This window comes from Rutilus rutilus, assembly GCF_951802725.1.
Source record: "Rutilus rutilus genome assembly, chromosome: 16".
Taxonomy (NCBI): domain Eukaryota; kingdom Metazoa; phylum Chordata; class Actinopteri; order Cypriniformes; family Leuciscidae; genus Rutilus; species Rutilus rutilus.
The window spans coordinates 4,982,390-5,043,667 of record NC_140224.1 but is presented as its reverse complement, the minus strand read 5'-3'; the positions used below and the strand labels follow the sequence as shown (position 1 = coordinate 5,043,667).

General features: G+C 38.7%; 4 protein-coding genes across 4 annotated transcripts; 3 read left to right on the top strand and 1 right to left on the bottom strand.

Annotated features, from left to right (window-relative positions):
- Positions 1–623: 623 nt before the first annotated feature.
- Positions 624–10,634, top strand: LOC311306199 (serine protease 33). The gene is made up of 7 exons (XM_084434468.1): positions 624–877; positions 1,005–1,028; positions 1,299–1,384; positions 3,948–4,030; positions 4,381–4,652; positions 9,378–9,538; positions 9,635–10,634. The coding sequence occupies exons 1-7, from the start codon at positions 832–834 to the stop codon at positions 9,890–9,892; spliced, it is 930 nt and encodes a 309-aa protein (XP_084290594.1). The 5' UTR covers positions 624–831; the 3' UTR covers positions 9,893–10,634.
- Positions 10,635–11,479: 845 nt separating this feature from the next.
- On the bottom strand, positions 11,480–20,475 carry mapk7 (mitogen-activated protein kinase 7). Its single transcript, XM_084434454.1, has 7 exons — positions 20,369–20,475; positions 19,466–19,779; positions 17,813–17,978; positions 16,306–17,732; positions 14,320–15,416; positions 12,499–12,632; positions 11,480–12,291 (listed from the first exon to the last, which is right to left on the bottom strand). Exons 2-7 carry the CDS (start codon positions 19,776–19,778, stop codon positions 12,138–12,140), a joined length of 3,291 nt encoding a protein of 1,096 aa, XP_084290580.1. The 5' UTR covers position 19,779; positions 20,369–20,475; the 3' UTR covers positions 11,480–12,137.
- A 1,166-nt stretch (positions 20,476–21,641) lies between these two features.
- Positions 21,642–23,694, top strand: vkorc1 (vitamin K epoxide reductase complex, subunit 1). Its single transcript, XM_084434474.1, has 3 exons — positions 21,642–22,030; positions 22,765–22,874; positions 23,081–23,694. Exons 1-3 carry the CDS (start codon positions 21,834–21,836, stop codon positions 23,296–23,298), a joined length of 525 nt encoding a protein of 174 aa, XP_084290600.1. The 5' UTR covers positions 21,642–21,833; the 3' UTR covers positions 23,299–23,694.
- A 7,239-nt stretch (positions 23,695–30,933) lies between these two features.
- Positions 30,934–55,745, top strand: LOC311305684 (uncharacterized protein; the record flags this gene model as incomplete). Its single annotated transcript, XM_084433497.1, has 26 exons — positions 30,934–31,190; positions 32,031–32,186; positions 32,318–32,757; positions 35,641–35,830; positions 35,943–36,217; positions 37,348–37,499; positions 37,765–37,999; positions 38,458–38,528; positions 39,685–39,924; positions 40,630–40,725; positions 40,830–40,962; positions 41,201–41,322; positions 41,469–41,747; positions 41,864–41,959; positions 44,664–44,810; positions 45,372–45,504; positions 45,643–45,767; positions 45,859–46,005; positions 46,255–46,347; positions 46,444–46,537; positions 46,731–46,757; positions 47,648–47,846; positions 50,392–50,648; positions 50,760–50,905; positions 54,401–54,670; positions 55,719–55,745. 26 exons carry the CDS (start codon positions 30,934–30,936, stop codon positions 55,743–55,745), a joined length of 4,407 nt encoding a protein of 1,468 aa, XP_084289623.1.
- Between the last annotated feature and the right edge of the window lie 5,533 nt (positions 55,746–61,278).

The window sequence follows — 61,278 nt, the reverse complement described above, 5'->3', positions numbered from 1 at the left end:
TTGTTTAGAATTTATAATAATAATTTATAATTGCATTTTTAGCTGTGAACTCCTAATTCATTTTAAAACTTTAACATGTGCACACCACAGAATTACAAAGTCATGATCACCAAATAAACTAAATGTAATGATTCTTAGTTGTTGATAACTTCATTGGCATTACGTGTGGAGGCCAATGTTTAAACCTGTTATACCTGTTCCTCAGTCATGTGCATAGAAGAAGGGACTGACTGCTAAAACTTGTTTACATGTCCCTTCTTCAAACCCACACAGCAGTATTAGATGACATATATGCCATAGACAAAGATAAAGTCTATAGCTTTTATGGGAAACAGTTAAATCAACAAAGCCACCACAAAGCAGAACCGTTGCCCTTGAAGCTTTAGGCTACTATGTTGTTAAGATTACACACATTATGTTTACTGAGAGCCTACATTTTAAAACTTGTAATCTAGTCCACTACCAAACTTGCCCTTCCACATTCTCGGAGAAATTCCCGAAACAAACCATGAGAAACCAAAACTGCTAAAGGTGAACAAGTGGGCGGGGCCAATACTCACTCTGTGTGGAACGAACGCTCCTGATTGGTCATTGTAGGACAGGTAGGAAGACCACTTTTGAAGAACAAATCACATGCAGTTAATGTTTTTTTTTCATGAGCGAAACTCCCGACGTCTTCGAATCCTCTCTTCGCCTTACTTCGTCGACCAAGACAGTGAGGAGGTTATTTCTAGAAACATCAGCGTTTTAAAGAGTTGCGTCGTCGATCTCCGCTGAATTATCAACAAAGTTGGACTTTTGTGAAGACGCGAATACAGGTGTTTTGATAAGATGCGGTGCGCCGAATGTTGTTGGACTGTCTTCGTCATATTGATTGGTAGGTGCACAACGTTCCTTCTAATAAGAATATATATATATATATATATATAAAATTTTGCTAATGGATTGATAATAAATGTTGGATTGTAACTTCATTGTTTTGCTTTATGTCGGGCGCCATTCAGGTTTATGGACGGGCGAGGCTCAAGGTAGGAAATTGATCTAATTTTGTACTAACGTTGTGTATGAGAAAACATACTGGCTAAAATCTATACTTAAAATATTATTATATTGTTTTATACACTTAAGTATATAGTTAAAATACGTATAAAAGTGTGTACAAAATTGTATGTTTGTAAAACAGGCCTATATTTTGTGTGATAGGCTACATTTATAATATTTTTAAGATCCCTGTTGTGTGTGAATTGTTTTGTGAGAGGAAAGCAAACAAGTCAACAGAATCAACGTTTTTTTCTCAGAATGTGGTCGGCCACCAATGATCAACAGGATCGTTGGAGGTTCTTCTGCGTCAGAAGGTGCTTGGCCTTGGCAGGTGGATATTCAGGTAAGAATGGCAGGCATTTTGAAAGTAAAAGGTTTGAAAAGCTGAGAGAGCTCATTTACATACAGATTACATTCCTGTAGCTCAGTCAGTCAGAAACAGCAAGATCATGAATGCATGAACTGATCAGAACAGTATTAATTTAAAGCAAAATCATCATCATTTTGTTTTTTTGTTTTGGTCGTCGTACACAGTTCTATACATAATTTGACAAAGTCAAATGTAATGCGACCTCGGGTAAAAGACGTCTTCCTTGAGGGGTTCTGCAAGGGGCTAGTCTTTCTTCCACACCTTTTTCTTGTAAATTTGCTCCCTTTGGGTTGGATTTTTATAAAGTATGGAGTGTCATTTCAGTGTTACGCCGACAGCATTCACACGTGTCTGCCACTCAGGCACTCTGCCAATTAATTTGAGTCACTTTTAGTGTTTTAAGAACATACAAAATTGGAGTAAGTGAAAAACAGGATAAAACTGAGGTTTTTGGCCACCCAAATAGCTTCACTAAAGCTCTATTAGATTCGAGTCCCCTGGCATCATGTTCGAAAATGTCAGTAAGAGATTTAGGTTTTTTAATTGATGATAACCTAGAAATGGAATAGCAAATTAACTCAGTGGTCCGGGCTTGTTTTTATAATTTTCGTTTTGTTAGTTAAAACTGAACCATTTTTATTATATGCAGATTTTGAAAGAGTAATTCATACATGTATTCTATCGCTGCTAAGTTTCTGTAACTCTCTGTATTCTGGCATCACCTCCGCACTTTTGTCTCGATTACAGTAAGTGCAAAATACTGTGGCGGGGCTCTTAAGGAGGCTAAAGAAACACGAATCAATTACACCTGTATTAGCTTCTCTAAAATGGCTCCCTGTCCATCTTAGAATTAGGTACAACGTTGTATTGTTTTTGTCTTTAAATAACCAGGCCCTACCGCATCTGGCAAACCTTTTAATCCTGTATAATCCCTCCAGAACATTACTCTTAGAGAATCAAAAACTCCTTGTAGTGCCTACAACCAATCGCCTACATAAAGGTGATCGAGCCTTTGACGTTACGTAATAGTGCAGAGACTGTGGAAAGAGCTGCCGTTACATATCAGGTCTGCCAAATCGTTGTCGATGTTTAAGAATGTGCTGAAAGATGTTGGTAGCGTATAATGGTTAATGTTGTGTTTTATATGTTGTCATTTTATTGGTCAATGTGTGTCCTTATTTTTAGGGATGCACCTTATCGGTATCGGCTGATCATTTTTAATGTTATCGGGCCACTAAGAAAATTTGCCCGATATATTAAAGCCGATAAATGGATTATTTCCTTCAGTTGAAACACTTCAGATGCGCACTGTTCAGCATGATGGTTTTGAATTGCTTGAAATATGATTGAAATCACTTCAAAAAAGGAAAATACTGTTAAGTGCACCGTGCAGCTCAAGTCCGTCATATAGGCTACAAAAAATTGTGTGGATTAAACATGTCTTTAATGGTAAGACTTTTGTTTTTGTAACTAGGCTCTCAAAAATGATATATTTAGATGCATTGGCTAATTTATCGGTTATTGGCTTTCAATTATAAAGAGTCATTGGTATTGGCCAAAATATTTGTATCGGTGCATCCCAACTTATTTTAGAATTTTTATCTAAAGCACTTTGGTTAAACCTTGGATGTTTTAACAGTGCTATGTATATAGACAAGATATTTAAAGGGATAGCTACCCAAAACTGAAAATTCTGTAATTTACTCATCATCATTTGCTGAACACAAAAGAAGATATTTTGAAGAATGTCGGTAATCAAACAGTTGATGGGCCTCGACTTCCATAGTATTTTTCCACGTGTATTATGGCAAAAGGGTAGATAAAACAAGGCTTCAGTTTTACAGCTAAATTTAAACTGTACAAAAGATACAAAAACAAAACAGTTACTTAAGACCTTTATACATAACTAAAATGAAACTTTTCATAAATGTATACAAATTTGCAAAGTGAACTACACATTTTAAATTCCCAGTCATAGTCATTCCACATTTTAACCCTTTGGCGAATATAAATAAATATATTTGTCCTTGCCCTATTTTCTTTAAACATACACTGTTTTATACAGGACTTGTTAACAGATCCACAAACAGCCTCTGGATCTTGACTGAATCCAAATTTCAGTCAAACCAATGTTCTTATTATTTTAAGGGAAAGGTTTAGGATACATTTTGACTTGACCTTAGTCAGGTTAGGCGGCGTATCGAATTGAACGCTGAAGAAAACGCAGCTGTGAAGGATAGACTTTCACTCTTTACAATGGCAAGCACTGTATAAAAGTCCTAGATCACATGATTTCAAAACTCACACCTTTCAAAACTCTTATGGAGTTTTTCTTTGGAAAGACGTTTCGTCAGCTGGACAGTACGTTGTTAAATAACAGTAGAATCCATTGAACGCACAGTACTTCTATCCCTCACAGCCTTGTTTTCATTCCTGTCAAAAATTAAACGGGGCTTTACCTTGAATAAGGTCTATTGTCTGTCGAATCTGTTTTTTATTGATATTCCCCTGATTGCTGGCTGATGTGTACATACAGTCTAATACTCAAGGAGGACATGTGTGTGGAGGAAGTATCATCTCGGACAGCTGGGTCTTGTCTGCTGCACATTGCTTTCCCAAGTAAGTTTCGATGCACCTTTTTAAACATCCATAGTCCTTGTTTGTTTATTTTTTGGCTATATATATATATATATAATAATAATAATAATAATAATAATAAAATATATATATATATATATATATATATATATATATATATATATATATATATATAGTAGTCAACATCTGAAGTGGATCAAAACCTTTCATCAAAGTTATACATGAATTTTGAACAATACCTGGTCTTGTCTTTGAACTTTTTTGACCCACTTCAAATGTTGACTACTGTGTGTGTGTGTGTGTGTGTGTGTGTGTGTATATATCTAATGAAACAGTTATGTCCAAATAAACAATTTCTCCTCTCTGTCCAGCCCTAATGACATCTCCTCCTACACGATTTACGTGGGCCGATTGCAGCTGAACGGTTGGAACCCGGACGAGTCGAGCCATGGTGTCCGTCGTGTGGTGGTTCCGCTTGGTTACACGGACCCTGAGCTTGGTCAGGATATTGCTCTAGTAGAGCTAGACTCACCTGTTGTGTGGTCTGACCGCGTTCAGCCTGTGTGCTTGCCATATGCTAATGTGGAGTTCAGCAGCGACATGAAGTGCATGATCACCGGATGGGGTGACATCAGAGAGGGAGGTGAGTGAGTACAGTTATTTAAGCGTGCTTTCAGTTCAGTTTATTTATAAAGCACTATTAAAACAACAGAGCGTTGACCAGAGTGCTGTACAATAATAATTTTTTTCCGAATAAAATAAAACAACAACATCAAAACACCTAAAAACAGTACAAACCAAACCAATGCCTCAACACACTGCAGTCTCGAAAGCTAGACAAAGAAGATGTGCCTTCAGATGTCTTTTAAAAATGTTGGAGCGAGTCTAATGTGAGATGGTTGGCTATTCCGTCTCTTCGGTGCTGCCACTGCAAAGGCCCGATCACTCCTTCACTTATACCTAGTCCAATGAACAATTAAAACAGACTGGTCAGAAGACCTTACTGTCCTAAGGGGCTTGTACACCTGCAAGAGCTCTGACAGGTAGGAGGATGCTAACCCATTCAAGGAGCTTAAAATCAACCCTGTACAGGGGTCCGTTCTTTGTACCTCGCTTAATACATCTGAGATGATTTGACAGATGCCAGCTCTTCTAATCGTGATAACTGATCTCTGGCTAATTTGGTTCTTCAAACAAATTTGCGGATGTGATTAGAATATCTGGATTACTGCGCATTCTTGTGTTCATTGGAAAGGGCAGATATATCAATACTCGAAACCATGACCAGCAATGCAGCGATTGACGGGCGGCAAGACAGCAACGTAATGACATCATATTAAAAAAGAACATCACACACCTGACGAAAACCATGAATTTCTGGACCTTTATAAGGAAGCAACCAAGCGACCAAAACGACATAAAAGTTATAATAGATAAATGAAAGGTACTATTTGCTACATGATTCCCAATTATTTCCATTATTTCACGATTTTTAGTATTTGTACAGGCTTTATATTTTTACTTCAATGTTGTAAATAGCAATTCATTTAATTTTACCTGTGAAGCAGATTTGTTACGCGACAGCATTAATTAGTTTCTTAAAGGAGAACTCTGGTCAATTTTAACATTGAGCTAATTTTTTGGTACATTTGGAGTGCTGTCAGTACAGAGAACAACGACAAAAATCGGTGTTGCCTACACCGTGTTATCCTCTTTTTAAAATTTGGACCCTGTTGACTTCAATGGGGCAAGTTTTAAACCTGCTTTTAGCCTCTTAACATCCTTGATGTGTCATTACAAGTGCACAGGTCATGTGAGTGATTCCTTCGGAGTGAACGTGGGTTAGTTCCTATGATCACGCGCGTGAACTCGACAATCGACTACTGTGGACTTCGACCGAAAACAGGATGTAAATACAGGTATGTGCGCTGGCTGAATAAACATCATTTTTATTCATATCTTTCACATCTACTGCAGTCAGATTCACCCGCGTTCACTCCGAAGGAATCACTCACATGACCTGTGCACTTGTAATGACACATCAAGGATGTTAAGAGGCTAAAAGCAGGTTTAAAACTTGCCCCATTGAAGTCAACAGGGTGCAAATTTTAAAAAGAGGATAACACGGTGTAGGCAACACCGATTTTTTTGTCGTTGTTCTCTGTACTGACAGCACTCCAAATGTACAAAAAAATGAGCTCAATGTTAAAATTGACCGGAGTTCTCCTTTAAGGGTCAAGAACATTTTTCTAATGGCACAGCAGACAGCATTTTTGACTGGGTTATCTGCATCTCCTGCGCTGCATCAAGCCCACACGCATTATAGCTGCAAATTAATGCACGGCATAGATTAACTGTACATCATGTGTGTATGTATGACTTCAAGAAAATATTCCCTCATGAATAAATCTCTGTGTCTAGTGAATTCAGGCATCAAAACATTAACCCTCATCCTTCCCTCGCGTTTTGTAACACATCTTTCCCTTGCGGGTCAAAATGACCCGAAGCCCTAAAATATTACTTTTTTTTTTTTCCCCAGAAAGCTTATTTTATTTAATTTTGATAATATTTTTTAATGCAATTCTTTTTGGATATTTTTTTGTTATTGGTTATTTTATTTACCTTTTAAATTACTGGATTTGATCAATAAATAATAAATGCATCGTTAGTTATTTAAAGGTCCCATTCCATGGATTATTTTTATTATTTTATAATGTTTCCAGGGGTGCCCTTATAATGTTAGTATGTTTTTTAGATAAAAAATTGTTATAATTTAGAAATAAAAGGCATATTTCCTAGCCTGATTTCATTCCCTGGTTTGAACACTCTGTTTGAAGGGGCGTGTCTGCTGTGAGACTTCAGTGTAAACGCCCTCTGCTGTGATTGGCTGACATGCTTGCATATGAAATATCTGGTGAGCACTGAGCAGATGACAGTCTGTTGATCGCGTGAAAGATCTTATCATTGCAACGCAGTTTCTGCACTATCACTAATGATTTCACCAATGCAAACATGAGGCATATAAATACAGTAAGAGCTTCGTTGTGCAGTGTAACAGCGTCATTGATTTCATAACGAGTTTTGGCAAGTGTCCAGATAAACTCGCGCTGTGTGATTGATAGCTTGGGCGATTGGAAAGGGATTGTTCTTTGATCGCTTTCTGTATATTAATCACAGTTTAAGTCAGATTATTTTCATCCTACTAAGAGAAACGAACGATGTGAAGAGTGATCGCTACTTCCATATTAAATCACTACTTACCGCTTGCTGGAATATAGTTGAAATAGTCCCCTTCGTCAGTATGAAACGCTGAGAGAAGCCTGCTTGATATTATTCCAAATAAAATCAGTCCGTGGTGAAATGGACAGAGCAAACTAACAACTTCGAATTAAACTTTTGCGGTATCCGATTATAGATAAACATCAACCACGTCTGTTGACATTTCGCCATCAATACGCCTGTGTTCCTGTGGGCGGAGGTTACGGTTCTAGTGACATCATTAAAGCAGGATGTAGAGGGGTGTAGTCCAATCCAGCCGTTTTTTGTAGTCAACTTCTGTTAAATAAAATATCTCGCTTGGCATTGAACTTTGAGCTTTATAATTTTACAGATATTATTTATACTCTAACAACAACATTACACACTAACTAAAGTTTGAAACATGGGATCACATAGAACGGGACCTTTAAGCACATTCCTCACATTCTTTCAACTTAAATTCAAAATAACTCACAATTTCATGCGTAACCCTTTTAATTCAGCTCAAAATAACTTCCATGATTGGGTGTCTTTGCCTGGCCTGGTTCTACCAGACTCTCGTACATTTCATTTGTACAGAGAGTCTGGCCTCTCTCCATTGACAAGCATTAACTTCCTTGTAGGCGGGTATTCTGTTGAAGTTTAAAACTATTGGATCTGCCCAGAGTCACTCTGGATCTGCCATAACCAATCGCTAACTTTTGGTTGTGACGTAACCCTACAACTCAAACCTCAACGTCATCGTTCTCAGCCACTCCCTCTGTTCGCTGATTGGACAGCCAAAAAAATGTTCGGAGAAAACCAAAGAACACACCACAATGCCAGACGTAGTACTGAAGGGAAATAAAATTGAGCGGAAGTACGCAGGAGGGAGGAGCCAGGCTGGTCTTTGCCGACCTCTTGTGAAAAATAAAATAATATAACATGATATTTCATGACTCTTGCCACTAGATGGCCTTATAGCACTATTTGCAGGGGGGCAGGGTTTCATATTATTTTGAAGTTTCCCCGGGCGCCGCCATTGGCTAGCTAGCGGACCCCCACCTGCTGTTAGCATTCCATTGACTCCCATTCATTTTGGCGTCACTTTGACAGCGAATAACTTTACATCTGAGGTGTTTAATGGACTCCATTTGTCCATTATTTATTTCTAAAGAAACACGAAAATGGATAAAAGGCTCCATTACCTTGTATCTTACGTTATGGCCCCGTAGAAGCAATTTTTGTAAAAATAGGCTAACGATTGTGTCATAACCACGCGACTCTCTGTCGCACAGTAGAGAAATTACCGAATGGACAGGAGGAGAAGCTCGCGGGCAATCGGGGGGACGTGGAGGCAAAGTGACAAAATAATTAATCAGAATACATAGCAAAAGTTGCTCCTGCTCCTAGCTCATGAACACCTCCTACTCACACTCTCCGTCTCTGCAAGTTTCGGAAGGGAATGATTCAGATTTCTCTTGGCACAGCTACTAGAAGACAGACGGGTTGCTCACGTCACATCTACGTCGTCAAGCTCAGTTTGAGTCTGCGCAGTACGCTCAGCCATCAGGAAGTAAGAGCTTCTAATTGACTTCACTTGTCTCCGTTGAATTCAATGGGGTCGCTGTGTCCAGTTTATATACTGTCTATGACTATTTGGAGTGAATGATCTGTGTCCGCTGGGTCCTAAAGTCAGTTAAATTCAAGATCCATTCAGATACATATGTAGACATTATAAAATCATTTTTTGGTAAAGTTTTAGCATTTTCAGTTTGAATTTTGTTCATTTTTAAGCGTTCCATTCATTCCTATGGGGGTCAATTTGACTTGCGAGGGAAGGAGTTATTACTTTTTTTAAATTTCAACGACAAAAGTCCTCGAATTCATTCAAAAGTCCTAGGGTCTTGGACCCCTCTAATGAACACTCAATTTTTTTTCTTTTTTTAAAATGATTTTAGGGTCAAAATGACCCAAGGGAAGGATGAGGGTTGAAATTAATAAGAAAAATAGTTATTCATCATGATATTTGCTGAAGTTTATATTTATTAGTGTTATTTAGTTATTAGTCTTTAAAAGGTATAAAAGGAGACACACAAGCAATTTCAAATGATTTTCTCATCTCTTTTAGTGGCTCTACAAGGGGTCGGCCCATTGCAGGAAGTCCAAGTGCCAATCATTGACCCGAAGACTTGTCAGGATATGTATCTGACAAACCCCTTAAATAAGTATGACATCCGCGCTGACATGATATGTGCTGGCTTCCCAGAAGGGGGCAAAGACTCCTGCCAGGTGAGGAGCATCGAGTGCTGGTGTGTGAAATGCAACTGCACCTTATTTGTGCATTGCTCATGTTCGTAATATCTTTCTGTTCTCGTGCTTTTTCAGGGTGACTCCGGTGGCCCTCTGGTGTGTGAGATCAGTGATGGTAGTTGGGTGCAAGCTGGAATCGTGAGCTTCGGTCTCAGCTGTGCTAAAGCAAACCAACCCGGAATCTATGCTAAAGTGTCCAGCTTTACTAACTTCATCCAAGGCCACGTTGGAGGAGTCCAGCTCAAGAGCGCATCGACTCACAACTGGGCCGACCGGGTCATGGTGCTCATCAGGACTCTAACTCTGCTGGTATTGGTACAGATTCTGAGATAGATGCACATTTATCCTTGCAGAAGCGGAAAGCCCACCCCAACATACCGTCCTACATGAAGAGAGATTTTAATGCCATAAGTGGCTTTTTTAATCTTTTTTTTTTAAACAACTATATTATGTAGTTTCCTATTTTGTTTATACCAAAGTTACACAAACAGACATACTGAATGATATGAAATAAGAATTTTTTTTACCCACTCACTTGATTGTTATAATCTTGTAACTATCTGAAATTTGTGCAAGTGTACTGATTAACACAGATGATTATACTGCGTAATTTAACTTAAAACAGATGAACAGATCTGTGAGATTTGACAATCATGATGCAAACTAAAATCTAAATGGCCACTTAACAATTGAGCCAAACTTGTTTCTCTTGAAATGTTGTAAATAAAACTTTGTAATAAAGTGATTTTTGTTTTTGATATTTTGTATGCTTATTTATGGTAAGAGGTAAACGTTACTGACCAATCCTATCATAGCAACTGTTGCCGTCTGGAATTTTCTCAGACAAGCTTCTGTGTCGTTTTAATGCAAGTCTATGGAAGATGTGTGTTTTAACCTTCTGGTGCTGCTGTTCTTTTTTTTTTGTTGCTTTTTTTACTTCATCTGAATGCTACGAAACTTGGTAAAGGTTTTGGCACTTGGTGTATGAAGTCTATGAACCCCAAAAAAACAAAACATGAAAAGGTAAGATGGTCCTGAAAAAAGCCACTTGTATTGTTTGCAATCAAAAATGGCCACATTGAAAAAAAAAAAATCTGCCTGCCTCTATGGGAATTTAACATAGGGGTGTCCAAACTTATGCACCCTGTATTTTAAGGAAGAACATTTATTTATTTACAATACATTATTCATTCACAAAGAAAATTGGTGTCCTTAAAGGTTGGATTTTTCCTAATGTTTTTAATTAAGGAATTAAGTTCAATTTCCAAAAGATGATTTTTTATTCCTCTTTTTAGTCAACTTTAGCATGGGTGTCTAAACTTATGCATAGCACTGTATACTTGTAAAATTATAAAATCTTTTCATAACAAATATAAAATTCTATACCTTTTCAAGTTCACTTTTTAAAACTTTTTTTCACTTAAGCAATAATCTGCCAAATGTCTTCTTTAAAAAGACCAAACTGAAGTCTGTGCTCCAAAGCATTCAAGATTTATGACAGTTTGAGTTGGAAATTTAATTTTCAGATCTATGCTCAAAAAGTGAATAAATGGATTATAACTACTGTACAAATATAATTTAGTACCATAAAATCCCCTAAAAATACAGATATTAAATAAAAAAAAAAGCATTATCAAACTAAAATATAATACAATCATTTCATTGAAAAAAAAAGAAAAAGAAATCAGTCATTTTTGACTGACATGCGAATAGTATCAGAGGATTAAACAAAAAAAAAAGATCAAAATTATAATAGTGTTATGATGAGGTACCCAGAGATGATACAAGCAGTAATTGTTTTCTTTGGAAATCCTACAATAACAACAAAGTGCTTAGTCAAGGTGAATTTGCATATTGCTGCTAAGTGCCTTCTACAGTATGTAAACGAACAACGAAACATTACAAAATAACACAACAATATCCCTTTGACAGCTTTATTCAAGACAATACTTTTTTCGTTGCTGGTGTAAAACTGAGCAAATCTGCATGTTGGTGCAGCAAGTGTCACTATTTTCTACAAGACATTCATGCAACATCAAATGAAATGTTTTTCTACTCTGCACTACTTTCTACAGTCTGCAGTAATAATGCCAACGTGATCTGCTTCCTTTACTGTGTTTCATCATCATAATACTGCTGCCCTGGTGGCGACTCCTACTGTAGTGTACTAGAAAATAGCTTTAAACTCTGGTCTTCTAAACAGCTGCTATTTCATTGCTATTGGCTTGAATATTCTATAAAACCAGCTGGTGAATCAATGGCACTAGCACAGCTGAAGTGAACTCTTCTTCCCTTGATCTGAATTGCTTTGTGATGGCACTGAAATTCCGAGAACGGAAACCCCCTTAAGAACCGAACAGCATCATACTTTAATGTTGGCACAAATAAATAATGCATGTGAACCCATTAAAGATAAAGGCACTTTTCTGGGTAAGACCTTAATAATTTGGAGCCTCAAAGATATTCCCTCTACTGACTCTAGGTCTAGTACACTGGTAAACAATACAGCTATCAAGTTCCTCTGCGTACGGTCCTCAACCGGTTCTACAAGGGGATGGAGAAGGAATGCAGGTACTGATCAGGTATCAGGAAGCGTTGAGTTGTCGGAGAGGATCATGGGAGATCCGAGCTGGAGCTCCTGCTGAAGCGACTCCATGTCAGCAGGGGTCATGCGGTGCACCTCGAGCCAATCAGAGAGCAGGGATGCAGACAGGGGGGCCAAGTCATTGTGACTAATGAAAACGAGAAACGAGACCATTGAAATGTACATTTATTTACTTTAATGCATTTAGCAAACACTTTTATCCTAAGTGACCTACAATAGATAAGCAATTCATCACAGAGCCACTATGTACATAAGAGTCAAGCATTGTAATTTGCAGTGACGTAGAGTTCACAAATAGAGTGTGCGCTCTGCAGTCAGTGAGATTTGAACTGACCTTTCCCTGAGGTCAGAGTGCTGGAGTTCGGTAAGAGACTGAGCGAGGAGGTCATCGAGGTCAAAGCCTACACCGTATCCAGCTCCACTGCCTTTAGGGGTCACCGAGAAAACCGGCGGCAAAATGTCTTCAACCTGGCAGGGAAAAGGACAAAGTTGAGATTAAAGAGAAGAATGAAACAACGTTCAAAATCAAATATAAATTTATAAGAAATATAATGTAGTGTGTAAAGCAGTGATTATGTTTTCCAAACATATTGAAGATCACATAAATATGGAAGCCAATTTTAATCACAAAGTAAAAATAAAAGGTAACTAACTTACTCCCAATTGTGACTTTATATATCACAATGTGACTTATTTTTTTTGCTTTATCTCAAAATAAAATTTTTCTTCATTACCCTAAAGTAGAAACAGGCCTCCATGCATGATTATTATTATTGTGTCTTATTTGCTCTCACAAATGTATGACATGACGACCTCTGGGGCTACAGGTTTAAAAAATAAAGTAAAATAATAATAGTAATAATAATAATAATAATAATTATATATATATATATATATATATATATATATATATATATATATATATATATATTATTTTTTAATTAATTAAACTGTAATTTATTAATGAATTATTATTATAAAATAATTAATTAATTAATTAAATTAATAAATATTTTTTATTAATATCCATAACCTTACTTAGTTCGTGTTTACTGGATAAAGGTTTTTTAGATTAAGATTAAAGGTTGTTGGTCTAGATTACACTTTTTTTGTCTTATAATGGCCTTTCGAATTAATAGTGATAAATTATTATATTTATTTGTGTACAATAAGACCCTCAATTATGGCTTGCGATCACTAGCGGTTAAAGGGATACTCTACTTTTTTTGGAAATAGGCTCATTTTACAACTCCCCCAGAGTTAAACAGTTGAGTGTTATCGTTTTCGAATCCATTCAGCCGATCTCCGGGTCTGGTGGTACCACTTTTAGCATAGCTTAGCATAGATCATTGAATCGGACAAGACCATTAGCATCTCTCTCAAAAAAATGACCAAAGAGTTTCGATATTTTTCCTATTTAAAACTTGACTCTTCTGTAGTTACATCGTGTACTAAGACCGACGGAAAATGAAAAGTTGCGATTTTCTAGGCTGATATGGCTAGGAACTATACTCTCATTCCTGCGTAATAATCAAGAAACTTTGCTGCCGTACCATGGGTACAGCAGGCGTAATGATATGACGCAGCGCCTGAAAATAGTCCCCAGCTTCCAACGTGACTGGGACTAAGTTTGTCTAACCTATTAGACCTATCTTTGGTCATTTTTTTGAGAGAGATACTAATGGTCCTGTCCGATTCAATGATCTATGCTAAGCTATGCTAAAAGTGGTACCGCCAGACCCGGCGATCGGCTGAATGGATTCGAAAACGGTAAAACTCAACAGTTTAACTCTGGGGGAGTTGTAAAATGAGCCTATTTCCAAAAAAAGTGAAGTATCCCTTTAACTTTATATCTTGCTCATGTAATATTTTGGAGCAGAGAACGACTAAAAAAAACGTAGAAACTATAGAAATTTCCATGACATTTTAAGATTTGACTTTTGACTTTTTTTTTTTAGGCCTAGAAATATCCATTTTAAATTTCCCTAATGATTCCAGGTTATCCACGACCGTGATAAATCAATAACTCAAATGAAGTGTCCTTTTGAGAACAGGTGTCACTTTTCTAAGCGATCAGACTTTCATGAAACTAATCCAAGAATTAATCTCATATTTAAAGGCGGCCCACAGTCCAACATTATGGCTAAAACTTCACCTGTGACTTTGAGAGCTGCTGTGTGACTGTGTGGATATCAGGGATGCTGTTTGTCGACTGTCCCGTGTCAGTGAGACTAAGGCAGGGTTGAGCTGCGGCTCCTGGAGGCTGTTTTGAAGGGCCCAGTGAATGAGAGCCGTTCTGTCTGTCCCCCAGAACGCAAAGTTTGTCCAGGGCCCGAGGCCCATCGGCGGTCTCTGGATTCGTGCTGGTGTCCGAAACGCCAATGCCGGGGTTCAAGGCTGGTGGTTTAGTCATGAAGGGTTCCAGCGGCAGCAGCTGGATGTGAGCGTTGGACTGTGGGACGGGCTTCAGCTGGGTTTGCAAGTGCGCAAAGCCCGTGTGAGGGGGATTGTTCAGTTCTAGTGGAGGTTGCTGGGTTTTGTGTGGAGATGTTCCTGTCCAGTTCTCAAGACCGGTGAACATTGTTCCAACGCTCAGAAACTGAGATTTTAATATGTTGTTTTTGGCAAAGGCACACGGGCCCGTTACCACACCTAAACCTCCAACACTTCCGCCTCCTCCTACTGCAACTAAACCGACGTCCCCATTCTGAGGCGGACCTAAAGAGACGGGTGCTGCATTACGGGTCGGAGTTGGATGGAATATTCCAGCTGTGACACACTGTCCCATTTGAGGCAGCATTTGTGGCACTTCGTTGGGTTGTTTTGGCGGCACTGACTCTCCCCCAACTGAGTTTGTTTTTACGAGGTTGCTTCCTGTTGCTGGCTGGATTTGGACTGTCTTGCTCTCATTGGTTTGGGCACCGTTGGTTTCTGCCATCTGCGATTTGTCCCCTCGGGTGTCCATCATTCGACCCCAGCGCTCCAACAGCTTCTTGTCGTTGTCGCTGAGCAAAACGCCGCCTAAAGATTCTCCTCGTTTCCCCTCCTTTTTCTCCTTCTCTTTCAGCTTCCTCTTTCGCTCCATAGCACGCTCCTGCCTCTTCTTCCGCTTCTCTTCCCTCTCTCGTTGTCTCTCCTGGGCCGTGACTGGCCTCTTATGCTCTGGACCAGAGTTAGAGGAGGAGAGCGACGAGGATAAACCTCCAGAAGCTCCTCTGAGTAAATCTAGACCAAGAGCTGCAGAGCCTCCATCTGAGGAAGAAAGAATCAGTGAATGTTATCATGACCAGACCTGACATTTTCATGGATAAGAGAAAAATAAAATAATATCATAAGACAAGACAAGGTTAAGTTTACAGAATTTTCTCTCCAGGTTGACAACAGTCCTCTAATGGTGGGTAGGAAAAAGATGAAGTGTCAATTTAATAGAAACTAAATATTTATTACCAGATCAAATAGTACTCAAATTGTAAATATAAAATAAACTATCGTTGCAATTGTTGAGGTCCGTAAGATTTTTAATTGTTTTTGAAAGAAGTTTCTCATGGTAGCATTTATTGGATCAAAAGTACAGTAAAAACAGTAACATTGTAAAATAATATTAGAATTTAATATAGCTATTTTCTATTTTTCAACATCATTACTTGATTTGCTGCTCAAGAAACATTTCTTTTTATTATTATTTTTGAGTCTTTGATAAATATAAATTTCAAGCACATATATCTATATATATTTAAAACCTTACAGACCTCAAACTTTTGAACTGTAGTATAAATACAAAAAATATACAGATTTTTTTCATACACGAATGAGTTAGATTTTATATTTTAGGAAGAGGCTTCCTCACATGATCATCATATCTTGGGGTCTGTGGCGTCAAAGTTTGATAAACACTAAAGCCTGGTTTCACAGACAGGGTTTAGATTAAGCCAGGATTAGGCCTTAGTTCAATTAGGACATCTAACACATTACTAGTGTGCATCTTTAGACATATTTTAAGATCTGCCAGTGCAAGTTGCTTTCAGTTAAAACAGCTCAAACACGCATTTTAGTCTGGGACTAGACTTAAGCCTTGTCTGTGAAACCGGGCATAAATGTTAAGTAGTCTATGGCCACATACACACACTGCACACTCTCTCACCTCGAGCCTTCTGCCTCAGCGCTGATTTGAGCAAGGCAGCTTTGAGAGCTGCTTTTGTGTCTTCTGAAATTGCTCCCTCTTTTTTCGTGCCTTCCCCGGTTGTCGCTTTCCCTCCTTTTCCAAGGGAACGAGTGAGGCTTTGAGAGAGCGACTGGGCTTGGGACTGTGTGAGAGAGAGTGAATGGATCGACTGCGGAACACTTGAAGTGGGCGGAGTCTGAGAGATGGGATGGGGCGGAACCATTTGTTTGGGAAGAGAGTGATTGGACGAGACAAGCTCGTCCTTTGTGCAGTCCGTGACTGGTTCAGTAAAAGTGTCCTTGTCTGTGGGAGTGGTCAGATCGATGGTTTCAGGCTGGCCGTCGGAGTTGGCGCTGAGCATGTCCACATCCTGGCAGCTTACCGACTGAGCCAAATGTGGGAAAATCTGAGCGAGATGATGTCGGGCTTGAAACGAGTTCGCGTTCGCTTGAGTTTGTGTACCGTCTGTCGGTTTGAAGTTGAGATTGTGCTGTTGGCATGTTTGTGCTGCATCAGTCAGGTTTTGAGACTGTGGAGTCGTGCAAAGCGTGTTACCCGAGACGCCGACCACCGCCGAACCTGAAGAATGGAGCGGTTTAAACTGGATCTTCTTTCTGACACCCTGCTTCTTCTTATGGAAGTCCCCGATTTCTGTTAGTATAGCTTCTTTGATTTGTTCTTTGCCCATGGGCTGCCGGTCGAACTCAAAATCGAAGGCGGGAACGCACACCGGCTCGTCGTCCGAGTCGTGGTACTTATTGAGGTAGGGGTGTTCTAGTGCCTGACACGCACTGATCCGTTCACGAGGGTCAAAGCGGAGCATCGCGGCCAACAAGTCCAGCGCATTGGGCTCAGCCTGTGGATACAGTGCTGCGAGCGGTTCTGGCGCTTTTAAAGGGAGGCTCCTCACATAACAGCGCACCCGGTCCGACCCTATCGAGCTGATGATGCTCTCGGGCGGCGTGCCCAAAACCGAAAGAATCAGCTGCAGCTGATGCACATAGTTTTTCCCCGGAAACATCTGCCTCCTGCCGAGCATCTCGCCGAAGATGCAGCCCACAGACCAGAGGTCGATGGCCAAGCTGTAGTGGTAAAGAGACAGCATGAGCTCAGGAGCGCGGTACCAGCGGGTGGCCACGTACTCGGTCATGAAGGAACGCGACTCTTCCGAGTGGGACGCGCTCAATCCACGTGCCATGCCAAAGTCCCCGATCTTCAGCTCGCAGTTTTCATTGACCAGCAGGTTGGACGGCTTGAGATCGCGGTGAATGACGTTGGCCGAATGAATGTATTTCAGGCCTCTTAACAGCTGATACAGGAAGTAGCGTGTGTGTTCTGGAGTCAGAGGTTGCCGGGAGTGGATAATCTGATGCAGGTCGCTCTCCATGAGGTCAAGAACCACGTACCTAAAAAACAAGAGACACTTTTAGCATGTCACATATGAAGAGAGAATATGCATCGCATGCTACCTCGCACTCAAGCTTACACTGATTTGAAAGCCGAGTGAGGGACCACAGGCTGGAGAATATCTTTAATGGCGATGATGTTGTCGTGTTTGAAGTGTTTCAGAATCTTCAGCTCTCTCAACGTGCGTTTGGCATTCGTCACAACCTCAAAGGCGTTAGGGATCTTCTTTATTGCCACCTGCTGGCCTGAATGCATAAATAACATTAGAATTAAAGGGGTCATGAATTGAACCTTGAACAAACATTTCCTTGATATTGTCATAAGAGGTGTGCTATTTCTGAGTGTGTGTTTTTAAAAGTACACCAAATTATTTTCTGTGTACTTATTGCATAGCAAAAATATGAAGGTGGAGCTTGAATTTCTGGTAAGTAAATCCCATATTACGAATTTACATACAGGTCAGAGGACATTGTGTTTATTATTTTCTAAATCTTTTTTTTTTTTTATCCCACTAATTTAACATGTTAAATTCACAGCCCTAAATATAATACATTATCTTAAAAATATACTACTTGCATAAATAAGTATACACAATTTACTTACTGTTATTATTAATATTATTATTACAGCATTATTACAACATTGTTAATATATTATTACTATTACAACAACAACAACAGCATTAATATATAATAATAATTAGGTGTGGGAATCTTTTGGTACCTCATGATTCGATTCAAATTTCGATTCGATATCATAGATTTGATTCTAGTCTACTGTTTTGTGTTACCTTTCCTATTTGACTGCGGTAGACAGTTTAAAAGGTCTTGAAGAAAAAAAAAAATCCCACTCAATTAAATATAAACCTTCTCATTTTAGTCAACCCCATTTTATAAAACAACTGCAGTCATTACACACAAGTTATTTCATTTTTTTCTATTTAAAGGAACAAAGATGCAAATTACAAACAATAGGAGAAAAACAATAGAAAAAATATACACATTTAAGTTTTTCAGGTACAGTAGCCACGGTTTATTTAATATGTAGTAAGAAATACTTCATAAATTGAATAATCAAATGTAAAAATAAAACTGTATAGTCTTCACTGTATGAATTAAATATACACTGATATATATCAAAGATTCAAAAGTGATTCAGTCAAAAGCAGTGAGTGATTTCTGTGATTAAATTAACAATACAGAGAGCAAAGGTTTATTAGGCTGCTGTCCCTTTAAGAATGAACGCACAGATCAAATATACTGTTAGACATCTGATTTTCTCCTAACTGTTTATGTTTGCGGAGGACATAACAGGCTGTGTTTACGTGAATACTCCTCATGATGTGCATTTTGACATAATTGTGTGTGTATTTGATCATTCAAGCGCCATTTGAGAGGCGGATTCTATGTGCGTGCTTTGGCTGCGTGTTCATCAGCGTGAGCAGTCCTTTTTCACGGCTTATTGTGATTAATAACACTCTAATGTGTCAATAACTTTAAGTAGGAAAGAGAAGTTTAAGAAATGTAACACTTTAGAAGATCAATTTTTTTAATTTGTGAATCGATGCAAATCGGCAGAAGATAGAATCGTGATTTATATGTGAATTGATTTTTTCCCCCACCCCAATAATAATATAGCAATAATGCTGTAATAATAATAATAATAATAAATTCTAACATCAGAGATTTAGTCTAATTACTTTAAATGAAACACATGCATCTTGGCACCTCACCATTGTCTCTTCTTCGGGCTGATGAGACCACACCATAAGCACCTGTGCCAATGGTCTCAATAACGTCATATTCTTCGCCAACTTCAAACTTCACATCTAAGGAGTGGGCTTTGAGCAGAGCCAAGTTCTTATCTGCAACAGTACTTGTATCTGTTACAATGGATGTGTCATCGCTAGGTTGAGGCGGTCCTTCTGTAACGCCTGTGTGATGGTTGTTGTCAGTGTCGCCCTCTCTCCTGATGTTGCCCCCTGATGCTTTACAGGCCGGTCCCGCTTGAGAGTCATTTGTCTCATCCCTCTCATTGGTTGACATTCTGAAACCAAACATTCAGAGAAAAGTTCTAAAGTCAAGACTGTAAATTGTACTTTCTGTTCACCTTATTTGAATGGACTTCTCTTGGACAATATCAAAGTGCCAGACAGTTAATGCACAATCTAACTAAACGTTCCTTTTAATCAGTAACAAAACAGACAATCATTTACAGAATTTTAAAAAACAGCACCATTTTCATGTAACACGTTCTTTTGACTATTTGTTTTAAATAATAATAAATAATGCAAATATAAAACATATATAAGAATATAAGAACAGAACACAATAATGCATGGTGCACACAGAGGTGTGAGCACGTTATACGTGAAACCATAAACTAACAGCAGACTGTAAAAGCAGACACTACTGACCACTTATCTGTAATTGCTCTTAACGGATTAACATACTACAGGTCCAGCAGGGCGTCGCGGGCGTTTGTGTGTAATTAATCCTGCTCATCTGCCGCAGGGGCGTGAGAGACTGCTGGCCCCAAACAGCTTAATATATATATATGTACCCTTTCTTTCTTTTCATGTTGGAACAAAGACAAATAAAAGCAAACGTTGGGTTATGAAAACGGTAACAATTACCTGGTAATATATGGAAGCAGTGGAATTTCGGAGCGGTCCTTTCAAAGCATGTCTATTCTTCGCTTTCACGAACTACCGTTTTACTTCCTTGTATTCTTCCGTATTGTGTTTGAAAGGCAGCAAAACTACCAATCGACTGTATGCTTGTAAGTGCATTGACCAATGGGATTCGAGAACATGCTCGAGGGGCGGGCTCTTTTGTAGTGTAGAATAGGGTCATTCTTTGGGCGTGACGGATTAGAAAGACGCGCACTTGCTTTACGTTGAACTACTATTTAATCATATGTAAACACAAAAAATGGAGACCCAAACCTGCAGAAATTAAACACAAACTTGATAAAACAAAGATAATTATGTTTTAAATAAAAAAATTTTATTACTTGATCCCTTTATTTATCGATACATGTGGAAACGCAGATATATGAAGAACAAATATATAAAATATTTTTAAGTTAACAAGGATAAAAATAAATACATAACAAATAAAGTAAAACGCCATACAAAAACAAATTCAGAAATAATCTTTTTGTTAAAAATGAATGGCCTTTTTTATCAAGTAATATATTCCCATTTTCCTAGTTTTGCATTTATTAGCCTACTTGTTTATTTGTCATTTCTGCAGATTTAGGCCACCATAACACAGCAAAAAATAAATTTGTTCACAATATTCGAACACAACCAATCCGTCAATACCAGTTAATAATCCAAACCGTCATACAGTGTGTTTTAAAAATACATTTGTGAATGCAATTGATCTATTAGGCCAGTGTTTACATTGCCAAACATATTTATCTAACTGGACACTGACCCGTCCGCTCCGGACCATCTGCACCATCCGTCCAATCAGCGCTCGCGTCAGTCCATACACAGAAAAAGGAAGCAGAATAGTACAAATTGGAATGTATAAGTATTTAAATATCTACTGTGTATTTCCAATTTGCTCTTACAGCTTCTTTACTCAATGCACATTATCGCCCATCAGTCGAACTTATACTTTTCTCAGTGCTACGGACCAATCAGTGATTAGGCATGTATTAGAGTGCTGTGGTAGATTTACATTCAAATGTCAGGTACCAATACTTGTACGTAACAGATCTGTACGAAAAACGATTACACTTTTTATCGTATGAATGCTAGTGGATGTATTGAGATATGAATGCGGCGCAATGGGGCTTTAGACATTCTGAGCCGCCAAGCGCCCCCTGGAGGACAAAACGCACCCTCCCATTAGAGCCCGTTATAAAATCTGTCTTGTCACGAGTTTCAGTTCTTTGGACCAATCACAGCTCCTGCCTCACGATTTTCCACGTTGCAATATATTTTTGGAAAGGTGGGAGCCGAACTTACATATTTTACTATTAGAAATTGCTCTTAAGAGTAGCAACTTTTAGTCTACAAGTCTACAAAACAGGCTTTTTAGTAAATTAGGTAATTTGTTATAAAACCTCTTAACACTGTCACTGCAATGTCCTCGAGCCATTCAGTTAACGTTACTGGAATTCCTAAATGGGAACATCGCGTTCGCTTCATCCTCTGTGTTCTGGGTTTAGTTCTGTCGGTTTACGCGCTACACGTCGAACTTTCCCGGGAGAATGATCCCGAATATCGTGCGATGTGCGACCTGGGTCATTCCGTGAGCTGCTCGAAGGTCTTCACCTCCAGGTAACGTAAATGCGTTCACTTCAGTCGTGGCAATTTTCACGCACTGATCTCACCTAGACTTTAATCTAAAAAAAAATAACAACTTATAGATGCACCATATTTCCCCAGTTGATTGATAACATTAAGAATCGCAAACATTTTTTGTACACGTTTTCTAAAAATATGATGTTTAAATATGCAAATGAGGCAATATCGAATTAAAATGTTCACTAATTTGAATGCAATTCTACAACAGAGTCATTGGGTAAAGCCAGGTTCAAAATTCTTGTTTCATTTTGTTGATAAGTTTTTTTTTTACAAAAGGTCATTTGGATTTCTCTTTTTATCACTCCATAAATCAGAAAAAAAGTTTTTAAGGAATAAAATGTTGCATAAAATCAGTCAAAGAGGATATATGATCAAATCCCTGTGTAAAAACCTTCAGAATAAATACATATGGGTATAAAAATGAAGAGTTTAGTGTTGCAGCTGCTGAAGTAGAGATCTCTGACTCTAAAAAAAAAACTAATTTGGGGGGGGGATCAACATTTGAAGATATGTATTGTAAAAGTACAATAAATCAAACACTTGCTGTATTTTGTATGTTTTCTTTCCACTAGTAAAAAAAAATAATAAATAAATATGTAAAGCCTAAATTTACCAGTGCATGATTTTTATTTAATGCAACCCGCAAATAGTGAATATTTACAGGCAACTGATGTTATCAACTGCTGAAACTCCTCTTCTCCTCTCAGATGGGGACGTGGATTTGGGCTCGTCCAGATCTTCACTTCCAAAGACAGCGTGTTGAATCAGCCGAACAGTGTGTTGGGAATCGTTTTCTATACGCTGCAGCTGGGTTTGGGTAAGTGCTGTTAGGACACCCCACAAACTATTTCAATTTAAAAACAAACCAAGGGTCATCTGCAAATAAATAGTGCTAGACTTTCTAATTTTGCTATTTTTGCAATGACCAGCTGGTTTCATAGTGAATCATCTTATTATATATATATATCTGAGTTATTGTCTGAAGGTGACGTCCAAATGTAATTCTGGTCTTTTTGGTCACAGGTCAGCTAGTGTCCGGCCGATCGGCGTTCTTCCTCGTCATGTTCTCTTGGGTGTCAGTGGCCGGATCACTGTATCTGGCCGCTATTCTTGCCTTCGTCTTGGGGGATTTCTGTGTGGTGTGTGTCTCCACCTACATCATAAACTTTGCACTTCTCTACACAAACCTAAAGAGAAGGACAGGACTGGAGGGACACCTGAAGAGAGGGAAGAGTGAATAAAATCAGTGCTTGTTTTTGAGTTTGAGAGATGTTAAGGATTAAGCTGCCTCTAACATCTGCAGGGGGGACAGAGAGGAGCATGCATCAAATAAAACATTTGACAGATTATTGGAAATCCTGGGAATTTGCAAGCTGGTTGTAGTAAGAAGAAAAAAAGTGTATATTAACAATAATCTGGACTTCACATGTTCATGAACACAAATAGAAGAGGAAACTTCAATTTTATTGTTTATCATCGCACCTTCATGGAGGGGATGATACAGTTCCCAGACAGTGTGTTGTGTGATGATGGCGATCATGTGATTTATATCCAGGTCAGACTGTTACGTGTACAAGTTGCCTAATGTGAAACTGAGTTCTGATCAACATTTGATTAAAGATAGATTTTCCATCAAATGTTTAGTGTATAAATTATTATTATTATTATTATTATTATTATTATTATTTGCCCTTAATGCTGCTGCCTTCAGGTTTTTAAAGAGATGCAGATCATGCAACCCCCCCCCCCCCCCCCCCTTATGTATTGCACTATATAATTTGAGATATAGTCAGATGTGAAAATAGTGCTGATTTCTGATAATAGATCAAAGATAATGTACCAGTCATGCAAGAAATAGAACTAAATTATTGTATGATCATCCTAAATATTATATAATTATAATGTATATACAGTACAGGCCAAAAGTTTGGAAACATTACTATTTTTAATGTTTTTGAAAGAAGTTTCTTCTGCTCATCAAGCCTGCATTTATTTGACCAAAAACACTGAAAATTTTATTAATATTGTGATATATTATTACAGTTTAAAATAATTGGTTCTTTTTAACCAATATATTAGGCCGCAGAACAATATATTCAAATATATTAGGCAGCAGAACTGTTTCCAACACTCATAATAAATCAGAATATTATAATGATTTCTAAAGGATCATGTGATACACTGGATGTCACATGTGACACTGAAGACTGAAGACTGGATCCTGAAAATTCAGCTTTGCATCACATATATAAATGATAATTTAAAGTATAATAAATTGAAAACCAATTATTTCAAATTGTAATAATATATCACAATATTACATTTTTTTTCTGTATTTTTGAACAAATACATGCAGGCTTGATGAGCAGAAGAAACTTATTTCAAAAACATTATATTGTAATTTATAAGTATTTGACCTGATACCTGGCATTCGAATGGCGCCATCTTGTGGTCAGAATGTGTCATTCGCTTACAGCATGATTTTTTTTCAAGTCAAATATCACATGGATATTACAGCAAATATGGCCGTTGTAAGATGCATAAAGAAGAGTCTTATATATATATATATATATATATATATATATATATGTGTGTGTGTGTGTGTGTGTGTGTGTGTGTGTGTGTGTGTGTGTGTGTGTGTGTGTGTGTGTGTATACATGTTTGGCTATATGCAAAGCATGCTGGAAACTAAAAATCTCCTGCCCAGTATTATGCAAAAAAACAAAACAAAACATTAATGTAATCCCAATTCAAATGGATTAATTTGACATCACTTTTAAATATTTAAACACTATGAAATTAGGCTAAATTAGGACGAAATGAATAGAAATTGTGTTGCTTTAGCTCTTTTTAAGTAATAAGTAATGTTTCAGTGTACTTGTGCCTCACTTAGTAAAATATTATTAAATATTATGACAACAGCTAGTGGATACATTTTATGGCCTCACTACTTATTAAGGATATAAATTGGCCAAAACAGGTTTTTATTTGAATCTAGTGATTTGCATGTTTCTGTGAGGGTCAGAGCCAATGGGTTAGGAGTAGGCCATAGAAAATAATTATTATCTAGAGGTTAGAGCCTATGGGTTAGGAGTAGGCCATAGAAAATAATTGTTACACATCGACAACCAATTTTTCTGTACACAACACAACACACACGCGATGTGATAACGATAAAAAAAAATATAAAAAAACCCACAGCCAATCAGAACAGCGTGTGGGCGGGCTCTCGCAGGGCACCAGAGATTACATTTGACGGCACTGGAAGGATAGATAAGTACAAAATCAAATTCACAAATTTTACACCATTTAAACATTATTAAAAATGCACACTGAGTTACTAAAACAGTCTTTGTCATAGATTACACTTGTTTGTTCACAGTTTGAACGTTCTTGTTTCCATTTGTTACATTTTAAGATCTGAGGTAAATTAGGCCATCCATTGTTGCTTTCAGTACGGCTACAAAGTTGGGAATTCAAAGTCACATTTTAACATTAAATAAAGCACATAAACATTATCTGAGTTGTTGTTCCATCAAAAAATATCACGTTTTGTTACTGTCCCAATTTACCTCAACAAAATGGGACAGTAGCATTCAGCTAAAGTGTGATGTCCTATTAAATAAAAGATAGGCTAATACATTGCTTTTAATGTGAGAAATTGTTTTGTGTACAGAAAATGTCGCAAAGCTCCAGGCAGAAATTGAAAAAAATAGGAAAACATGTCAGCCAAACAAAATAGAGAGGTATAGCCTAATCAATGGAGTGAAGAAAGAATGAAAGGGTCATCAATGCCTATAAGGTAAGAGTGGAGGCAGGCCAGGAACTGAGACTTCGTTTTCTGGCCAGAGATGTTGTGTTCCAAAATCCAGCCTTGAAAAAAAGAGTGGAAGGTGTTGAGCGGATGTAGTCATGTCTCTGGCAGAAAACCATGAATTTGTTATCTGAGAAGGAACTGGCAAAAATGTTTGCAAAAAAATGGCTTTTAAATATGCTATTAAAGCTAATGGAATTACCTGAAACCAAAAACAAAGCAGGCTATTCTAAAACTTTTAAAAAAGGAACCCAGAACTGAGTATTAAACATCATAATCATCACCATTAACACAATCTGCTAGTTTGTCTGTTTAATTAATTTTGAAAAATGTCTATTGAAATACTTTGTACAATGAATATCCTGTTGTGGGTCCCACTTTACTAAAAATGGCTGTAGAATAAAAATCTTATCATTTTGGAATATCTGTAAAAAAAATGTAACACTCATATTCCTTCATAAACCATAGTTGGAGATACAAGAGATCTTGAGCATTTGTTTAAAAAAAATGAATAGTGTAGGTAGAATAGATTTATTTGTATTAAATACACGGTGTACTAAAAAGAGTCCCAGTTTTGCTGCCTTCACTCCAATCGTTGTTAACTCATGCTAGCTCAGGTCCATTAAATAATATTAACACAGACAATTTTTTATTTGAATAATGTAGCCTATTAATTTGAATAATGTAGCCTAGTAAATGTTGCAATTAACATTAAGAACTAGGATTAATAAATGCTTTTTAGAAGTATTGTTCGTTTTTAGTTCATGTTGCCTAATGTATTTAGCTAATGTTAACATATAACTTATTGTAAAGTGTATTCATAGCGCTTAGTAGATTGTTTCAAAGCAAGTCAATTTCAGATGTAAAGCAGCTCTATAAAAAATATAATGTCATTATTAAGCTCAATTCAGTTCAATAACTGCCAATGTTGTAAAGTTCATGTTTTTAAAGCAAATCTTATCAATAGTGAAAGCAAGCTAAACATGGCTATGATAAAGATAATATCTGAAAAGAGCATAGCACAACCAATATTTGAATGGAGTTCTCTCACAATTTGAGTCATGAAAAGGATAGTCATAACAGTCTGTGGTCCGGTCACGTGTCACAGAAGCTAAACTGTGCAGTCGGTGACCTTACAAAACAAAACGGTGCACATGCCAATTCGTTCATATTACAGCCTCCATTAAAGGTTGTACAGACGACCCTGAAGAAACAAGAGGAAATCTGATTTAGTGGAAGTTTTTATGGATATAAAGGATAATTAAGTGAAATATACATTTGTGAGAATAGCACTGATTCCACGAACCTTGCAAACTTTTTCTGCAAATCAAGCATCTACCACATAAAATGTCTGAATGGAATAAATGGAAGTGCATCTATACCTTGTACTTCTACAAATGATAATCTGAAAGAATTGTTTTGTAAGGTCACCAGGCCTAATGCTGACTGCACCGTTCAGCTTCTGTGACACGTGACCGGACCACAGACTGTTATGACTGTACTTTTCATGACTTGCACCTTTTTTGCCTTTCAAATTGTGGTTGTGCTGTGCACAATGCTAAAGTTGTGGGGGTTTTTTTCATCATATTTAGAAACTATGCTTCTCATGAAATCTTCTTTTCAGAGAAATGGAATGTTTATATCTTTATCATAGCCCTGTTTAGCTTGCTTTTGAGATGAGAAAAAGCACACCTAGTCATGATTCATTGGGATGTATTTAATACTACAGGTATCTATCATATCCAGTGGTGTTCTCTTATAGTTTATTTCAAACCCAGGAGAAGAAAATTATACAAAACATCCCTATTTGAAGCACTATGCAGACTATTTATTAATATTTTCATCATTTAAATGTATTAATTTTGCAAATGATTTTGTCCAAAGTGACTTAAACGATCTCCTTTTAAAGCTTAAAGGGTCTTTGTGTCATTGTAGCATTCTATACAATTCTATAACAAATACAACTTTTGATTTTAATAATGTATTAGTAAACATTGAAATTAACATCAACTAAGATTAATAAATGCTGTAGAAGTATTGTTCATTCTTAGTTCATGTTATCTAAAGTAGTTAACTAATGTAAACCAACTAAACCTTGTAAAATGTTGAAGACACAGTTGCAAATATATGTAAATTAAATACAAATACACATTGCAGAAACAGCTGGGGGACAGAGGAAATGTTAATTATCCTATATAGTTCCTGGAAGGAAAACAGGGGAGATGAGAAGGAACAGGTGCTGCTTTTTCCACGGATGAAAATAATCTCCTCGCTGACTCGTTCGTTAACTGAAACTAAGTAAAACTAAAACCATAAAAAGCATGTTTTTTGTTGCTTGAACTGAAATAAAATAAAATAAAAACTTCCAACTTATTTTATTTCAGCTAGCCAAGGCAGCATTTCTTATTTTTATTTAGTTTAACTTTATTATTGGTATTAAATGTTGAAATTAACATTGACTAACATTGAAGTGTGCTTTATTGATGGTTTGTTGATGTGATTAATGTTAAGAAATGAAAACCTTACCGTAGAGTGTTACTAAAGTTTTAACTTAATTCAAATTTTTTGTCTAATCATGTGTTACGTCATTCAAGACCACATACATTATTTTAGCATGTCACTACGGCTACATTTGTTCTGTGTAAACTCTTTTTTAATTCAATTGAATATTTCTCCCCCAAGTAATTTCCATCCTGTGCTGTGGACAGGTAGACCTTTTGCATAGCAACATTTTTGCATGCTAATGCATCTTCCTGTAATACCATGGAAACATTTGGAGTGTATATTCAAATTCTCATATCAGTGATGTACATTATGTAATTCTGCATTGTAGATATGCTTAGATGTTATTAGTGGATAGAGGACAGAACATGTTTGTACACAAAAACAGCTGTGAACATTCTGCAAGGTAAGGGTTTTTCAGAAATCATTTTACATCGTTTGGTACAAATGAAATATCAGGTTTCTTAACATCTTCAAAGATGTATTGCTATGTATTCTATATAATGATTCATGATTGTATATTTCTATATTTATTTATTTATAGAGTCGACTGAATCTGCTTTCATTACAATGGAGTATCTGAAGTATCTAATGCTGACATTTCTCATCAGTAAGTGTTTTTTGGTTTTGTCAATATTTTTAAAACAAGTCTATTTTAGATCAGTTTGTCAATTTCATGGCATTTTTTGAGTAGAAATTAGCGCAAAGAGTTTAGTATTGCCTATAATAGCAATACAACAACTGGTTAGGTGGCAAAAATGTGTTAATTCAGGGAGTTCAAAGGGCAACTAAGCACAAAGAAAATATCAATTTTAGGTATTATTAAAAAAATTCAATTATCTCAGATGATTTGTTCTAACACATGACATTGACAGCCTAAAGTGTCTAAACATGTAGAAATGCGTTTCGTAAATAAACACTGATTATTGCAGTATGTTTTACAAGAACATACTTTAAACTTTCTCATTTAACTCAGTGTGTTACTTGTCTTACTTTGTAATTGTTTGTGGAAAAAAAAGAGAAAAGTGCTTCTAATTTTTTTTCCAGTAGCCTTCATCTGATTGTACAGTTCATCGGTTGTCTTCAAAGCATTATTGGTGTTGAAGCTGATTATATATATATATATATATAATATATATAGGTTTTTTTTTTCTTTTCTTTTTTTTCTAGTTGTTTTACGGATGACTAGCCATTAGAAAAATGTATTTATCAAAAATGGCAGGTTATGGCAGCACTATTACCAGTGATGAAGGCCATCAAATAATTAGAAATAGTGCACAGCATTGAAGTGTTTTGCATAGGTATGGTGAGCATACTCTAGACAATGATAGACATCTCTCTATTATTCTCAACTAGGTGGAAAACATGTGAACTCTAAAAAGTAATTAAAACACTTTTAAAAACACACAACACAGCATCTCAAATGTTGGTTTGGTCGTTATGAAATACCTGAGCCAAAGTCTGTTAACAAAAAATGCTTTTGTAACAACCTCCCAGAACTGTCTCAAACGACTGCGTTCCCAAACACCCGCATCCGAACACAAGATAACATGACTGCGGTTGTTATTGCGTTTCATCTGCGATGACTCTGCAAGTCATTTACGAAAAAAGAGCCACAGTGTCCAATTGCAGCAACTTGCCTTTTTATTACAGATATTTTGTGCCAATTTCCCAAGAAGTAACAAGCTTGTTCTCTTGAACACAAGGGATGGAAACAGCGCTTTACTAGCAAATGTTTTGTCATATTCCAAGTTAAATTTGCAACTTACTATATGTAAAAAAAAAAAAAAAGTGTGCAACGTTTTTGTTGAAGAGGATCTTTTGATCTGAAAGTTTTTGTGTGGTACTATATAATCAATCGGAAGCAAACATCAGGTTATTCCAGTAAATATCCGACTGGATGGGAAAATAATTTGTGCCCCAGAGAGCCCCATACGCTTTTAAAGCAGCACGAAGCTGCAAATAGAATAGGAATGAAGACACTGGAAGATTAAATGTTATTTTCAAAACCTTTAGTGAGTATATTTCTCCATCTTTTGATATACCAGAAATAGTATGGATGCCTTGTTTCCATAGTCCATCACCTATAATTATTTTTGCGTTATGGAATAATCTGAGCTCAGAATGAAATCTAGATGGAACATTTGTTGTCCTCCTGCAAGGAGTATGCTCTGTTCTGTTCTATTTTGGTTTCGTTTTTTCCTATGTTTGCTTTTTCTTGTGTTCTCTAGTTAGTTCTGTTGTTTGTTTATTAGTACCCACTCCTGTTCTGTTTTATCTTTGATTCGTGCATGTTATTTAAGCCCTTCGTTTCCTGTGGTTCTTTGTCCGGTATTATGTTAATGTGTTGTTGGGATTCTGATACTCCTGTGTGTTCTCCTTTCTTATTAAAAACTCTTTATGTATCTTTGATTCATGCGTGTTCATCTACACGTGACAGAAAATCGGACCAAAACAGAAGGATTTTTTGCGGCGTTCCCAATTAACCATCTGCCCCACGGAGGACACCAGCTTCACTCCATACCCAGAGTCGAGCCAGCCATTACCCTGCTACACGGACATGACGCCAGAGCCCACCACAGACGGAGAGCTCAAGTCTGCCGCGATGCATGAGCCAGCACCAGAGAGAAGGACTGAGCCAACCATTACCCCAGAACCCGAGCCACACTGTGAGTCTGACCAGATGCGTGAGCCGGAAATACTGTGTGAGTCCGTGGGAATACTTGTAGAATTCGAGGGAATGGATGTAGACCCCGTCCACACTTCCAGTGCTGAGGATGAGCTGCTGTTAAACTCTAGTGGTTATTTTGAAGTTTTGTAAGAGGATATTTCCCAATGTCACCTGTCACCGCTGGTCCCGTCCAGCACAAAGTCTCCTGTGCCCCAGCTGGTCTCCAAATCCGATTATTTGTGTATCGATTGGAATCTGATCTAAAATTATTAATGTCCAAACTGTGTATTGGAACTGTTTGGATCCAATTTGTGTGTCCATGCATCTCTTTAGTTTTCCGGAATATCTGCATTGGTTTCCATGGGAATGATGTTGCGTTGGTAGGAATACGCCAAATACAACAACAACTGCAACATGGAGGGGTTTGCAATAGAGATGTTGTCTTATTTAAATTTTACAACATGGAATATGTATGTGTATGTGAATGTGTTGCCATGTAGTCCATAGCTGGACTCTGCGTCTTCTGAGGCAGCGGCAGAACCGGTAGCTGGTATGCACAGCTTTTTTCCACGCTATTCATAACATGTCTCCGTTATATTGTCATTTTCTGCTCGTCAGACACTTTGCAACAACACATCATTGTTTCGGCAGCAACTTTCAGCATGTTTCCAATAACAACTTCTGACGTTTACATATTTGGTGTGATAAAGTCACATAAACCACGCAAAATCCGATTAGAGCCAGTCTGAAATTGGATTTCCAGAAATGCGATTTGAATAGGATTTCAAACCACATAAGGATGTAGCTTTAGACGGATTTGTAAAAATCGCATTTCATGTGATTTTTTGCTGTTCACATTAGCTCATTCTGATCGGATTTCAATCAGATGTGCACAAAAATCGGATTTGGACTGACAGTCTGAAAGTAGCCAAAGTCTCCTGTGCCCCAACTGGTTCTGCCCAGCACAAAATCACCTGTGTCTCCAGAATTCCCATCCAGCCTCCTTCTCCTGCCTCCTCTTCCAAAATCATTCAGTTCCTTAGCCCCACCTTCACTGGTTCCCTTCAGCCCCACGGCTCTTCCCCTGACACCTCTCCACTGTGTGGATTTACTGAGGTTCTTCCAGTCTCCAGCTCTGCCCGGTAAAGAGGATCCCCTGGCTCCGCCTCCAGTCACTGATCCCCCTTGGCTCCTCCCTCCCTCTGCTCCACCAGATACTATCGTCCTTATGGCTCCACAAGGCTCCCTCATCCCTCCGGCTCCATTTGATCAGATGTCGCTCTGAATGCGCCACGGACTTCCAAACAATCCTCTGGTCTCTGTCTCTCCATCCCTTTGCCTCCGTCTGGCTCCGCCTTCCCTCTGGCTCCACCTCGGTCCTCAGTCCCACCGGCTCCACTCTTACCTTTGGCACCCTGGCTTCACCTTGGAAGCTCGTCACTGCGGCTCAGTCTAGGCCTCCAGGGCCATCTGTGTCGCTCGGTCCCATCACTCTCCGTCTGTGCCCAAGGCTCCACTTCCATCACTCCATCTCAGTCCATTGCCCCCCTGGTGTCGACAGCCAAGGCTCCACCATGGCTCCTTCCTCCTTCGACTCCGCTGTGGGCCATCGTCCTGGCTGCGCTCTGTGTCCCCACCAGGCTACTCCTGTTCCTGGCTCCTCCCTGTCTCTTCTCACCATTATCGCCACCCTGGTTTCTCCCACTGTCACCTGTGCTTGTCTCCTGCCATTCACCTGTTCCGCCTCCTCCTCCAGAGCCCCCTCTCTCCCTCCCTCCTCAGTTGAAGTATGCTCAGTTATGTTCTATTTTGTTTTTGTTTTACCACATTTTTAAAACATTCATTTCAATTAATGCAACCCTCTCCTGAAAATAATTAGAAAAAGCAGTCCAACGCTCTAAATCAGCTGTAACCTTATTAAAAGTACAATTTAATAATTCTCTATTATTAATTTTACTGAAGGAAATATGTATGTAAATAAATACTGAGATTTTTGGGGTATTGTAAGACAGTACTGTTTAAGCTGCTGGTAAAAGGCATGATTTGTTCCAATTTAATTTGTAACCACTAACCAGAGATCTCACCAAAACTGTAAAAAAAAATTGGTAAATGCACTGCCAAACCAACAGCAACATTACCCAAATACAACAGCACATAATCAGCAATTCAGCATAAAGAGATATACAATGATCAGATTTAAAAATTGTAACTGGACTATAATTAGGAGCCTCACAGCTTGACAAAATGGCTCCAAAGATATTTTCAATCTTTTAGATGCCACGAACCTCCAACTTTGATCATCCTGGTGCGAGGGCCCCCATTCTAAAATTTTAAATGCAGCTAAATATTTTCATGTAAAAAAAAAAAAAAAATTACACAGAGAAAATTAATATTATAAAATATGCATAAAAAATATATGGAAAATATTCTTATGTTGCAGTACATTCAATTTATTCTACTATTTATTCTAAGTTTTTAGTTAGATAATAATAATAATAAATTTGTTACATTTATATAGTACTCAATGTAGATGTATAATTTTATTTTATTTAATCAATGTTTAATTTATATCATTCAGTTAATTAATTAATTTGGTTTAATCCCAATTTTTATTAACATTTTATTTTAAAACCCCTGTCTTCACCAGGCGTGAGTGGCACAACGCAACAAAAGCAAATAGAACCCATTATAATAATAAGTGATGCTGTCTTGGATGTAGTCAAATTCCTGACAGTAAACTGAACTTAATTGAACTAAACTACACTAAACTATATACCCCGTTCTGTTTCTGATGTACTTCAAGCAATCGCTTTACTTCTGACACAAAGAACAAATGGATTTGCAATGGTCGCTTTGTCGCATCTAGTGTAGACAGCCTCGAGCTGTTGCAGTCTGGCGTGACACGATGCATCAACTGTCGCTTTCAGTGTAAACGCGTGATACATAACATTTTCCAACACACTTTGTGACTTAGTCTAGAAACCCAGAAAAATATTTTTTTTGCTGAACACATCCACGAGTTAACTATTTATTTTCAACTCTTTCCCCTTCATTGATGGAATTTTCCGGATATCCATGTTTTCACTGTGAAATGGTAAAAACAGTGTTTTCTCAGCTTTTTGTTCAAAATGTTGCTTTTTTTATGAATCAAACCCACATTTAAATATGCAGTCCGTAGTTTTTCCTCTTTGTCGCCATCTCTGTTCGAAATCTGCAATTGCAGTTATTCGCGGAATTATCAACTTTGTGACTCGGCACGGCACAACGCGGATGAATCCAATGTTTTGAGGAGAATGTGCAGCTGTCAGTCATCGCCGCCGGTGTGGATACTGGCATTCGCAATCACAGATTCTACTCTTTGAAAGCATGACCAACATAAGAATTGTCACCAGAAAATGTAATCTGAACAAGTAAGAAACATCCACTTTTGTTCTGACCAACTAGAGGAAAAAAAGCATTGCAGTAAATCATGCTGATTAAATCTAATGATCACTTATGTCTTACCTGTCCAGCAGAATCTGCGTCCGTTTTGAACCCCTTCAAAACACAGAGCTCACGCCACCTTTCAAAAGCCCTCCGGATATTTATCCTTGTTTTCGCATGGACCCGGTTGCAGTCTCTTTTTTTCTGTAGCCACTCCGATGTCTGAAGTCTTTTGCATTTTACAACGGGTGAATCTCCAGTTGTCACTGGTGATTGTCGTTTGAACCTTTCTGGATCCGCCATCAAATTGATAAGTTTAATTATATCAAGTGCTGTGAGAAAAGGCTATAAATCTCCACCTCCAGCATCCTCACACTCATTGTCTACTAGCCGAGACACCTTCTTTATGTGTACAGATGTGATGTAATGACGCAAAGACATGCTCGAATTTCCAGCAGAAATCCACCAGTACCACTGGAATTAAAAACATTATTACAAGCTTACCGTTTTGAATTGAGCTAAGGCAAGCCGATAGTTTTGAACACTGGCTGGTTACTTGCTCAATTTATTTTGGATAATTTTTAACCCAAAAAAGTTACGGGCTGCAGCTTTAAGTTTTGAAAAAAAAATAAAAAAATACATGAAGTTAGAATGAAACGCCTTTTTTTAAAGCAGAGGCTCTGTTCTTTCTTTTGATGTACATGTTTAGATATTCATAAACAAACTATTATTGGGGCCCATGAAAGTTTTGATGTGATGATAAAATGATATTGCTAAAATGATTAAATAAAATGCTGTCAACTTAAACGCTGTAGAGAAAACTTAAATCAGAGGTCTATGTTTTCAAGTGGATGAATATTTTGGTGGAGCAAACACAAGCTACAGCTGGATTCATAGGAAGTGATTTTCGGCTTATTCATGCCGAACCAAAAGGAGTATCCTTACAAAATGCTTGGATTTATACACTAATGTTTAAAAATATTGAAATGTGCACAAATTCTGCAACAACTAGATTGTGAACCACACAGTCATGTGATTCATCTTGAACATACAGTGTTTTACAGACTGTTTTATCTAACTACCTCTCCTTTTACTCTTTATAGGTGACACAAGAAAAGCTATAAAAGTAATGGGTTTAAACTGTAAATCTCAAATTTGGTGAATTATTTACAGTCTTACTATTCCCTTCAGAACAGGGTTGTGGGTTTTCCTCACTGAACACTAGTATTGTGGCAGGTGAAGATGCACCTGTGGGGAACTGGTCTTGGCAGGTCCATCTACACATTTTTGACTATTACATCTGTGAAGGGTCCCTCATCAGCCACGAATGGGTGCTCACTGCGGCTCACTGCGTTTACTTCTTGTAAGAACACAAAATAGATGTACATAAATTAAATAATTAATAAGATTTAATGTGAATTTGCAGTTGTTATTCTCAGAGCTAACACACTGAGAGTCTTTTCTTCCACATTCAGACCCTCATACAGTTACTGGACTGTTTATCTGGGCAGACAAAGCCAAAACACTTCAGTCTCTAACCCAAACGAGGTGAGGCGAGGAGTCCAATCCATCATTACACATCCAGACTATGTCCCTTCACAGTTGACCAATGACATCGCCTTGCTGAGATTGAGTGAGCCAGTGAACTTTACCAGCTACATCAGCCCAATCTGCCTGGCTGCTAATGACAGTGTCTTTCACACTGGCACCACCTGCCGGTCCACTGGATGGAGACAAGCCAGCTTGAAAGGTAACAATCATCAGTTTGCGCTCATTGAACAACATGTAGTCTGGTCTGGATTATGTAACCAGATGAAAAAATAAAGTACTTGTCATTGTACCACATTACATTGTCCACCTTACTAGTAGTTGTACTGATAAATTGGGACACTTTGTTTTCCTTATACTTTTAATTAGGACCCAAATACAGTAACCTGACATTACACCGTAATGGAAAGCTTAGGATGTCTCTTACATAGTCAAAAGGTGAAGATAAAAGTACTGTACTAAAACCAAAGTCCAGATTTACTTCAGGCAATACGGGCAAAATAGGATACATAATGACAGCATCAACTTGAAATCAATTATATCTAATTAAAATATCCATTAAATTTAATCATTTTTCTTTACTACTGTATGTTATTGCTCCCTTCGTCCTCTTCTCACTCCATTGATTTAAAAATGTCTTGCCCTTACCTTAATCATCTTAATGATTCTAAAAACAATATTGTAAATGATCTAGAATTAATTTCTATATTTTCTGATACAATTCATATCATTACAAAAATTGTATGTAACATTTATGAATACTTTGTTACATTTTTATTACCTTAATCTTAAGATTTATCTCAGATTTCTTCATCACTTTCCCTACCATTGCTTTTTCCACGAGGCCATGTTCCTCGATGTGACCTCATCAGCTTAGGAACATAAAAACTCTGAATTTTCAGTCATATTCAAACTCGGCACATGAATATGGCTAATTTCATAGACTGAACGAATTACAATTATCAAAATGCAGTTACACATTTCATGCATTTCATACGCAAAAGACAAAAGTCGCATTTCGTTAACAGAAATGTAAAGACTGCACTTAATTTAATGCACAAAACTGACTTCAGGAAATAAATTCAGTTAATTCCATTTCATGCATATGAAAAACACCTTTCGTTCATGGACTGCATGTCCATCAAAAGTTAAAAAAAAAATTAGAGCATTTATGACATTTTTCATAAAAAGCCTTTATCTTTTAATGGTAAGAGAATAAATGTAACATGTATTTTATAATTATTGTTTAATCTGTACTGTGAGTGAATCATAAAGTGGTCCATATTTTCATCAGAATGTCTTAAAAGCCTGTTTTCTTGATATGACAATTAGAGCCCAGTTCTGGAACTCTGCAGGAAGTGAAGATGAAAGTGGTGGGGAATAAGGAGTGTGACTGCAGGTTTCAAGAAATTCCATTTTGGGACATAACAATCATTCCGACAATGATCTGTGCTGGAGGAGAGACGGGCAAAGGAACATGTTATGTAAGTTACAACAGTTCCTACAAAATTGCTGAATTCTTTATTGTGACACTTTCCAAGGGGTTTTCATTAACATGCACGGCTATGAAGCAGTTCCAGCATGACCATATTGTACCTTAATATCACTTTATTGTAATTTAATATATTAAATAACACATGTACATGTATTATCTTCATTTAATTTAAGCTTTCTTCAGACAACATCGGTTCCATATTAAAATGAACATTTTAATAGTATGAATTCAATTTTCTCTCTTTCATTTTTTAGGGAGATTATGGTGGTCCATTACAGTGTAAGCAGGATTCTGGATGGATCTTAGCTGGTGTCACTAATTGGGGGATTTCTTGCTTCACTGGATTTGGTCCTGACAGTTATGCTAGAGTATCCGAATTCCATTACTGGATCTTGGAAAATGTTAATGGATCAGACGTTGAATTTGTGACTTTTAAATCTGATGGTGAAGATAAGGACAGCAGCTTCCTGTGCTATGGAGAAGATACAGGTAGAGTATAAACATGGTTCTGTAAATGTAATTGCAAGTAAGAAATAGAACAATACTTTTACTGCATTTATTAAACTTGGGTAGGGTTTATTTCTACACACACACACACACGCACACACACACACACATATATATATATATATACATATATATATTTGATACATTATATTTAGGAGCAGGTAAACTTAAAAAATCGGACATCATAAATGGGCGCACTTAAAAATATCTAATTTTTGTATCTAATTTTATCAGTCAAGTATTTTTTTTTGCAAGCATATTGTTTCCTGGCAGACTGAATAGACCTGTGCACCCCAACCTCTGAAAAATGTGTAGTAGCCAGTAAACATACCGAAAGTGCCAGTTCCAGCCAGTTCTTGCCATGTAACAAAATGTGACATTACATTCCCTACATCATAATCATGGAATTCTGTATCTGTTTTTTCCTCAATATTTTATAGTTTTAGGCCTTTTCTACCCATTTGGAAATCAAGACATAGAGAATCCCTCTGAAGATGATGGAAGCTCTCCAGTAGTATTTTTAGAAAAACGCTTTGTATATTTGGGACGTGTTTATCAACAGACTAATGTAAGAATATCGTCTTCATAAATTCTGTGTATGTATGAGTGTACGTACAGTGCAATTATAAAGTAGTCAGTCTTCAATCCATACCCCATAATGACAAAAGATTTGTGATAATTCATTACATTTATTAAAATTAACTAAATGAAATATCACACTGACATAAGTATTAAGACACAGTACTTCTTTGAAGCACCTCTGACAGCAGTTACAGCCTCAAGTCTTTTTTTGTTAATGATGCAACAAAATTTGCACACCTTAATTTGGGGGTTTTCTGCTATTCTTTTCTGAAGTTCGATGTTGGAAAAAAATAATTTAAAACAGTTAAGATATGTAATCAACATGTGATTTGTGTAAAATATATTATTAGATATATATTATTATTGATATTGATATTATGAAATCTAAACATCAGTTCAACAGATTATTTCAAAATTATGATTTGTGATTTTTTGATATAGTTAAAATTGTCAAGACCTTTTGAGAAATCATTTGAAGAGTTCTGTCAGTAATTACTCACCCTCATGTCGTTCCAACCCCGTAAGACTTTGGTTCATCTTCGGAACACAAATTAAGATATTTTTTATGAAATCTGAGAGCTTTCTGTCCCTCCATTGACAGCTACACAACTGACACTGACGCTTCAAAAAGTTCATAAAGAGATCGCAAAACTAATCCATATAAATTGAGCGGTTTTCCGAAGAGACACGACAGCTTTATATGATGAACAGATTGAATTTATTCTTTAAATGATCTTCATTTGCGTTCGAAGATGATCGAAAGTCTTACGGGTTTGAAATGACATGAGAGTGAGTAATTAATGACAGAATTTACATTTTTGGGTAAACTATCACTTTAAGCTCAATCGCTCAATCCTTCCCAGTCTTACATGGCCTTTGTTTTTTTATGTTATATTATTTGTAATCATTTTAATTATTGTACTTTTTAAAAACTTGTATTGTAAAATTGCAAACCTCATATAATGAAATGAATATTAAAAAAACAGAGCATGCACTGTACATTTGTTGAAAGAAAACATAAGAGTTTCAGTCCCTGTTTTATACTGCCAAATCTCTTTTATAATATTATTTTATCTCTGCTTCAGGTTAATAACAACGGGCATTTGACATTCGATGGGCCTCTTCGAGATTATTCACCTTCGCAAGTCAACAGAGACATCATTGCTCCACTGTGGACAGACATGGACAACTCTGTCAATGGAAGCATCTCCTATCGTCAGGTCACCAGAGGCGGACTCTTACTTGCAGCCTCAAACAGCATAAACCAGTATTTTCCCAGTCTGACCTTCACTGCCTCATGGCTGTTCATTGCTACTTGGGATAAAGTACCATACTATAACAACGCACAATCTGTAAGCCAGCCTATTTGTTAATGGAATTTTTGTGTTCTAAGCATTTAAGCACGTTGATGGGATATATTGACATGTTTAATTCCAATATCTTTTGGTGTCTATAAACACAAACAGATGACATGTCTTTTTAAAGTTGATTGATTTGAAAGATAAAGTTTAATTTTCTTTCTTTTTATTTCTCTAAGAATGCAGGTAAACCCATTACCTGTTAAGTAAAGCCAACATATCTCCAAATTGTTCAAAAATCAAATAACCTTTAACTATAGCTGTAAAACTGACAGAGTAAAGATGTGGTCACATTTACCATTGCTCTGTGAAATTTCACTGGCAAATTCTAGTCAATCCAACAGGAATCCCCGCGATTTAGAGTGATTTCACTCAATTTCAAGTTGGTCACGCAAATTCGATGTGATATTGGTTTGAAAGTCACCTCTGTGTGAACAGTGCTTTATACATTTGCTATGCTACTGACAATATGAACCTTTTTTTACCTTTCATTTCGCTGAAATGACGCTACCCATAATTTGGGTGAAAGAAAGAGGAAAACTGATGATTATTAAAGCACATAAATGGGAGGATATATGCTTTTATTTAAGTTACTGCAGAATTAATCAAGTATAAAGATGGAATTTCTCTTTGTCAATGAGCTATTAGGATAATTTTCTATTTCTGTTACAGAGTTCATCTTTTCAAGTTGTTTTGGTCTCTAGTGGCTCTCTGTCTTTTGTCATGATGAACTACGGAAATATCTCCTCTACGGATCAAAGGTTTCAGGTTAGAAAGAATTAGAACCGTATCTCTGAACTCTGGCACTAAGATAATTTTAGAAAACTTTGTGCCGCAAAGCTTTTTTGATGATGATATATTTTTCTACTCAGGCTGGCTATGGCACAATAGACTCAACAAACTATTCCTCAATCCCTGTGTCTGATGTAAATAAGCTGTCCGACTCCAGCAATGTCAATGTCCCGGGACGCTGGGTATTTCGTGTTGATGGTGGACCGGAAGAGGGTAATCCTTTGACTTTTTTGATCAGACCAATTACAACTTAAAAAAAAGAAGTGGAAAATGTTTGTGACCAGTGTAATAAGTATACATTTAAAGCTGCTGTAAGCTGTTGGAAAACCATGCATAAAATATCCCTGATACATTTTGTACAATTTTAATTTAGGGATTTTTGCATCTGGACTTTGTTAAAACACTAAATAATTTACAATTTAATATTAAGATGTTCCTTTTTCAATTGCAGGGATTTTTTACCCGTATGGAGATGAGGATACAAAGAACCCTGCGGAGGATTTTGGAAGTTCTCCACTGATCACTCTGGAGCAGCCATTTGTCTACTTTGGGCTTGTTTATAATCAACTATACGTAAGCAGCATTGTCACATTTATGACATTTTAAATTTTACACATTACACTTTTATTGAAACAACACAAGTAGCTTTATATTCCACATTGAGAATGTTACTTGAAAGTCCAGATGACTGAGCTTTCACTGTTTTGGTCTCATAACAGGTGAATAACAAGGGGTACTTGACTTTTGAAGAACCGTTTTACCAGTGGTATCCCTACAATTTTCCAGCATACTCGACTAGAGACATCATCGCTCCGCTGTGGACAGACATTGACATTACAGATAAAGGAACCATCTCTTACCGACAAGTAACAGATGGTCATCTCTTGAATCGGGCCTCTAGAGACATAAACCAATATTACCCCAACTTGAACTTCTCTGCCTCATGGGTTTTCATTGCAACTTGGGATAAAGTACCGTACTATGGATACAGGCGGACAGTAAGTCTCTTTTTGGTTAGATTGAAATAGCAGCAGTTTCTTGCACATAAATGTGTGATACAGAAACAGAATCCCATGTTCTCTGTATTTATGTAGTAATTCTCTTCATTTTCCAGGAGTCGACCTTTCAAGTGGTTTTGGTGTCTGGCAAAAACATGTCATTCACACTCATGCATTATGGTCCTATTGCCCCAGCCATAGATCGTGCTATGGTAAAGTAATTTGAAAAAGACACTGAAATCAAAATAAATTATTTTTATTACTATGATAAATGTAACTGAACTTTTTGTCCTGTTATTTGATTGACAGTCTGGATATGACACAAGTGATTCAACTGATTTCTTTTCAATTCCTGTTTATGACACCACAAACCTGTCATACACAAGCAATGTTAACGTCATGGGTCGATGGATTTTTCGAACTGACACTGCATCAGAACACAATGGTACAGTAATTTGATAGTAAAAAATGCATGGCATGTATTGCATGTCATGTTTAATTTTCATTAACATTTATGCATTTAGCAGATGCTTTTATCCAAAGCGATTTACAAAAGGGGAACATAGAATTTATCAAAGAGCCAGCTAGAGAAGAGAAGAAATGCAGAGAAGATTTTTATGTACTGCAATCCTTGCATTGCCGAGACCACTAAAGGAAAAGCATGTAGGGGAGGGAGAGCAGAGGTTACGATGAAAGGAAACCAGAGGATAGTTGTTTATTGTGTTGTTTATATGTGTTCAAAACATGTAGAACAATTTATTGAGCAGCTAAATGTTGTGAACTGCTGGGAGTTGCAAATAAAATAAAATGCTGAAAAATAAATGTGTATGCTTTCAGGACTGTTCTATCCGTTCAGAAATAGGAACAAACTTCCACAGAATGGATTTTATGGATTTCCTGTCCGTCTCTATTTGCAGACACCATTTTCTTACCTCGGGTTTACATACAGCTATATATATGTGAGGACACTCATTTTGCATTTTGACTTTTTTTTAAAGTAATTTATCACTAGCCATTAAAAGTATTTGTCTGTTACTTCAAACCCATTTAGGTTTACAAAAATGGATTTCTTACTTTCAAAGGGCGATTGTTTTCATCAAGTCCCCGAACTCTTCCAGCTTACACAAATGTAGACTTTGTTGCTCCACTATGGACAGATATTGACAACAGTGACTGTTACTCCCAAGAATTCAGCGGTGTCCGAGTACTACAGCGAGCCACAAATGATATACGTCAATATTTTCCTCAAAACAATTTCACTGCAGACTCAGTTTTTGTTTTTACTTGGGATAATGTGAGATATTATAATACTTCAGCACAGGTAAGATTTGTTTAAATATTTGTTTTCATTTGTCTTGTGACTGTGATAATTTGATGTTGTGTTTTTTTTTTTTTTTCAGAATTCCTCTTTTCAAGTACTGCTGATCTCAGGTTCTGGTTTGTCATTTATTGTATTTAATTATGGCAATATTCCTCAAACTAAGCAAATTGCAGTGGTGAGAACGCTTTTCAAAGTCCTGTATTTTTTTATTTTAAAATGTAATAGCTTTTGCAATATACTGGACAGTTCAAATGTATTTGTAGAGACAGTTTTACAGTAATGTGACATTTTTTTCTTGGTAGAATTAGCTATACAGCTCCTCTTATCCACAGATCTGTAACAAACATATTTTTAATCATTATTTAGGCTGGATATGACACGATTGATTCAACCAGTTATTATACAATTCCTGCGTCTAACATCGCAAACCTGACCCACTCCACAAATGTCAATGTTATGGGCCGTTGGGCTTTTCGTGTCGACACTTTGGCAGCAAAACTTGGTAATACATTTTTTCTTGGTAACACTTTAGAATACTGTTCCTTCATTAATGAATAACTACACAGGAACAAATGAGTAATGCACTATTAACATTGTAGTAACTACTATTAACTAACAAGAAACTCTGATTAACAAATTAGTAAGTCATAGCGTTCAGTCGAATGTGGTAGTTCATTATTAGCTAATCAGTAACTACTATTTTTCATACCTCACTGAAGACTACTAAGAACTACTATATACAGGTTCATAATTAATATTAATAATGCATAATATATAATAAGGTAATGGTAACTCATTAGTAATGACTCAAGTGTTACTACATCTTTCTAAAGGAACTATTAATTATTTGGATCAGTATTCTAAAGTGAAGATCACGGGAACACACTAGTAATGACTAAAGTGATACCAAATCCATTGGAAGGAATTACTATTCAAAATCTTACAAAAATCTCAAAAGCTTACAATGACTTCAGTCAATATTAGGTAGTTATCATGTTAGAATGATGTAGTAGTACTTGAGTCATTACTAGTGGGTTACCATTACCTTTTATTATAAATTATGCATTATTCATGTTAATTATGAACCTGTAGATAGTAGTTCTCTGGGAGGCATGAAAAAAATAGTAGTTATTGATTAGCTAATAATGAACTACTACATTCATCTGAGCGCTATTACTTACTAATTTGTTAATCAGAGTTTCTTGTTAGTTAATAGTAGTTACTAGAACGTTAATAATGCGTTACTCGTTTGTTCCTGTGTAATTATTCATTAATGAAGGAACGGTATTATAAAGTGTTACCTTTTTCTTTCTTCTTCTGAACTTAATTAAATTTTCATGTTTGTACCAAGGCCATAACATGCAATTGTATTCTTTTTCCAGGTTTGTTTTATCCAACTGGCTCTCCAGTCTCTCAGAATCCCTGTCAAAGTTCTGCAACCTCACCAGCTGTGCGCTTGCAGTATCCTTTCTTCTACTTTGGGCGCAGATACCACAACATATATGTGAGATGTTATGTTAAACACATTACATTTGAAGTACACTGATGTATTACAAGTCATGTTGCTTCAGTTCATCTTCATATCTTTACTATAGGTCAACAGTAATGGACATTTGACATTTGATGAACCATCTTATGAAAGACTCCCCAAGGCTTTCCCTGCCAACTCTACTAGAGACATTATAGCTCCATTCTGGGCAAAGTTTGACTGTAGTGTCAATGGAAACATCTCCTACCGCTTGGTAACTCAAGGCCGTAGTCTGAACCGGGCGAGAAATGATGTCAAACAGTATTTCCCTCTGTTTGGGTTCTCAGTAAATGCAGTCCTCATTGCTACTTGGGAGAGAGTGCCCTACTTGAACAGCTCCTTGACGGTGTGTAGATTGAATGGTTACACTAACCTTTAACCTAAGTTTAGTATAAATGTAGTCAGAGATTTAAATTGTTTTAAAAGGATTGCATATATTTAGCATAATTTTGTTAAATGAGTTTTGTTTATAGACAATTTATAACTGTGTTTTCTAATTGAAACCCAATGTTTTTTGTTTTTTTTGTTTTACTTTTCCTAGGAATCCTCCTTCCAAGTAATTCTAATTATTTGCAGGACTCTTTCCTTTGTCATAATGAACTATGGAAATATTTCCTCATCTAACCAAAATGTTCAGGTTGGACAGAATAAGAATCTTTTACAAATCTTTAAGAATAAGATAATAATATTAATGGCCAGTGGGACCTTAAATAAATGTCTTGGTCAATAATTATCCTTATTATTATTATTTTGTTTTGTTTTGTTGTTTACTCAGGCTGGCTATGACACAATAAACTCAACAAATTATTTTTCAATCCCTGTGCCTGATGAAAATAAACTCTCTAACTCCAGCAATGTCGATGTGCCGGGACGCTGGGTATTTCGTGTTGATGGAGGGCCTGAGGAGGGTAACGTCTCTGTTTAATATAAAGAATATCACATTGTTTGATAAATAGCCATAAAATATAACATGGAAAAAATGTAGGCATTATAAAAATGTCCTCCTTCAAAACTTTAATCACTCATAATAATAATATTGGGAATAGGAATATTCTACCCATATGGAGATGTAGAGGATGAGAAAAACCCACAGTCGGATGATGGAAGTTCTCCACCGATCCCCTTGCTGCAGCCATTTGTGTACTTTGGCCATGTATATGACAAGATATTTGTAAGAAGCATTCATTAATGACATTCATTAATCTAAATACCACATAGAGGATGTTAATTGAAAATCCAGTTAACATATTTTGATCCTACAGGTGAATAATAATGGAGACCTCACCTTTGATGAGTCATTTTACCAGTGGTATCCAGATCATTTTCCTGCATGCTCGACTAGAGACATCATCGCTCCACTGTGGACAGACATTGATAATAGTGAGAAAGGAAACATCTCTTACCGACAAGTAACAGATGGTCATCTTTTGAATCGGGCTTCAAGAGACATAAACCAATATTACCCCAACTTGAACTTCTCTGCCTCATGGGTTTTTATTGCTACATGGGATAAAGTACCGTACTATGGAAACAGAGAGACAGTACGTTTTTTACTTAATTAGAATATGCTTTTATTGCATAGTATTTTCATTGAACTGGAATTTATGGAATATCCAGAATGATGCTTGTATTAATGAGGATTTCCCGGTCTCTTCCAGGAGTCGACCTTCCAAGTGGTTTTGGTGTCTGGCAAAAACCTGTCGTTTACACTCATGCATTATGATTATATCACCTCCCCCTATGCTGCAGAGGTAAAGTGTGGAAAATGTGTCAATACTGATATTCAGCAGTGTGAATTTTTTTTGGATTTAATGGAGGTTTTTTCTTTGTGTTTTCTTCATTAACAGTCCGGCTATGACACAATTTGCTCTGCTAATTTCTTTTTAATGACTGATTCTAACATTGCAAACCTGCCATACACAAGCAATGTCAACGTCACGGGTAGATGGGTATTTCGTGTCGACAATTCATCAGAAAGAAATGGTATATATGTGTATTAATGAAATGTGCCATTCGCTGTAGCTTAATTCATTTTATAATTGATGTCTCAAAACATGCATTTGCTTGTTTCTTTAAATAGTGTGTGTAACAGAGTATAGGTATATGTAACATCCGCCTCTGTTTTGTTTTGCAGGATCTTGTGACGAAACAGACACTCAAGGTACATCATTTTACATTGACAGTTTGGTTTCTAGTTAAATATAGTAAAATAATTGATACCTCTGTTTTTCCTGAAATCACTATGCAGATAACATATCTATAACACAATGTATATTCAATCTGGATCGGCACGTTTCCCCTCAGATTTCTGAGGTATCTGAATTTTTAATGCAACTTCCAAAACTAAAACAAACATTTTTTTTTTCCTTTAAGCATTTAAAAGATTATTGTCTGTGAAATATCAGGGTGCTGAAAACTCGCTGTTTTTAATCTTTAGTATTTACATAGACTACAAGTAGAAGTCTTGTTGGTGGGGTTTTCCATCCAGAATTTCAAAAGATTGACTTAAATCACTTAATATACTTATCAATAACTTAAGTTTTATCATTTAATTGAGACATTTATTATATATGTAACTCCTCCACCTGGGTCTTACTCGCCCCCCTCTGTGCGGGCCTCGAACCCGGGTCTCTTTGGCTAAAGACTGCAGCCTCTAGGGTCTGTCGCTAGAGTGCCTATTGAGATCAGAGGAGTGAGGTTTATTTGCACAGCGACTACTAGCTGACCTCCATTACATATATACATTTAAAGTCAAACTTGTGTGAAAGGACCTTTTGCTTGGCCGCTTTAATTCAGCAGCACGATCTCAGGAATTAATAATATTTATCTTTTAAATAATATTTATATTTTAAATGAGGTTGGGAAGGATCATTTTTTCCATCATACTTTTTTTGAGAATTTTACTTGAGTAATCACATTAAATGTACACATTGAATCAGGATTTAAAATGGGTCCCCTTCAAATATCAAATGAGGTGAATGACGCCGTCTACTGCAGTGTTGCTTGAGAAGTTCTTGGGTAAAACAACATGGTGTTTTTTTGTGTTTGCAGCCTCAGATGATCCTCCCAGTGCTCAGGTGTGTGGGAGAACCACATTTAGCAACAGCAGCAGTCGGACAGATGGAGGTCAGAACGCTTCAGATGGACGCTGGCCGTGGCAGGCTAGCCTTCTTCTGGACGGCAGATACTTCTGTGGAGGTTCTCTCATTAACAAACAGTGGGTGCTGACCGCTGCCCACTGTGTTGATAGGTAAACTCATTCAACTAAATACTTCATATATGCTTTAGTAGTTTGTCTTTGAATTGAGGAATTTATTTAACCCTATATACCAGGGCTATTCAATTAGCTTCATTCGAGGGCTGTATTATTAAATCAAAGTTGAGGTGGGCCGGTTGGGGGATTTAGCTTATTTATTGAAACATTATTTATTATTTATTGAAAAATAACAGTTTCAATAAATAAGCTAAAAAAGGTGTTGTATTTACTTGGAAATGTGGTACCCAACAGTATATATATGACCATAATAAATAAAAACTTATTTACGGCTGTGTACAACTATTTTCCTTGGAACAAATATATGAATTATAAAAGCTCATAGCTATTGGTAAGAATTATTGTATTTATAATTATTATAGGCTTAAATGAAAATATTCTGACAGTGAGACTTGGTAACCACAGTTAAAACCATGCATGGCTACTCACTCATTACCACTGTATAAAAAATGCCTAAACACAGGTAAAAACTCTAAACACACCTTAACAAAGACACTGTCATAATTTCATAACAAAAATGTATTATATATTCCTCTACCCACCTAATAAATCTAATGCAATATAAATGACTATAACATAGTATTCAATATAAATATTCAACATTGCTGCCCAAACCATGGTAAATTACTACAGTACATTCATGGTAAATGTTTTTAAGGGTGGTGATTTGGGGATTTTAAAGTCTAACTTTTGATGAACATCTGTTTTCCTCAGTCTTGTGGGGAATTTAAAACTAGTTAAATCATCAAGTGATTTGTGGTTTGTCAAACTGTCAAATTGAAACGCTTCCCACTGGATGCCGCAACGCTGTTTAGTAATGGTGTCCATGACCGGGAGTAAACGCTTGCTATCTGTTATCCACTGGGCTGTGCTGCGCAGTTCAAACTAGTGAAACAACTGAAAATAGCGTTATTTGTTCTCTGTTTGTTGTAAGTGACCGATGAACTGCTTCAGATGATTCAGTGACAGAGCGGTCCGAACAAACCAAATCGTTTCAGACCATTATGCAAGTGTGTTGAAAAGAAAGAATCAAACCAAAAGAATGATACATTTACGAATGATTGGTATCGCTGGTTCAGTCGACAGAAATACGGGACACATATAATAACAGCTGGAATACTCGAACGGAAAACGTTTCACAGGTCGTATAGTTATAACAGTGCGTATAGCTGTTCAGCTGCAGGTGCCACTGCGGCCACGTATCTAACCAAATTAGCCGCACCACCAGGAAAAAAGGAGGAGGGAGGTTGGGGTGCCCTCCGGACGATGGCGATGATTGAATCCGGCCCGCCAATTGAATAGCCCTGATAGTCTACTTAATCATATTTGATATACAAATTTCTAAGGCTTCTAGTCTCTGACGGATAGATCCGTGTAGATCCGCTCTGACTGAGGAGACACTAGAAAGGGGCATGTCTAGTGTAAAATTGCGAACCTGACTCTCCATTTCTTCCACTTCAGATAGGGGTTAAATACAATTGTTATTTTTTATTTCTATTTTTATTTCTTATGCATATGCTGTGATTATTTTAGAATTATTTTAATTCATTTTCTGTTTAAAGCGCTTTGAATTACCATTGTGTATGAAATGTGCTATATAAGTAAAGTTGCCTTGCCTTGCCTAAATATCAACATGATCAAAAACTTTGGTAAAAATCTGTTGCACACAATCTACTACATGCCTTCTGCAATCTGGCGTTTTTAGCAAGTAAACACCATTTAATATAATTGTAAAAATGTCCATTTTCAGGTCGGAGTCTTTTTGCTGCGAAACTTTTACTGATATTTGTAAAGTAAGAATAACTTTTGTATTCTGAGTAATTTAAATGGAAAGTTTAAATGGACTGAAGCAATTTAAGTCCTTCCTTGCTTCAGTCCTTCACTGGACTGAAGCAACTTAGGTTTACTTGGTTTTACTTGATTAATTTTTATAATAAAGGCTTTTGAGGAGTGTTAATTTGTTCATCTTTGTCAAATAAATAATCATTCAATCATCATTGTTCTGCTTTGCATTTTATGATTTGCCATCACAATAAAAACTACAGAGCTTTGATAATAAATCTAAGCATTTAAATGTCATCTTAAGACATATAACTGGGAGATATAGAGTGACAACTGATATGTAAGTGCATTTTTAATTAGTCTGCATATGTTAGTAGTCTGTAATACTGTAATAAAGTTCTCATTGATTTAAATGATTAGCTATCAGAATTTAATCCTACTATCAGCAACTGCTCCGAATTGCATATTTTTACTCATTTTGAGCCTATGAGCTCCATGTTCTCACTATATCATATGAGCCATAAAGGCCTGATGTATAAAATATGATGCTGAACAAAAAATGCACATGTACATTATTTTCTTTAGATTTATAAAAAAAATAAAAAAAAATCTTGTCTAAAGGGTCAATAAATCGTTCCATTTCACAAAAAAAAATAAAAATTATCTGACTTTTATTTCATATGTCAGGCTTTACAGGGTTAAAACTCTTATTGACCACTTTCTCTGTGTATTTCTTTAGCTATGTCGGTTATGGCATGCCAAGTGTGGTGTTGGGGCGACAGACCCAGGATGAAGTGTTCAGAGATGTGATGGCAGTCATCAAACATCGTAGTTACAACAATGTTACAAATGACAATGATATCGCTCTGCTCAAACTGAGCTCTCCCGTCAGCTTCACTGACTACATCAGACCCGTGTGTCTAGCAGCTGATCACAGTGTGTTTAACAACGACACAGACAGCTGGATCACTGGATGGGGAGACATTAGTGAAGGAGGTGAGAATTCATTCCTGTTTCACATAGCTACATTAAACTCAACACAAAATGCCTTTCATAATCCAATTCAAAACAGGATAGAGTAAATAACTTCTCATGTTTTTTCTACAGTGTCCCTCCCGTCCTCTGATGTTCTACAGGAAGTGGAGGTTCCTATAATTGGTAATAGACAGTGCAACTGTCTCTATGGAGTTGGAAAAATAACAGACAACATGATCTGTGCTGGTGTACTGGAAGGAGGCAAGGACTCATGTCAGGTACACAAACCCTGTCCAGCTCCCTTAGTTTCACGAAATGTCTTGTTACTGTTGCAACCTCCGTTCCTTGATGGAGGGAACGAGACGTTGTGTCGATTTAGTGACACTAGGGGTCGCCTTTGGGAGCCCCAAACACCTCTAATGCTTCATAAAAGGCCAATGAGAAATGTCTCTTTCTCTCCATCAGGGAGCGGAGGTACAGTAACAGCAGTAACCAAGACGTATCGGTCACTCACTCAACATTGTGTCGATGTAGTGACACTAGGGGTTTGTTCACTAAACCCCACAACCAGTTGAACTGTGTTACGAGTGCCTAATAACAAAGTGCACAACGGCCATATTGTAAATTTTCCGACGCACCAAGTTGCTGTAGTACCACCGCCACGAAGGGTGGTAAAGGACCATACATAGCCTTTTCTGTTTTGTGTGTGTGTGTGTGTGTGTGTGTGTGTGTGTGTGTGTGTGTGTGTGTGTGTGTTTAAAAAAAAAAAAATTTAATACTCACAGCTATGCAGACCAGAAGCTTTTTGCGCTGGGGAAAGTGTTATTTTTCCAACCCAGGAAAATAAGAATACCAGATCCTGCTAAAGGGAGGTTAACAAGGGGAGAATACGTCACATGGATTTACCCAGTGGGAAGTACCACATGTGAAAATATATCTCTGTGGTGGGTCCTGTCTGAGAAGGGGGAGCTGTACATATGTTCAGAAAAATTATATATAAGTGGACCATTTGAAAGCAGCTCTCAAATGCACCAAATTGAGTTGAAATAGTCTTGGCTACTGGACCCGCAGTCCGCCCGTGCAACCAACCCGCACCTGCACCGAGACGTAAACATTCCACCTGTTACATCAAATATATGCGGGTCGCCCCTCGCGGGTACCCGCCCGCGTGCATGACTCTGATCCATGCCATGTTTTGGTGATGATCTATTGGATTTGACCGCTATTTCTGCAGCAGTTTTCTGAAACTTATGCATGCAGTTTCGCTGTTGTATAATGTCTGTATATCATTGTTATGAAAGTAGACACAGACAAGAAGGATGGAAGTGAACAGGGTGTTTATTGACAGCAGAATGGGAGAAGTGATGACTGGTGGATGAAGAGATGGACGATGGGTTGGATTGGATGCTGGAGAGGGATTCCTGGAGACACATGGGGTGAGGCACTGCAGAATCACTGGGGAATCACTGAGGAAGTGTCCACCTCGTATGGAAATGAGATCAGACAATGAACTGGGGTGAAGTGTGTGCTTATAGAGTGGAGGTGATGAGGGTGATGATGAGGTACAGGTGTGTGCCTGATCAGTGCCCAGGAGAGGGAGTGTGTTGTGATTGCAAAGTGAAGGAACCTGGCAGAACGGTAACAGTACTCCCCCCTCCCAGTAGGCACGCCGTAGATTATCCAACTTGGGAGGGGGGGAGGGCGCCCTGGAGTCTAGACTAGAGTGTAAGCAGGTGGGTGTAGACTCCAGGGCAATGCCAGACGTGCAGGTGACCAGGATGGCGCTAGCAGTTCGGGAGACAAGGGTGGAACCTGCAGTTCAGGGGACCAGGGCGGAGCCGGCAGCTCAGGAGACCATGTAGCAGCCAGTAGCTCGGGAGACCAGGGCAGAGCCGGCAGCTCGGGCATATGCAACCCAAGAGCAGCAGCCATCTTGAACGAGGGCTGTGGTGCGGCAGCGACCATCTTGGCAGAGGGCTCTGGCGTGGTGGCGACCATCGTAGCAGAGGGCTCTGGAACGGCGGTCATGATGGGACGAGGCTCTGGGGCGACAGGGACAGAAAGGGGGCCCAAAACTGCTTCTTCCTCAGGATCGTCCAGACCAATCCAAAAAAGCCCAATCCAAACCAATCCAGTGTGATGTGTTAGAAAATGTTAACCACGTTTCCAAACTCAGCATGAGGGTACCAAGGGAACAATATAATTTTGTACTAGTGGTGGATTCATCGTGGCACCCTTGCCCAAGGTAAGGCATCAACCTCAACAATGAAAGTATTTTCAACTGTTTGAAGGCGTGGGTGACCAGGACAGAGACTTGGGCTTGTTCTTGAGGAGGGAAGTCAGAGGAGCTGTGATTTGGCTGTAATTTTGTATTAATTGTTGGTAGAAGTTGGCAAACCCAAGGAAATGCTGAAGTTCTTTGATGATGATAGGTTCTGGCCAGAATTTGACCGCTTCCACCTTTTCCTTGTTTATCTTGATGCCTTCTGCACTAATAATGTAACTGAGGAACTGGGTGGAGCTCCGGTGGGACGAACACTTCTTAGCCTTGAGGAAAAGATGGTATTCCCTCAGCTTGTCGAGCACTATTTGAACATGGTGGCGATGTTCGGGCTCGTTGCAGGAGTATACCAGGATGTCATTAGTGTTGACCAGAAACAAAATGATGGAGGTACTCCCAGAACAGTTGAGAAGTTGCAAGAGATTGACACAGTGCTTGATGCTGCCTCTCCCCAGTGGTTTTCAAATTGTGGATTGGATGAAGTACTCAGACTAGCAGGGTTCCTTTCGGAGCTGCAGCTTTTGGCTGCTGTGGTGTCACCTACGGGCCATCTGAAAACTTCATGGAAATGAGTGTAGAATTAATCCAACAACTGCGTGATGGGACTACCCTGATTCCATATGGATTCTGCCCATTGTAGAGCTCTACCAGTGAATAATGAAAGGGTGAAGGATATTTTTGCTCTATCAGTAGCAAACCACTGGATTGACACTAGTGGTGTAAACCGGTGACAAAATGGTTCTAGGATGCGTGACGGTTGTGCTCTGTGACTGTAAGGCAGCAGAAGTAAAATATCAACAAGTTCTTGAAATGGATCATTTGGATTAGTTCCACCTGAATTAGTCTTCATGTCTGTATGATGACTTGGAAGACTTAATCAAGTAGCGAGGAATGTGTGTGTGTGTGTGTGTGTGTGTGTATATATATACACACACACACACACACACACACACACACACACACACACACACACACACACACACACACACACACACACACCCCATGGCTGCATTTATTTGATAAAAAATAGTACAAAATAGTAAAAAATAGTAATACTCTGAAATATTATTACAATTTAAAATAACTGCTTTCTATTTGAATATTTTAAAAATGTAATTTATTCCTGTGATGAAAAGATGAATTTTCAGAATCATTACTCCAGTCTTCAGTGTCACATGATCCTTCAGATATCCTTTTAATATGCTGATTTTCTGCTCAAGAAACATTTCTTAGTATCAATAGTGACATTTTTTGTTTGTTTTGTTTTTGGAAATCGTGATACATTTTTTAAAGATTCTTTTAAAAGAATAGCAAACTTTGGTACAATTGTCTTTACTGTCACTGTTGATCAATTTAATATGTCCTTGCTGAATGAAAGAAATTAAATTAATGAAAGAAAGAAATTAATTTCTTTAAATAAATCTTACTGACCCCAAACTCTTGAACAGTGAATGTCTCTTTCTAAAATGATTGCATTGATTTGTATTTTCAGGGGGATTCAGGAGGTCCGATGGTGAGCAGGCAGAGCTCTGTATGGGTCCAGTCCGGTATCGTTAGCTTTGGGATTGGCTGTGCTCGACCTGAATATCCTGGTGTTTACACCAGAGTATCCCGCTATCAGGAATGGATCACATCCTTTGTGTGCAGTGATCCTCCAGGTTTTGTGCAGTTTACCTCCGCTGGAACAGATTCTGACAATAGCTACACCTGCCCTGGTCTTCGTTCCTCATCAGTGGATATAGAATCTAAAATTCAATCTTCGGCAACATCTCTTCCACAAAATTCTTTGCTATCATATTTTCTGTCGCTTATAGCAACACCTTTCTTATTTTATTTGTAAAGATACACCACTAAAGATAAACTCAAAAGTTTGGGGTCAGTAAGATTTTATTTAGATTTATTCAGTAAGATTGCATCAAAAGTGACAGCAAAGGCATTTAAAATGTTACAAAAAATTATATTTCAAATAAATGCATCTTTATATCCAATAAAGAATGGAATCACAGGAATGTAAATTACATTTGAATATATATGACAATAGAAAGCAATTATTTTATATTGTAATAATATCACAATATTACTGTTTTTACAGTATTTTTAATCCAAAAAAATGCAGCCTTGGTGGGCATACGAGACTTCTTTCAAAAACATGTTAAAAATCATATTAACCCCAAACTTTTGAATGGTAGTGCATGTACAAAATTAGACAACAAAGTGATGATTACATAAGTGATATGTGCTCAGTCAATTGCACTGATGTAAACAGTTTTGATCTCACAATAATTTTTTTAATTCCCTGACTTTTAAATTGAATTCAAACTTCCATATTCTGTAACCCATCAATTTCTGTATATTGTGGAATGAATTTTTATTTTATTTTACTGCGGTAGATATGATAGATGCATGTTATGTTTCTCAAATCACAAAAACATTTATTTTACTGGATATTGATGTTGCAACATAGTTTGTCACTATCAGTTTCGTAATCTGTTGATGTTTTATATATCTTTACACCCCATTATAGCTTTTGGTTGAACTTTATTTTAATGTGTCCCTGTTACAGTGTAATTACATATTTAAGTACTGAGTAATATTTATTAACTACATGTACTTATTATAGGGTTAGGTTAAGGTTAGTTGCATGTAAATGTGCCTAATTTATAAATCTTACTATAGTAAATGTAACGTGTAACAAGGACACTGTAAAATAAAGGGTTACCTAGGCAATAGTAAACATCACAGTGACATCACATATGGACAGTAGAATCAATGCTTTTTCGGTTAATTAAGTGTTTTTGTCTATTTTTAAGGGTTGTGCTGTTGTACTGTTAGTCTGACTTCTGGATGGGCTGATAAACTTTTGTTGCATTGTGGCATGGAATTATTGTTATCTTTATCTCTCTGTAACCTTTCATTGGGTGTAAACATTTAATCAAATGTATAATACATTTACAACACACTTTTCAAATGATATGTACAATGACAATATTATAATACACTTTTTAGAAATAATAATTTCATTGTGGTTGTGGTGATATACTGCCTATATCGGGCATTATTTCTTTTTTTCTTTTTTCTTTTAAAAAGCTGAGTGCGACTTGGGTTTCTAACATTAAGATCTTGAGGAAGATCTCAGAACTGAATGTTATTCCTAAAAATGTGTCTTTATGCAATAGTTGGCAAAAAAAGAAAATGCAAGGAACAGAATTTTTGGATTTCTTTACTGTGGGACAGCCATTAGTTCCACAAGTTGTCTAGTGAGATTGATCTTTTGAGTTTGAGTGAAATTTCCGTTTCTTACAATATCAAAAATATAACAGGCTAGAATAGTCTTATGACATATTGAGTAATCAACTGAACTTCTAACCTTTTCCATTTTTTTTTTTTTTTTTATGATTTGAGATCTAAGTTGCTTCTACCTAGTAACAGAAGGGTTTGCATATGAAGAACCAATCAAATTGTAGGGAAACTCTGTAATGTATCATGTCACTTTTGCCATGCTTGTATTCTATAAAAACTGTTGTATTCTTTTTGCTGGTGGGATTCTCTCTGATATTTTTTAGTTACAGTTTACAGGTTAGTGAGACAGTAAAGACCTTATTCCTGAGTGATAGTGTCGAAAGGGGGCGAGACGTCGTTCGACTCTTTGCGACTCTTTGGGTTAGATTGCGGTCAGGTAACTAGAATTCTTATAAGATTATAGGATGTTGATTTTTTAGTATTGTTAAAAGTCTACTAAAAAGTGGAGTCCATATGCGAGCCCCTAAAAAAGCACAAACCATGCGTTACACTGCATGAAAGGTCATTTTCAAAAATCCATAATAGGGGCACTTTAATGAAAAGCTTATGATGATCGTACAAGCAATATATGAATAATATTTGCACGCATACACATACTATATATTACATATTTGCATGCAAAGCCATATTTGAGTCTTTACACCGCTATTGTTGTTAACCTCATTTCCCTTTCGTGGTCACTCCGAGTTACGTCGGATGACGACGATTGGGGTTTCGCTTAGAAAGCCTGTCATCTTCGAGTATATAAAACGAGCCAATGGCAATGAAATGCCATGGGTCTGCGGAATTTGCATAGCGTATCTCCGCCCCACGCAGGGGGTATATAAGGAAGTACGCCGGCAACATGCAGATATGTTTTCGCTTCGGAGCCAAGAGTTTTCTTCACTCCTATAAGCCATTCTGTATCATCTTCACTCTACGAGACGAGCGGCTCTTCAGTGTGTTTGTGTGATGGCGTGTTCCAGCGAGATCGCATTGCCTGCTGCTGATCTGTGCAGTGATCTGCCGACAGTGAGTGTGTTTCTCCCTGGGCGCTTCAGCACTCTGCTGAGCTTTTCCTCTCTCTAAAAGAGCTGCACGCGGCACGTCTTTTTCAAGACGGTTCGCCCGTGTATTACTGGATGTGGGCGCGTGACTCATCTGTTTAACGGTCGCGAGCGCTGTTTTGCGTGTTGGGCTTAATCACGCTCGGCAGCGCTCGTGGATGAGTCATGTTTTCATTGCGGGAACATGACCATCGCGATGTTTATAGATCGAGACTCAATGATCTCTGTGTGAGAGTCCCCTCTGCCACACCCCAATCTATCTCTTCCTGAAAAGAAAAACAAGAGGGATACTTTGGCTGGTGGCCAGGGTGATCTGAGGGTTATGGTGTGGCATAATCCCGACGAGCTTTCCTCGGGCCACGCCCCCCTCCACATCGCAAACCGTGGGGTTTCCGTGTGTGCCTGGTTCCTCTCGGGGACCCAGTGTTTTCATTTGGGACTCCAGCAGATGATGTCATGTCACTCACAGCATCATAAGCTTGATTCCTCTGGAAATGAGGATTCGACTACGTTGCCTCCCTTGGGAGTGTCAGCGTTAGTCGAGTCAGATCCAGAGCTGATGGCCATGCTTTCCCGGGCAGCTGAAAGCATCGGTTGGAGTGGCGTCCTCCCCACGCCAACCAAGCCAGGTTGATGTGAGGGGGTCTGGGAATTAATTTTCTCAGCTCCCCCATGTCCCAGGCTGGGCTCTTCGGCGGGATGGCTTCGGCCACCAGAAGCAGACTCAGGTCCGTCTGCACTGATGGTCATCCATCCGTGTGGTCTCCTTAGTTTGCTTCCCGCCAAGGCCACCTCCATGCGGCTCCTCCCCTCAGGCCTTCACCGGCCCTGAGCAGGAGGATGTCACAGGAGGGCGGCGCTGCCAGTCTCCGCCCCTTGGACTGCCACACCAGTCTAAGCAGCACTCTTGAGACGGGCAGCTTGGTCGGCGGGGTGGTTGAGGACTGCGCCCAACAGTTTTCGATCTCTCCAGAAACGGACTGAGGCTTCTGCACTGACGGTCATCCGTCCGTGTGGCCTCCTTAGTCTGTTTCCCGCCGACGCCACCTCCATGCGGCTCCTCCCCTTGAGCCTTCACCGGCCCGAGCATGAGGAGGTCGCTGGAGGCTGGCACCGCCTGTCTCTGCCCCTTAGCCGACTAACACCTGGTTAAGCAGCACTCCTGAGATGGGCAGCTTAGAGTTAGGGCTCAGTTCTTTCTGGAGCTGGTAGCAGGACCACTCCTTCCCCCGGTGGAGGGCTGGGGGAGAATCTCATTCAAAAAGAACTGATGCTCTTTCTCTGAGCCCCAAGAGGCTGTGGATGACAGCACGCGCCGCCCACGGGCCACGCTCCTCTCATCCCCCTCTGTCGCCAGACCCCTGCCAGAGCACGCCCCCGTGGGACGCGCGCCCTCCCCTGGCCTCCTCTGGCAGGACGCGGTTAATGACCGTGCCCCCGCACAGGGCCGCTATGCCACCCTCGCCGGTGCCGGTCGTTCCGCCTCGCTGCCCCACCGACGGTACGTCTGTGGTTCGTATGACCCCGCTGGTGCACTTTCTGGAGGCCTGGCTAGAGCTTCCCAGACTGTCCCGCTGGGTCGCGAGAACCATCAGATTCGGCTACGCGATTCAGTTCGCGATATCTCCTCCCCGCTTCAGGGGAGTCCGCTTCACTATGGTCGGTGGCAATGCCCCTGTCATGAGAGCGGAGGTCGCCACCCTACTGGCGAAGGGTGCGATCGAGATTTTCCCTCCAGCCGAGATGAAGTCCGGCTTCTACAGCCCTTACTTCATTGTACCCAAGAAGTCCGGTGGGTTACGGCCAATCCTCGACCTGCGCGTCTTGAACCGCTCCCTTCACAGGCTGCCGTTCAAGATGCTAACGGCCAAACACATCCTCCAGTGTGTGCGGCCGCAGGATTGGTTTGCAGCGATCGACCTGAAGGACGCCTACTTCCATGTCTCCATTTTTACCTCGACACAGACCGTTTCTTCGGTTTGCTTTCGAGGGGCGGGCATACCAGTACGCAGTTCTCCCTTTCGGGCTAGCCCTGTCTCCTCGCGTCTTTACGAAGGTCGTCGAGGCAGCCCTTGTTCCCCTCCGGGAACACGGGGTTCGCATCCTGAACAATCTCGACGACTGGCTGATCCTAGCTCACTCTCGAGACCAGGTTTGCGAACACAGGGACCTAGTGCTCCGGCACCTAGCTCGTCTGGGCCTTCGGGTCAACTGGGAGAAGAGCAAACTCTGCCCCGCGCAGAGGATCTCTTTTCTCGGTATGGAGATCGACTCGGTCGCCATGTGCGCGCAGCTTACGAGCGAGCGTGCGTAGTCACTGCTGACTTGTCTTCGTCAGTTCGAGGGCAAGAGTGCGGTTCCACTGAAACTTTTTCAGAGGCTCCTGGGGCATATGGCATCCGCAGCCGCAGTAACGCCGCTGGGATTGCTTCATATGAGACCGCTTCAGCTTTGGCTTCGCGATCGAGTCCCGAGGTGGGCATGGCTACACGGCACGCTCAGAGTCCCAGTGACTCCAGCCTGCCGTCAGACCTTCACCCCGTGGATGAACCTCAAGTTTCTACGGGCCGGAGTGCCCCTAGAACGAGTTTCCCGGCATGTTGTTGTATCAACAGATGCCTCCACCACGGGCTGGGGCGCCATGTGCAATGGACATGCTGCCGCGGGCTCCTGGACAGGACCCCAGCGCCTTTGGCATGTCAATTGCCTCGAGTTGCTGGCTGTGCGTCTCGCCCTGCACCGCTTCCATGCACTGCTCAAGGGTCAGCACGTACTAGTCCGATCAGACAATACCGCGACAGTAGCGTACATCAACCGTCAAGGTGGTCTACGCTCCCGCCGTATGTCGCAACTCACTCGCCACCTCCTCATATGGAGTCAGAAGCATCTGAGGTCGCTTCGAGCCATTTATATCCCGGGACACCTGAATCAGGCGGCCGACGAGCTGTCTCGAGTTCGGCCTCTCGCTGGAGAATGGCGACTCCATCCCCAGTCGGTCCAGCTAATTGGGATCAGTTCGGCGACGCACAGGTAGACCTGTTTGCCTCCCACGACTCGTCCCACTGCGACCTGTGTTATTCCCTGACCGAGGGCACGCTCGGCACGGATGCACTGGCGCACAGCTGGCCACGGGGCCTCCGCAAGTATGCGTTTCCCCCAGTGAGCCTTCTTGCGCAGACTTTGCGCAAGATCAGGGAGGACGAGGAGCAGGTCATTTTGGTTGCCCCGTATTGGCACAACCGGACCTGGTTCTCCGAACTTGTACTCCTCGCGACAGCACCTCCCTGGCCAATTCCTCTGAGGAAGGACCTCCTTTCGTCCTGATCTTTGGAACCTCCACGTGTGGCTCCTGGACGGGACGAGGTAGGTTTGAGTACCCTACCACCTGCGGTGGTGGCTACCATCACTTCCGCTAGAGCATCGTCCACGAGACATCTCTATGCGTTGAAGTGGAACCTCTTCGTCAACTGGTGTTCTTCTAAACATCAAGAACCCTCGAAATGCCCGATCAGTGTCGTGCTTTCCTTCCTGCAAGAAGGGTTGGAGCGAAGGCTGTCTCCCTCCACCCTGAAAGTGTATGTTGCCGCCATTGCCGCACAGCACGATGCAGTTGATGGTAAGTCTCTGGGAAGGCACGACCTGATCATCAGGTTCCTGAGGGGAGCGAGGAGACTGAATCCTCCCCTCGTACCCTCTTGGGACCTCTCTGTTGTTCTAACTGCCCTGCAGAGTGCTCCATTTGAGCCTTTGCAATCAGTAGAGCTTAAGTTCCTGTCTATGAAGACAGCGCTCCTGATTGCATTGGCCTCCATCAAGAGGGTGGGGGACCTGCAGGCATTTTCGGTTGACGAAGCGTGCCTGGAATTCGGGCCGGCTAACTCTCACGTGATCCTGAGACCCCGGCCTGGATACGTGCCCAAGGTTCCTACCACACCCTTTTGAGACCAGGTGGTGAACCTGCAAGCGCTGCCCTTGGAGGAGGCAGACCCAGCCTTGGCACTGCTCTGCCCAGTACGCGCCCTTC

Excerpts from the sequence above, each read along its gene's own strand:
- LOC311306199 (XM_084434468.1), top strand. The coding sequence starts at position 832 with ATGCGGTGCGCCGAATGTTGTTGGACTGTCTTCGTCATATTGATTG. Across the intron at positions 4,031-4,380 it reads GCTGCACATTGCTTTCCCAA|CCCTAATGACATCTCCTCCT; the intron begins GTAAGTTTCGAT and ends CTCTCTGTCCAG. Across the intron at positions 9,539-9,634 it reads GGGGCAAAGACTCCTGCCAG|GGTGACTCCGGTGGCCCTCT; the intron begins GTGAGGAGCATC and ends GTGCTTTTTCAG.
- mapk7 (XM_084434454.1), bottom strand. The coding sequence starts at position 19,778 with ATGTCAACCAATGAGAGGGATGAGACAAATGACTCTCAAGCGGGACCG. Across the intron at positions 17,733-17,812 it reads CACTCGGCTTTCAAATCAGT|GTACGTGGTTCTTGACCTCA; the intron begins GTAAGCTTGAGT and ends CTTGTTTTTTAG. Across the intron at positions 12,633-14,319 it reads AGCAGCTCTCAAAGTCACAG|GTTGAAGACATTTTGCCGCC; the intron begins GTGAAGTTTTAG and ends TTTCCCTGCCAG.
- vkorc1 (XM_084434474.1), top strand. The coding sequence starts at position 21,834 with ATGTCCTCGAGCCATTCAGTTAACGTTACTGGAATTCCTAAATGGGAA. Across the intron at positions 22,031-22,764 it reads TCGAAGGTCTTCACCTCCAG|ATGGGGACGTGGATTTGGGC; the intron begins GTAACGTAAATG and ends TTCTCCTCTCAG. Across the intron at positions 22,875-23,080 it reads TACGCTGCAGCTGGGTTTGG|GTCAGCTAGTGTCCGGCCGA; the intron begins GTAAGTGCTGTT and ends TTTTGGTCACAG.